Source organism: Choloepus didactylus, chromosome 10 (genome assembly GCF_015220235.1).
Source record: "Choloepus didactylus isolate mChoDid1 chromosome 10, mChoDid1.pri, whole genome shotgun sequence".
Classification (NCBI taxonomy): domain Eukaryota; kingdom Metazoa; phylum Chordata; class Mammalia; order Pilosa; family Megalonychidae; genus Choloepus; species Choloepus didactylus.
The window spans coordinates 21,406,747-21,477,491 of record NC_051316.1 but is presented as its reverse complement, the minus strand read 5'-3'; the positions used below and the strand labels follow the sequence as shown (position 1 = coordinate 21,477,491).

The 70,745-nt window shown below is 43.2% G+C and overlaps 3 protein-coding genes across 3 annotated transcripts; 1 reads left to right on the top strand and 2 right to left on the bottom strand.

Moving 5' to 3' along the window:
• Positions 1 to 14,928: 14,928 nt before the first annotated feature.
• Positions 14,929 to 20,053, bottom strand: LOC119545121 (spermatogenesis-associated protein 31A6-like). Its single transcript, XM_037850722.1, has 3 exons — positions 19,868 to 20,053; positions 16,137 to 18,210; positions 14,929 to 15,920 (listed from the first exon to the last, which is right to left on the bottom strand). The coding sequence occupies exons 1-3, from the start codon at positions 20,051 to 20,053 to the stop codon at positions 14,929 to 14,931; spliced, it is 3,252 nt and encodes a 1,083-aa protein (XP_037706650.1).
• A 12,327-nt stretch (positions 20,054 to 32,380) lies between these two features.
• On the top strand, positions 32,381 to 44,523 carry LOC119545120 (ras and EF-hand domain-containing protein-like). Its single transcript, XM_037850721.1, has 4 exons — positions 32,381 to 32,430; positions 33,483 to 33,509; positions 42,182 to 42,328; positions 43,412 to 44,523. The coding sequence occupies exons 1-4, from the start codon at positions 32,381 to 32,383 to the stop codon at positions 43,476 to 43,478; spliced, it is 291 nt and encodes a 96-aa protein (XP_037706649.1). The 3' UTR covers positions 43,479 to 44,523.
• A 13-nt stretch (positions 44,524 to 44,536) lies between these two features.
• On the bottom strand, positions 44,537 to 49,660 carry LOC119545118 (spermatogenesis-associated protein 31A6-like). Its single transcript, XM_037850720.1, has 4 exons — positions 49,476 to 49,660; positions 48,065 to 48,118; positions 46,788 to 47,879; positions 44,537 to 46,730 (listed from the first exon to the last, which is right to left on the bottom strand). The coding sequence occupies exons 1-4, from the start codon at positions 49,658 to 49,660 to the stop codon at positions 44,537 to 44,539; spliced, it is 3,525 nt and encodes a 1,174-aa protein (XP_037706648.1).
• Positions 49,661 to 70,745: the final 21,085 nt, after the last annotated feature.

Sequence of the window (70,745 nt, the reverse complement as noted above, 5' to 3'; positions counted from 1 at the left end):
CAGTTCTCCCTTCTCCTTCCCGGAGCTGGCAGCCCCTCCTCCCACGGGACTGAGCCTGGCAGGGAGGGGCGCGGGTCCCCTGGCCGCAAAAACTTACAGATTTCGCTGATCTCAGCAGTTCGACATTTTCATGAGTGTTGTATGAAGTATGCCCAAAGACAGATTGCTCTGTGGTGTCCAGTCCACGCAGTTCCTGGCTTTTTACCTACTTTCCTGGAGGAGTAACTAAAACTTACAGCTCACCAGTCCTCCATCTTGCCCCGCCTCTGACTTTGCCTTCATTTTTGAAGGATAGATTTGCTGGATAGAATCATTGGCTGACATTTATTTTTCCATCTCTTTGTATAGGTCATACCACTGCTTTCTTCCCTCCATTGTTTCTTATAAAAAGTTGGCTGTTAATCTTATTGTGGGTCCCTTGTGCAGAAGAATTGTTTTTCTTTGGCTGCTTTCAAGATTATCTCTTTAAGCAGTTTGACTGATACGTCTAGTAGTGGATCTGTTTTTATTTTACCAGGGGCAAATATTAGATATGTAGATTTTTTTCATCAATTTTGGTAAATTTTCAGCCATTAGCTTCAAATATTTTTTTCTTCTCATTTTCTCTCTTTTTTTCCCTGAGACTTCCATTCCACATACATTAGTGTGCGTCATCATGCATCACAGGCCATTTTTCATCAATCTCTTTAGTCTCTGTTCTTCAGATTAAATAATTTTTATTAATTCACCTTTAGGTTCAGCGATTCTTTCTTCTACCAACTCAAAGATGCTACTGAGGCCCTCTAATGAATTTTTCATTTCAGTTATTTTACTTTTCAATTTCAGAGTTTTCATTTGGTGCTTTTTAAAAATTTTTTTATAGCTCTTTATTGAATTTCTATAATATTTGAGTCCTTGTCGTTATACTTTCTCTTAATTCTTTCAATATTATCTCCTTTAGTTCTTTGAGCCTATTTACAATAGCTACTTTGAAATCTTTGCTGAATCGAACATATATAGACACTTAGAGACAGTTTCTAATGCCTGTTTTTAATCCACCCAAGTATGGGTCACATCTCTTTCTTTTTCATGTTTTGTAACTTTTTACTGAATACTGGACATTTTAGATAATGTAGCAAGTCTGCATTCTGATTTTTCCCTCCAGAGAAGGGAAGCTTGTTTGTTTAGTAGCTTGCCTGGACTAGATCTGTGGTTTCTGTTTGCAATATGTGGTCACAGATGTCCCTGCTCATCTCATTTTCTTACTTTTACTTTTATGTATGGCTTCCTGGAATTACTCTTTTGTCTGCTTGATTTGTATTCAGCCAACAGTTGTCAATAGTTTTACTCAAATACCTGAGCAGTGAGACCCCTACTCTTGCTGATGGATCTGTGTGTTGGCTGGGAATTGAATTCAAAATTGGGGCCATTTACAAGACTTCTCGACTCCTGCCAGGCTCTCTTGCATTTCCTCTTCACAAGCTATCAGGCTCCATCATTCTGCAGGCAAGTGTGGATAGTTTGGGCCTTCTCTTCTCTTACTGAATCTAGCAGAGCTGCTGATTCTTCCTCTTTGCTCCACTCCGGAGAGTATAGCAGTCACTGGCCTCTCCCAGCATACTTGCTACTGGCGTCAGAGGTTAAACAAGCAGAGCCTGCACAATGGTGCACATGAAGCTGTTTTCTTTTTCTTCTGAGCCTGAACCAGCTGGGTGCATGTGGGTGCTGAGACGGGGGCCCAGTGGTGACCGGCCTCCGTGACACTTTTAATTCATTAAGTCCCGTGCCTCATCCAAGCCAATCAGATTTGGACGCACAGATGCCATGAAGAACTGTTTACAGGTGTGTGGGACGAATAGGAGGTAAAGATTAAGGGTCATTTGTGTTAGCAGGTCAAGACAAAAAAAAAAATCCCTGCTTCTGTGCTGAGCCAGTAATACTAAAAAATAAAAAAAAAAAGTCTAATTTCTGTCTGAAGAAAAGAGATTAAATGAACCCATCAGAGAAAAGTACACCCAGAGTTACCAGTCGGCCTTAGATGTTTAAAATCTGAGCCTATTTGTCATCCTGTACAATATATAAAAGATTATTTTTGTGAAAGAGAAAAGTAACAGCTAGTTATTGATGAAAAAGCCAAAATTTAACATTTCCGAATGATCTCTGGGAAATAAGCATTTTTAAATTGCAAATATCCCCACTGAAGTGAAGGGGGAAATTATATGTACTTAGAAGGAAAAAAAGAGGTATAGGTAAGATGTGTAAAAAGTTTTGAAGTCACACATTTAAAAAAGATTATTTTATTTAGAAGAACACACAGATGCATATGTTCATGTATTTGTAATGCGGTCAGGCTGGTATTTAGAACACCTGGACACCTCTGGTCTCAGAACACCCCTGGGAAAGAGTCAAGTGCAAACAAACCCACTCCACACTGAAGGACATGCTGTCCTACAAGTGTTGTTAGGAAAAGTGGCCCTTAGAGTCTAATCTTGGTGCTGTAAGCAGTAAAATAGATAGCAAACCTATTTATTCAAACTATGTGCTGTAGAGTTCTAAAATCCAAGGCAATGTTTTGCAAACAAAAGCAAATAAGCATTAAATTCCAAGGTCTATACCATTCTTCAGTAGTTGATGCCACAAGAAAACTGATGCCATGACCCCTTAACATCTGAGTATGAAAAAACATCCATAATATCCAGGAGGTGCCATGTTAGATCCTGGAAATAAAATGGTAAGAAACTGACTCAGTCCCTTCCCTCAGAAAGTTCACACATGATTGACAAAATGCCCTGACGGCAAACAACAGGTGACCATGGCCAGTCTGGGGGGTGGGATTACCTGGGAAGCTGCATTTGAGCATAGGTAGGAAGGATAAGTAGATGGCACCCTAGGCAAAAAAGGGGGGTAGGAGATCCCAGCCATCAGTGACCACAAAGGCTGTGCAGAGCTTCAAGGCAGAGGTGGGTGGGGAGCAGGAGGGGCTGGCAGTTCAGTGAGGCTGGAGAGCTGAATGGGGTGGGAGCAGAGCAGAGGTGTCCCAGGAGGCTGGAGGACTTAGGAGCCAGGCCAGCTAGGACGTGCAGCGTGTAAGAGACGCAGAGGTTTAAAGGCGTTGAAAGAGATGGCATGATCAAGTTTGCGTCGTAACTATTCCCATCTTCATCCACTTTGGGCTGAACCAGAGAATTAAGCAAAGAATTTTGAAATAAATTTTGCAGACATAAAGGTAAATCTAAAGCCACTGCAATTTAATCCAGAAATGTGGACCTTCGGGAGTTTTCACTGCCTTCTACTTGTCTTTAGTATAGAATCAGCAGAATTAAAGACACTAAAATCTGATAGTATCATCATTTCTCTTTGGGGATAAGAATAATAGTTATATTTCCACTATATGTAACACCAGTTGACCTTTACAGATGCCCTGAATGAACCATACTGACACTTAGACTGTAAATAGAAAGGCTTATCCTTTTTCCCCATACCAGTTAAGTAAAAATTACTGATTTCAAAATGTTCTTTTATTACATAGAATAAACTCCAACTAACTGGAGAATAAATTCCAACAGCCCAATCCAACTATGCTGCTAGAACAGGGCAGCATACTTCTTTCTGAAGTTTGTCTTTCTTTCTGGACAGAGTGTGCCTTTGCGCACTAACAACCTTCAAACCCGTCACCTATGGATGGAAGAGATCCCAGTCTCTGTTCTCGCAGTAGGTCTCCCTCATCCATTAACTCAGTTACAGAATGGGTACCTGGCTCTCTCTTCCAGAGAAAACACACAGTGATCTCATCCACTTGGTGCCACCAGCCTGAGACTTGGGAAGACAAGCCGGTCCAGCATCCTGGGCTCTCCTAGTGCGTGTTTTACTGCTGTTTGGACAAAGGATGATCTAATCCAAGTATTAAACCACCAGTGCCTGAGCCAGGACCTCCTACCCAGGTAAATCTCATGTGGTAAAATTCTTCCTGGGTTTGTGTCACCCTGGAAAATAGTTTACTTGCATATGTACTTATTTTGGTAACATTCCCCAAAAGGTTTTAAAAGTGTAAACTTCTAGAAGATGAGACTGTTAACTAGATTTATTCAAGGTTTAGGAACAATTCATACTGCAAATTGCCTCCTATTTAAAATCACTGACATTTAGTTACTGACAGTTTCCCAACGGAGAGAGGAAAATACAGACAGCAAGCATCATTGTGTTGAAGGTTTGGAGAAGGTACAAACCCCAAACAGCAGAGGGCTTCTTAAAGCATGAATGAACGGTAAATGGGATAAGTGTGATGGTCTGGCTGAGTTCAAATACTTCCCCCACCACATCCTGGCTTTGTGACTCAGGGCAAAATGCTTAACCTCTAGAGCTTCACTGTCCTCACACATAAGGTGGGTTTATACTGGAACCTGCCACATAGGGTTGTCATGAGGATCAACCCCTACTAAAGCACAAAGAACAGTGCATGGCACACTACAGGTAATCAGTAAATGTTAGCCATTGTTATGATCTACCTCTACCCTTGATCCCTCTGCCCAACCAGGTTAGAAAGAAGTAGGTGGTTGTCTCTCATCAGTGTCTGTGTTGTATTTTGAGAAAAGGCCAAGAGTGGTGTGGTGTGGAAGCCCTATGGACAGAAACGTCATGTGGGCACCGGAACTAGTGGCACTGAAAATGAGAACTGGCCATGACTAAAGTCACTGGGCAAAGTTCTGCAAAGTCCAGGAGTCAGTTTTAACTTTTTCAGTAAAGCATCCAGAAAGAAAGTATTTCAGGCTTTGCAGGCATTCGATCTCTGCTGCAGCTACTCAGCTCTGCCACTGTAACATGAAGGCAACCGTAGATGATAAATGAACCTTGAGCAAGGCTGTTCTAATAAAACTTTATTTATGCAAACAGGCAGAGGGCCAAGTGGGCTTTCCTTTGCTGACCCCAGATATAGTATATTAACCTAAAACCCTGAGCATGGCAATGGGGATGGGGCAGCGCAGACCTCGCCCTTCCACCCAGGAAAACCAGCCTGTGCTCACACTCTGCCCCTAGGTCCATATCAATTTTTTTTCATATGTGGAGATCACATTACTAATGTGCTATATATGCATACATATATATGTTTGAATATATACTTCTGTATTTAAGAGTACTTATCTGACAATGCACATTTACTCGCTCAGCATCCCTCTTATGTCAGCGTTCCCTGAGTCAAGTTAAATATAGACATCATCTAGTAATGTTATTGCAAGTGAATGGTGTATTGTATTTATTTTTTACTGGAAATTTCTATCTTGGAAAGATAGATAGAGGTTTGAGGAGAAATGAATAGTGCCATATCAGTTTCTTTGCAAAATTTCCCTTTCGATAAATTCTGTCATCTTCCCAGGTTTGCCTGGGATTATCCCAGTGTATCCTCATTGCCCTGCATCCTGTCTGCTTTGGCAATTGTACAGAATTTTCACTCTTTTTCCAAGTATTAATTATTAACAGTTGTATTAAAATAATCCAGGCTGAGTTAGCATGGTTCTCACTCTTTCCTTCCAGCTCCTGTCATGATTTCGCCTAGTAGCACGTGAGGCATCCTTATAGTGAAAAGTCTTCTCATGTGGCTAAGTCAGAAATACGGTCAGTGATAAACCAATCTCTGCTTTTCTGGCCCTTTCCAGACGCAATGTAACTCAAACTTGCCTTCAGGGGCAGGAAACAGAGCACTCACTGATAGAACAAAGTAAGCTTGGGCAAAAGAAGCTGGCGACAGGGGATTCGCTCAGGTGACAGATGGTGGTGGGAGGGACTGGCTGCCTCACTGGCCCACCTAGAGAATCGGCCAGTGGAGCTGCCACCTGCAGGATGTGCAAAGCCACCAGGCAGCCACTGGGTGGAATCAGTGGGAAACTGGGAAATTATAGGCCTGGTGTACATGAAATAGGTACAGAAAACAGAGGTTGGGCAGCCCTGCCACAGAGCAATAAAGAATAACTGGAATACTCTTCCTATGATGATTTAACCATTTTTAGTAGAGTTCAAATGTACTAGTTTTTTTAATTGGTGTAATGCTTTTGTATTTTGCAATTAAATCTCTTAGCAGCAATGACCTTAAAAAACAAACAGAAAAAAAGGTGCATGTTTAATAAAAAATGAACTACTAAATTTCCTGTTCTCCAAAAAGCTGATGATAAATGTATAACTTGCTCAAAATTATTTATTTTGCCACAGGCGATAGTAGCCAAGATTATACAACTGTCAAAGGCAATAGTAGCCTAAAGAGACTTGATGACTAAATGGAATTGAAAATGCACAGTATTAATTCAGAAAGATGTCATTTGATCTAAGTGAAAAGTCATGCTTCACAGTGTGATGTGTAATTGAACCTTCTGCAGCTGCATGAGTGAAATTGTAGATTTTGAGCATAGTTCTGTTAAAAGAAGTGGATGCTGATGCTTCTTCAGATTTGTGTCTTCTGTCTTCATGTGGTCAATAGTATCACTATAGCCCCACATAGATTTTTAAAATAATCTTTCTTTTTCAGAATGGTTTTAGATTTACCAAAAAAAAATATTGCAAACATAGAGTTCCCATATAACCTACACCCAGTTTCATCTTATGTTAGTGTGATGTACATGTTATAATTAGGAACCTACTGATAACATTGTTGTTAACTAAAGTCAATGCTTTATTAACATTTTCTTGTTTTTTAAAATAATGTCCTTTTTTTTGTTGTGCTAGGATCCCATCCAGGATACTAAATTACTTTTAGTCATTATGTCTCTTTAGGCTACTATAAAATAAAATACAATTTGTAAATAAATTACTTTATAAATTAATTTATAAATAAAATACTATAAAATAAAATACAATTTTATTTCTGTACTTTTTTGGATAACATAAATCTGTGAGCTTGAAATTTTAATTTTGTGTTAGAAATTTTGTTGTTTCGTCTGTCTCAGATTTTATTATGTAAATTATATTATTCAAAGTTGCCTAAATCCATTTGGAAACCTTTAAAAAATACTGGGGATTCTTAAATTGAATTTTTTGGCTTTTCTAATCCAGTTGTGTTTGAACAAAACACCAATATTCTACAAAGTATTAAGCACATATTTTTATATTTACTGAGATGAACTCTGGTGACTTTGGGTAATAAGGAAACCTCTAATATTAAGTCATGTTTACGAGTGACTAAAAGACTCTGGAGGGAAGAAGAAGAGAAGGCAAGAGGGAAGATGCACATGCTGGTTCCCAGATGTGAATCTCAATGGCATCCTCAGAAGGGAGATGGAACCACAGGAGGGGCAGAACTGGGGACTCTATGTGATGACCAGCAGGCCAGCAAACAAATGGTGCTAACCGGGGCTCCACGTGCGTGGTGTCTGCAGGAGAAGGCAAGTGGGAAACAAAGCTGGAAGGGGGTCGGGGAGGCCAGCCTGAACTGGGGACACAGCTGAGCCCCCACCAGACTCCAGCACTCTGCAGGACCCTGGTCCACCTCTGGGCTCCACTGACGCTGTGAGGGGAGGATGGGTCAGGACAGCCAGCCAGAAAGAAGGAATCATAGTGGTGCAGGCTGGGACTCAAGAAACCTGTGTCCACCTGCTCTCAGGAGGGCAGGTGAGGAGAGCTTCCTCCCCTGGGCCTAACCAGCAAACTGGGCAGTAGGCCCTTTTCAAGGCCCAGACTCATCTCAGCCCATCTGATCATTGTCCTAAGGCTTCTGTAAATGTGACCAGGAAGTTGTAGGTTAAACAACAGAAATTTACTCCCCTGGTTTTTGAGGTCAGAGGTCTGAAAGCAAAGTTATGGTGGGGATGTCTAATGAATAGACACGTAAAAATCCTTAAAAAAATACTTGCAAATCCAATCCAGTAGAACATTCAAAGAATTATACACCAAGTGGGTTTTATTCCATGTATTGATGAGTATCTCAACACAAGAAAATAAATTGTTGTAATACACATTAACAAATCGATAAGGAGAACCACAGGATCGTCTCAATGGCTACAGAAAGGGCATTTGAAAAAATCTAGCTTCCATTCTTAATAAAAACCCTTTGAAAGGTAGGAATAGAAAGAAACTTCCATAATGTAAAAAAACGGCATATAGGAAAAACTCACTGCTAACATCATACTCAATGATGAGAGACTGAAAGTTTTCCCTCTAAGGTAAGAAACAAGACAAGATGCCCTCTGTCACTCCTGTTAGTCAACATTGTGCTAGAAGTTCTAGCTAAAGCAGTTAGACAAGAAAAAGAAATGAAAGCATCCAGCTCTGAAAGGAAGAAGTAAAATTTTCACTGCAGAAAACAAGATCCTATATTAGGAAGTCCCAAAAAAACATGACAAAGTTACTAAAGCTAATAAATCAGTTCAGCAAAGTAGCAGGATACCAGATCAACATGCAAAACTCAGTGGTGTTCCTATACAGTAGACATGGGACCCTGCAGGATAGCCTGACATGTCTGGCTTCCAGGAGGAAAGTGGGCATGGGGAGGGCATGGGGAGACCAAAGTGCCATTGAGGAAGCTGGGCCTGATGCACTGTCCACAGAGAGCTGCGGGCTGCAGACAAGAGCCCTTGCCTGCCCGAAGTGAGCGTGCATCGTTTCAGAGCAAGTGAGACATTTCCCCACGTCCTACACTGTAGAGAAGGAAGGGCTCCACACTGTGTAGAACAGTCAGCACATCTGGGGTGGCATGGGGTGGAGACCGAGAGGAGGGTCCTAGAGCCTGGGACCATTGAGTTGGACTCGGGTACATAACACCAAGACCAGGGGTTGAGTAAAGGATTCCAGGCCTGCTTAATGGGAGGCCTCTCAGCTGTGGTCGGGGCTTTGAAAATTGGGTTTGAAGCAGACAGGGGGGCCCTGATGCCAGGCTGAGAGCCAAGGTTTCTCTCACCACACCTTAAACCTCTGCTTTGAGAGTCAACTCTCAGTGCCATTCTCACCTCCCCCACAAGCCTCACCCTCTCCTGGTCTGCAGAAGCCCAACAAATGGCCCACCCTCCCCACCCACCCCTACGTCGACTTGTTGCATCATACCAGGCTCTGCAGATCAAATCTTACTCGAGTTGCCCTCACACTCCACAGGTTGGAGCTTCAGGTCACCTTTTCTGCTTGGCTCACCTGGGACTCCTTAGCCAAGCAGTTAGGCTCTAAACAATATCCCAGGCCATCCTTCATGCCCTTCTGCCCAGGACAGAGTCCTCATGCTACCAGGTATCCTCACAGGCAAGCCTCACAACCTGTGATAAAGTGGGGGAGCTCCCATTTCTTGCAAATCCAGGTATTTCGTGTTATCTAAATTCCCAGCACTTCTTCTTCCCACTGGCATAAATGTTCTTTATTTTCAAGAAGTGCTGCCACTGTCACAGCACAGTCACAGCTTGTGTTGACTATTATTGAGCCTGGCTCTCCAGTGGGATCAGGAGAAGGGAGGATGGAGTGGATGGTTTCTGATGGAGTGAGCCACCCACGGAGGACAGTAAGCTGCCATCACTCCAGAGAAGCTTTGGCCACGGTGGGGCAATGGTGGTGGTGGTGCAGTGCACACACGGTGAAAGCATCCCATGGGTAGCAGCTGAGGTAGATGAGCTTCATTAACTACAGATAAGGAGTGCACTGTTCATAGATCATGCTAGATTCCCCCTAGTACACCAGGTCCCTCTCCTAAGCTGTGAGCCAAGGACACCACCAGCCTCGTAAGTTCTCCCCTTTATTCTCCATCGCATCAGTTACCAACTCTTGCCAAATGTTCTACTAAAATAGCTCTGGACATTTCTGTATTTTAATGAAAGGTAATAAAGTATGTGGACTGTCACATAGAAATACATATATAAATATTAGTTTAAATGAAACAATTTGTAACCGAATATAAAAGAATAGGTATATCCACTCTTATGACTATAAAGGCTAAAACACTTCTTACGAGAGATTAGAGGAACATGGAATTAAGTAAATGGCTTCATGTTAACTAATTTTGTTTCTGTAACTTTATTTACCTTTCTATTTTAAAAAAAAACAACAGAACAGCTGTGACAAAAAAAAAAATGTTTCCCTGTCAATCCCTCCTTTTTCTTTTCCAGGGCTTTTATAGGTTTCTGTCTTCTGGCATCAAGAATAATGCAGTTGGAGAACCTAAGATGGTGGCTAGGTGAGACAGGGCAAAAAAAAACACCTCCATGAAAAATACTAGATGAAAACCAGAAAGTGACCCAGAGCACCAGTTCCAGGATAGCACCAGCCAGCCAAGGTCTACTAAATCTACAGGGACCGTGCATTTGGTGAAACCAGGAGTCTGCATTCTGAAACGAGTGAGTCAGCTGAAAGTCCCTCGGCCATGCTGCGGTGTGGGGAAACGGTGGGCTGGCATTTGGAGACGGACTAGTTCTTTAAAAAAAAAAAAAAGCCCAGGAGCAGCTGCAGATATGATGGGGAGAGCCGTGCATTGAAGCACGGTGGGAGTGGTCTGGGCTAACGCCTCAGTGTCTGGCTTGGAGGATACCCCTTCCCACACCTGCTACTGATTGTCACAGGGCCAGGGGAGCAAAGGGGAGCCAAAAGGAGAAAAAAACGCACCATTTGCAGCCATCTCCCCGGCGGGCTGGGGACACTCCTGCTCGGGGCCGGACCCACAGCCCAGAGCCGCACAAGGAAACCCAGTGTGATGGGGAGTCCTTCCCTCAGCACCGTGCACGTGCCACAGTATCGGCCATGGACAGGGGCCTTTAATACACCCACAGCTGATTGTCCTGGAGCTGGGAGGGTGGAGCTGTGTGAAAAGGGGGAAGTTAACACGTCCCATTCAACCATCTTTGAAGTGGGCTGGGAATGCCCCTGCATCGCCCAGCGTCCCAGGGCTTCCCTGGAGGCCAGTGCACACTTGTGACATGGTGCAGCCCTCCCTCAGCAGAGGTCCTGGAAGAGCCCAGCAGGGAATGGGGACCCGCTTTGAAATCCCAGGGAACCTACACCAATACCAAGGACTTACGGGTCAGTGGCACAATCTGTGGCAAGACTGAAATGAAGGCTTAGACTCTTGCAATAGCCTTAAATCTCTGGGAACAACTGGGAGGTTTGATTATTAAAGCTGCCTTCCCTCCCTAACGACTCAGACACACACCCCTCATTCAGGGTGGACAACACCAACAACACACCCAAATTTAGTGCAGCAGTTGAACCCCTCAAGAATCAGATCCCCACACACCACAAAGACAAAGTTGGGTAGAACTGACTTGAGGGGAACAGGTGACTCACGGATGCCATCTGCTGGTTAGTTAGAGAAAGTGTACGCCACCAAGCTGCAGTGCTGACAAATTAGAGATCAAGTAAAGCAAATGCCAAGAGGCCAAAAACAACAGAAAATCTTAAAGCATATGATAAAACCAGACGATATGAAGAATTCAAACCCAAACACCCAAATCGGAAGATCAGAAGACACAAAGTACTTGGCACATTTAATCAAAGAACTACAGACAGGCAGTGAGAGCATGGCACAGGATATAAAGGACATAAAGAAGACCCTAGAAGAGCACAAAGAAGAAATTGCAAGACTAAATAAAAAATAGAAGATCTTATGGAAATTAAAGAAACTGTAGGCCAAATTAAAAAGACTCTGGATAAAGATTAGAGGAAGTTGAACAACAACTCAGCCTCCTTGAGGACCACAAAACAGAAAATGAAAGAAAAGAAAGAACGGGGAAAAAAAATCAAAAAAATTGAAATGGATCTCAGGAATATGATAAAATACAACATCCAAATTTGAGACTCATTGGTGTCCCGTGAAGGGGAAGAGAAGGGTAAAGGTCTAGAAAGAGAATTGCAAGAAATTTTGGGGGAAAACTTCCCAAACCTACACAATATAAATACACAAAGCATAAATGCCCAGCGAACTCCAAATAGAATAAATCCAAGTAAACCCACTCCAAGACATATTCTGATCAGACTGTCAAATACTGAAGAGAAGGAGCAAGTTCTGAAAGCAGCAAGAGAAAGGCAATTCACTACATACAAAGGAAACAACATAAGACTAAGTTGTGACTACTCAGCAGCCACCATGGAAGCGAGAAGGCAGTGGCATGACATATTTAAAATTCTGAGAGAAAAATTTCCAGCCAAGAATACTTTATCCAGCAGAACTCACCTTCAAATTTGAGGGAGGGCTTAAATTGTTCACACACAAACAAATGCTGAGAGATTTTGCTAATAAAAGACCTGCCCTACTTCAGGTACTAAAGGGAGCCCTACCAATAGAGAAACAAAGAAAGGAGAGAGAGAGAGAGAGAGAATTTTAACAGACATATGCAGAATATTACATCCCAGGTCACCAGGACACACATTCTTCTCTAGTGTTCATGGATCTTTCTCCAGAATGGACCGTATGCTGGGACATAAAAACAAGCCTCAATAAATTAAAAAAAAATATATATATATATATATATAAAAAGAATAATGCAACAGTATCTCTGACTGCTTTCTCTTCATTCTAGGTCATTCTATTACTGCTGCTCTTTCCCACCTTGGTTCTTTACTTTGTGTCTCTTTCTTAAAAAATGCTCTGCAAATTTACCTTTTTATGTTATTTTATTGGTTACTAACAATTTTTATTTTTATTTTTGGCAGAAAAGAGCAAGCTAGTACCCTGTATGAAAACATCAACCTCGTGGAGTTGAGACTCATTCAGCCATATGAACACGTTATAACGAACTGTATCTGTGAAATCAAACTTCAGAGCCCGGAAATGGAAAACCTGGCCATTGCCGTGAAGAGGTATGGAAGTCATCCTTTCTCGGTGGTCCTTTAACTTGCTCTCTGACCCGTGTGGCAAATGGACTGAGCTGCGTTATCACCTTATGATAGCGCTGAGAGGGGAAGCTGATCAGGCGGTAACTTGTGGGGTCAGCCAACAGTCAGTCAGTAGGGCTCTGTGATCCCATTATATCAACTATTCTAGGCCAGTAATTAGATGTGAAACAATTTGGAGACATTTTCAAAAAAATCCTACATCGAGCTAATTGAACCATACAGGAAATGGTCTGTCCCGAGAGGTGGGCATAACTCCCTTTGAAGCCTGGCTTTGTCGCCTACGGGTGTGTGACCCTGGGAAGGTTATTGCATTTCCCTGAGCCTCAGCTTTTGCATTTGCAAAAGGAGGATGACAATATTCACCGCTTCGGGGTGTTGAGACTATGTAGATGACATCAGGGAAGCAGCCCCTTCCACAGCACCCATCACATGGCGGGGGTGGAGCAAGGCTTCTTTCCCTCTTTCTAGCCCTGCTCACCTGGCCCTCCCACCTGAGCTAAAGCCGAACACCTCTTACACCCTCACTATAATACAGTAATTTTATCTAAGCTGTAACTGGCTTACAGAGGATGGCTTACTGGTTTTAACAGCAACCCCATGTGGTAGCAGCATTTACATTGTTGCATTACAAGTGTCAGCCTCTCTTTTCCCCAGCAGGACCAAACTGTTGGGAAAGAGAGGGTGCTTTGTCTGTCACACATCCTGGGTGTTGTGCTGCATAGACGTTTCTCACTGCCACGTGCTTCTCCCCACACTCCCAGCTGCTGCGCACCCCACCCCGCTGGTGTCTGGAACTTATAAATACACCCCTTTGATGGGTGCTGCCCATACTGCATTGGGGGTGGGGGGGTGAGTGCTGCAGTTTCCACTTTTTTCAGCTCCTCTGTCTCTCTCTTCTCCCCCTCAGCAAGAAGATGAAGCTGTCATAGTTGACCCTTTGAAGTCACTGAAGGGAATTAAAATGGAGACGGGAAAACGTAGGGATTAACTCCTCATGGGGGGTTTCTTCTGAATGTTTTCAGTTCCTGACCTTAAGTTTGCCTTCTAGGGGTCTGCATGAGGGTAATAAAGGGTGGTCTTCTGATCTACAAATGTTGGAGAAAATTCTGGAGTAAGGACCTGAGCTCCAGAGTTGGCTTCCCTTGAGTGGTGTGACTGGCAGGCAGACACGTGGATTCTTCAGATTGTCCAGTGACTATCTGTTGAAACACACACAGGTACACACAGACCCACACAAAGGTATGTGGACACACACACTGACACAGCTTCTCAGGACAGTTCCATGTAAACCCTAAGGGAATAAGGGAGCAGTGTCCTTTATGTTCTCATCACTACCTCTCTCCCCATGGATTAGCACGTCACATTAGGATGAGCTGTGCTGGTGTCTTCTCCCTGAATGCCTTCTCCTTTCAAAGCCTGTGCTCTCTGGCTGGGATCTGGAGCCTGGCTCCATTCTGAGCCAGCAGTTTCTATTTGCCCCTCTCCTCCTAGCTGTCAAAGACCTCGCTTCCATGTTTAAATGATGACCTGTGATCATAGGGCAGGCTCAGGGCTCCCTGGGCAGGTGACATCTGTTTCCCACCAAGGGATCCTGGGACAAGATTTTTCTCACCTCTAAACTCAGGGCTCATTGCCCTCTCCTCTAAATGCTCCCTGTCTCCTTTGGGATATGTGGGAAGCTACTTGTCTCTGACACATCCTGAATGGGGAATTTCTGGTCGTATCTGTGATGCCTCTAAAAACCCATCCTCTCTACAGTTGCAATAAGTTCAGTGTAGAGAGAGCTGCAGAAAGAAAGTTTGAGCTGGATCCTGTAGTCAGGTCCTCTTAAGTTTTTCTCATCTTGAAAAGCCCTGAATTGCTTTTGTGTGTGGTGTTGTGTGTGTGTGTGTGTGTGTTTTGTAATGACAAAACAAAGGAACCTGGGGTGAGGGTGAACGTGCAGTGTCACTGTCAACCTCCCTCCATGCCCCCTTCCCTTCTAGAAACCAAAGCAGTGACTCAGCATGCTGACCCCTACACCCCAGTGTGACAGACAGAAGCCACCACCTTCTTATGAGAGAAAAACATATATATTTGGGGAATAATAAACATCTTGGTTTGGGAGAAGCCAAAACCATAGAAGATGGGTTAGCATGAAAAAAAAAAACAAACACAGGTTTTCCTCTACTTGGACTGCATGCTTCCTTGGACAGAAGTTTTCCCACTAAGACGGCCTGGAGAAGCATTTTCTGGTTGACCAGAGAAGCCATTTCTCCACTGACAGTGCCGTGGGCAGTGGGGAGGGCGGCCCGAGTTCCCTGTCATCCATGGCAAATGGTGGTAGGAGTTGACTGGGGACGTGGGCTCCATGGGGTGGAATGCACAATTGCTCATCTTGATACCCACAATTTTCCAGATATTTCCGTCCTTGTCTCTGATCCAATTTTCTATGATAGGGCAACTCTCAGGGGTGTCATGGCGATGGCAGGTTGTATCACTCATCACTCTTCTTTGTTCTACGTGGGAGGAAGCTCCGTGACAGGAGGGGCCCCTCCCAACCGGAACCTGGACCTTCTGCTTCTGCTTACTTAACTCTGAGGCCTGAAGTGCTATTTTCTCCTCTGGCATCTGGCCAACAGCTGACATGAGCTCCCGAGCTTCAGCATCAGCAGCCTCTTTGTTCATATAAATTGGTTTGACTTTGACTGGTTCCCGGCCAAGGGCAGAGGCTGCTGTGGGCTTGACCTTTTCCAGAGTTTCTTTCTGCCCTTTGTCTTTACTGGAGAAAACCCACTGAAGAAAGCGACTCGTCTTTTTTCCCTGGGGCCTCTCGGGTGGAGACTCTCCCTTCTCTGGCAGGAACTGGAGGTTCTTGCTTGGGGTGTTTGCTATTCCCCTCCCCTGGCCAAGTGGGCCCATCTTTCTGGTTGGGGAACTCCCCAATCTTGCAAACCCTTCATGATGTTCTCGTTTGGGCCTCCTACAGTCCTCTCTCCTGGTAGCAGGGGTAAAAGTCTTGTTCTGGCTTTTCAGTGGGGCCTGGGGCTTCAATATTTTGGACTCCTGCTGCACCAGGCTGCTCTTTCCAACTGCCATGCAGCCATCTTGGAGAACTGGCCTGTTCCCACTGGTTGTGCTCCGGGGACGGCGCTGGGGCACTTGAGAAGCCAAGATGCCTGCAGCAAGGGGCACATCAGTGTGGCCATCTCGAGGCTGAATCTCTGGCTCAACTTTCATTTTGATCTCAGGTTTACTAATGACTTGCAATTTAGGGCTTGGTAGTTCTAGAACCTGGGCAGCAGACATTCTAGAGGGTGTGAAATTTTGACAGATCCCTGGAGACCCTAAACCACTCAAATTCACATTTAAGACTGGGGAGTCTGCCTGCTCACTGGCTCTCAAGATGTCGCTATGCTGGGGTTGAAGAGCAGGGGACCCCTCGCTGCTCTCTATGACCTTTGGAGATTGGGATTCTACATCCATCTCCAATACTGATTCACCAGGGCTGGGGGCTCCTGGGGTATTATTACTCCCACTCTCCTCCCTTGGCCCATTCTCTCCCATGACTTGACTTGAGGTGGGCTCCAGGCTGCCTCTCTGGGTCTCCAGGACAGTCTCACTCTGTATGGGTCTGCTCACGATGCTGGGGGTGAGGGGCTGAGGAGACTGCCTGCCCTCCTCTCTGGTCAGAGGGGCCTCTGAGAGCTTGTGGTCATCACCAGGAGGGGCCTGACTTGGGATGCTCTGGATTTCCTCAAATGCAGGGGATGGAGCAGGGAGACGACTCTTCAAGGTGGAGGCTAAATTTGTTGGTACCACCTTCTCTTCCTGACTCACCTGGGGCTTTTCTCCCAGAGGCTTGCCAACCTCGGCTATTTCATGGGTGACTGCTGTGGGAAAGGCACACTGTTGAGGAGGTGAGGCTTGGGCCTTTCTCGACTCAAACAGTTTTGTGGTCTTGCGAACTTTAAGGAGTAGACTCCACCTGTGCTTCACCCAAAGCTTTTTCCTATGTGCTTCCAGCACCTTTTGTGTGACCAGATTGAGGAAGAGAAGCTCTTGGGAGGTGTTCACGCAATATTTCTGACCATCCAAGCATACCAGCTTTCTGGTTTCCATCTGAGTGTCAGACTTGGACAAGGCATGGCTGACAGAAACCCAAGAATGCTGCACTTTCACAGGGGTTGTACCCTTATTGATCTGCCACCACTTCTTGTCCATATGGACTTCTAGGTCACTTTCTACTTGTTTCTTCTCTGAGATCCTTGCTAAGACATTTCCTGATGGCCTCTTCAATTCATTTTTCGACTCCTCGGTAGAGTCCTTCTCAAAGCTCTCTGATTCCTGAGATACAGTATATCGTGAGACCCTCCCTAAACTATACCCCAGATCTGCCTTTGGGTCCCTCCCTAGCTGGAAGTTTGCTGAATTGCACAAATGGAAGTCTCCTGGGTGCCTGGCTTTCAGCTTCTTTATGTCCCTGCTACTTTGCTGTGTACATACAGAGGGCCGAGAGGGTTCTTGACAGATCCCTGGCGATTTTCTCTGAGGCTGCACCTGTTCCAGACCTACATGGATCCTACGGGGCAGGCTGCCCTGCTGTTGGACAAACCTCTTTGGAAGGTGTTGCTCCAGGTGCCTGCAAAGCACGGGGCTGACAGGAAAATCCCCAGGAAGGCTGGAGACTGACTTGTGGGCCTGGGAGGCTTGGCTCTCCTGGGGAAGGTTAGAACTTAGAGAACTAAAGGCTTCCTGAGATCGTGTGACCACGAAGGGTAAAGCCCTCCAACTCTCTTTTTGCTTCTTCAAAAAGTGACATTCCAGGTGTTGAATTGCAATTGGCATGAGGGATTGTGACTCATTCTGGGAGGTGGGCCACAATTCTCTACAGGAAACAATCTGAGGAGAACAAGGTACCAGAATGGGACGGCTTGACCGGTCAAAGCTTGAGATTGTTGGCGTAGAAGCAGACAACCAAGACTTGTTATATAAAGATGCACTCAGTGGGAGTGACATCAAGTCATGCTGAGAAAGAGTCAAAGGGGAGCCTATCAGTGGTGGAGCAGAGAAGGCTGTTGGAGGCTGAGGGCAGGCCAAAGAACCAGAGGCAGGTGGTGGGGGTGAGAAAGGTGTGAGTGGTTGGCGTGAGCGATGGTCTAGAGGTAGAAAAGGTTCTGATGGCTGAGAGGCACTCAGAGGTGAGTGCAAAAGACCAGGAACTGAGGGGGTGGTCAGGTATGGTGAAAGCTTGGAGGCCAGAGGTAGAGGGGGCTTGGTCAGAGGAACTGTGGAAGCCCAAGGGGACACAGCGGGGGCAGCGTTGTCTATGGGTTCCTCACGTGGCAGATGGGCTTCAGCAGGTGCCGTTTTGCACATCTCAGCAGAGGGCTCTTGACATAAGAGCTGATGAAAGTTGCCCTTTGCAGGGAGCTGACCCAGGAGGCTGCAGGAGATAGGAGGCAGAAGCTGCAGCCAGGAGCAGAATGGGGCCAGGAGAGCCTGGCAGAGGTGGGAGAATCCGAGGCACCTGGCCCCTCCACTCCCCACCTGTCTTCACCATGCTCCTGCCCTCCCTCACCCCAGAGTTTTCTGTTTCATTCTCTCCCCATGGATTTCCCATCCTTTGTCAGTCCCAGGCCACCCTGTGGCTCTCTGATTGCATTGGAGATGGTAGGAACAGTGACACAGGAGAGAGTGGGAAAGGTTACTCACCTTTGCAGAAGCAAGAACAGGTCTTGAGTCTCCTTCAGTTCTTGCAGGCTCTCTCTGCAAGCTGGAAATCAGGGGACTGGGTTATGGGTGGTGAAGGTAGGGGCCTAGGGATCTTACAGGAACCTGAGTGGAATGTCCTTTTAGGGGAGACCGTTGGGAGATGAGGCTCTGGAGCTCAAGCATCTGTGTACAAGATCACATGATCCCTGATTGTAAGAGGAAGGCTCACGTGTGGGTGGGCTGAACCATTTGCAAAGTGTTCCTACATCCAATACTCACTGTGACTTCTCAAGGAGAGCCTTAGGGAGGTTAAACAGCTTTGTCCACAGTTGGACCTGGATATTCTACCTTCAAATTCAGCCACTATATCTGTCTACTACATCCCACACTGCTCCCTAATGGGCACCACCCATTGCCCAGGCCCATCATTGCTTCATTCCCAGAGAAGGTCCCAGCAGGTAATCTGACAAGGATCCTAGGCTTGGATTTCCTTCCCAGGAGCCTCCCTCGAGGGTTCTGTTTCCCCAGAGGGATGTCCTCTAGTGCCTGACACCCTCCATGACCATGGACCTGGGCCCCCCCCAGGGACAGGAGAGATTGAGGTTAACGCCTGGGGTAGGGGGAGTCAGGGTTGAATGGAAAGGACCTTACCTTTCAAAGCTCAATTTTTCTTCCTCCTCCTGTTCCTTCCCCTTGTCCCCATTTGACGCTGATAGACAAGAAAAGAATGAGGAGCTGGGACCCAGTTCTTTTCTCTCTCAAGATACACAGCAGCCATTCAGTATTCATGAATAACATGACTCTACATTTAATTAATGGGGCTCTGTTTTTCCATTTATTCATTTTTATAGCGGGTAAAACTATTTTTTTCCTTCTTTGAATAATTCAAAGAAGAATTTTGTGAGATCTGCAATGGATTTCAAGAAGGGGACAGACTTCAGACCTGTGCTCTGTCAGGTGGATTCTGCTTCCCAGGGCTAGAGCTCAGCTCCAGCCTCTGATCAGAGGCTCTCATGGCCTCAGCAGTGCTCTCTAGATCAGTGCCAACACGAAGGAAAGCCCCAGAGATGCCTGTCAAGGGGAGGCGACTGATGAGCCAGCACTGGGGCTCTGTGGTCCTGCAGAGATCCAGAACTCTCTCTGAAATCCCATCATTGGCTGCTGAGTCCCTGTGTTTGGGGGGTCACCCTGGAGCCTTTACCACAGTGAGACAGATGGGCTGAAATCTTCAGGTAGAAACCTTGGTGTCCAGGCTATACCCTGCCCTGCTTGGCGGGGCCCTAGAAGAATGGTGTTGCATTCTTTCCCAAGATTTCCCATCTCAAGGATCGCTCTACTTGATTTAGGAAAGTGGAAATAGGAAGAGAGAAAAAGAATGAATCCCTGTTGTGTTGGGCTGAGTGTCCCTTACCTTCTTGATGTATCTATGTCCCTTAGGCAGCGGTAGAGTTGGATAACTTGGGAGGTATGGAAGTAACAGAAAAAAGAGCCCCACTCCACATAAGAGGGCGAAGATGATATCAATCAGCCATGAAGTGGGAGTGGAGCTCAGCCATGTAGTAATAAAGCTTCTTAAGGAAAAGAGATAATTGTCCATTGTCTGAACATAGCACAGCTGCCCACGGGCAACTGGGCAGTAAAAATGAGCTCTGGACTGGAGTTCCAGGCCCACATCACAAAGCTATGACTTCATCAAAGAGTTCAGAAGGGTGGGGGAGGGGACAAAAAGAGGAGGCTGGCAGCCCCTCCCCCACCCTTCCTCCATCCTTGGCAGTCTAGATCCCTTCAACTTCTCATCGATGGACCTTATTGCAATTTTCTGTTCATTCCACCTGTAACCCAGATGTTGCCTGGTTTCCCTTATCCCTTGGAAATCTTGGCTTGAGTCCCACCGATTTCATAGCCTTTGAAAATCTGAAGCCCTGACACTTTTTGCTGATTACCAGGGATTTTTACTCTCACAATCTCTTTGTCTTAAACTCTAACTATCCCACATTATGTTTTCACCTTGCACCAACCCAGACAGAGAATTTACATTTATTCATACTTATTTAGCTTTGTAAATTTTGAATAATTTTTTAAAATTTTTATTTCATTCAATCTTTGCCATCTTCAAACAGAGGGACTTGTACAAAAACTAAATTAACAATTATTCAAAGACCACAAAGCTAAATAAGTATAAAATAAATTGAAAAAACTTAAACCTTCAGAGGATATTTTTATAAGTATCCAGAACTTTTGTTTCTGAAATTAAGAAACATTAAACTGCTCAAAAACTTTGGAACATTTTGTACATGCACCTGCACAAACCTACACACTCATACCCTCCGATGAAACAAACCAAAATTTTCAGATCTACAAATAAAGCATTTCTTTCCATCCAAATGCCTTCCTTTAGTATTTCTTGTAAGTCAGGGCTGCCAGCAGTGAATTCCCTGTCTTTTTTATCTGGCAATACCTTTACTTTGCCTTCATTTTTTTTTTTTTTTAATCATCATTTTATTCAGATATATTCACATACCACGCAGTCATACAAAACAAATTGTACTTCCGATTGTTTACAGTACCATTACATAGTTGTACATTCATCACCTAAATCAATCCCTGACACCTTCATTAGCACACACACAAAAATAACAAGAATAATAATTAGAGTGAAAAAGAGCAATTGAAGTAAAAAACAACACTGGGTACCTTTGTCTGTTTGTTTCCTTCCCCTACTTTTCTACACATCCATCCATAAACTAGACAAAGTGGAGTTTGGTCCTTATGACTTTCCCAATCCCATTGTCACCCCTCATAAGCTACATTTTTATACAACTGTCTTCGAGATTCATGGGTTCTGGGTTGTAGTTTGATAGTTTCAGGTATCCACCACCAGCTACCCCAATTCTTTAGAACCTAAAAAGCGTTGTCTAAAGTGTGCGTAAGAGTGCCCACCAGAGTGATCTCTCGGCTCGTTTTGGAATCTCTCTGCCACTGAAGCTTATTTCATTTCCTTTCTTTTTTTTTTTTTTTTTTAATTCAATTTTATTGAGATATATTCACATACCATACAATCATCTAAAGTATACAATCAGTTGTTACAGTACCATCATATAGTTGTGCATTCATCACCCCAATCTATTTTTTGAACATTTTCCTTGTACCAGAAAAAGTGAAAATAAGAATGAAAAATAAAAGTAAAAAAGAACACACAAATCACCGCCCCGACACACACACACCCTACTTTTCATTTAGTTTTTTGTCCTCATTTTTCTACTCATCCATCCATATGCTGGATAAAGGGAGTGTGATCCACAAGGTTTTCACAATCACACTGACACCCCTTGTAAGCTACATTGCAATACAGTTTTCTTCAAGAGTCAAGGCTACTGGGTTGCAGTTTGATAGTTTCAGGTACTTACTTCTAGCTATTCCAATGTAGTGCATAAGAATGCCCATTCGAGTGCCCTCTCAACTTCACTTGGAATCTTTCAGCCATTGGAACTTTATTTTGTTTCATTTTGCATCCCCCTTTTGGTCAAGATGTTCCCAATCCCATTGGGTGATATGTCTTTTTTTTTTTTTTTTTTTTTTAATCATCATTTTATTGAGATATATTCACATACCACGCAGTCATACAAAACAAATTGTACTTTCGATTGTTTACAATACCATTACATAGTTGTACATTCATCACCTAAATCAATCCCTGACACCTTCATTAGCACACACACAAAAATAACAAGAATAATAATTAGAGTGAAAAAGAGCAATTGAAGTAAAAAAGAACACTAGGTACCTTTGTCTGTTTGTTTGCTTCCCCTACTTTTCTACACATCGATCCATAAACTAGACAAAGTGGAGTTTGGTCCTTATGGCATTCCCAATCCCACTGTCACCCCTCATAAGCTACATTTTTATACAACTGTCTTCGAGATTCATGGGTTCTGGGTTGTAGTTTAATAGTTTCAGGTATCCACCACCAGCTACCCCAATTCTTTAGAACCTAAAAAAGGTTGTCTAAAGTGTGCGTAAGAGTGCCCACCAGAGTGATCTCTCGGCTCGTTTTGGAATCTCTCTGCCACTGAAGCTTATTTCATTTCCTTTCACATCCCCCTTTTGGTCAAGAAGATGTTCTCTGTCCCACGATGCCAGGTCTACATTCCTCCCCGGGAGTCATATTCCATGTTGCCAGGGAGATTCACTCCCCTGGGTGTCTGATCCCACGTAGGGGGGAGGGCAGTGATTTCACCTTTCAAGTTGGCTTAGCCAGAGAGAGAGGGCCACATCTGAGCAACAAAGAGGCATTCAGGAGGACACTCTTAGGCACAAATATAGGGAGGCCTAGCCTCTCCTTTGCAGCAACCATCTTCCCAAGGGTAAAACTTATGGTAGAGGGCTCAACCCATCCAACCACCAGTCCCCTATGTCTGTGGTCTTGTTAGCAACCATCGAGGTGGGGTAGGTGAATACCCCTGCATTCTCCACAGGCTCCTCAAGGGGGCACTACATCTTTTTTTTTTTTCCTTGTTTTTCTTTTTCTTTTTTTTTTTTTTAACTTTCCCTTCTTTTTTAAATCAACTGTATGAAAAAAAAAGTTAAAAAGAAAACAAACATATAATAAAAGAACATTTCAAAGAGACCATAACAAGGGAGTAAGAAAAAGACAACTAACCTAAGATAACTGCTTAACTTCCAACATGTTCCTACTTTACCCCAAGAAAGTTACATAATATAGCAACATTTCTGTGAACTTGTTCCTACTATATCCATCAGAAATTAACAGACCATAGTCATTTCTGGGCATCCCCAGAACGTTAAATAGCTTATCTGTTCTTCTTGGATTATTGTTCCCCCTTCCTTAATTGCTCTCTACTGCTAGTTCCCCTACATTCTACATTATAAACCATTTGTTTTACATTTTTCAAAGTTCACATTAGTGGTAGCATATAATATTTCTCTTTTTGTGCCTGGCTTATTTCGCTCAGCATTATGTCTTCAAGGTTCATCCATGTTGTCATATGTTTCACGAGATCGTTCCTTCTTACTGCCGCGTAGTATTCCATTGTGTGTATATACCACATTTTATTTATCCACTCATCTGTTGAAGGACATTTGGGTTGTTTCCATCTCTTGGCAATTGTGAATAATGCTGCTATGAACATTGGCGTGCAGATATCTGTTCGTGTCACTGCTTTCCGATCTTCCGGGTATATACCGAGAAGTGCAATCGCTGGATCGAATGGTAGCTCTATATCTAGTTTTCTAAGGAACTGTCACAGACTGACTTCCAGAGTGGCTGAACCATTATACAGTCCCACCAACAATGAATAAGAGTTCCAATTTCTCCACATCCCCTCCAGCATTTGTAGTTTCCTGTTTGTTTAATGGCAGCCATTCTAACCGGTGTTAGATGGTATCTCATTGTGGTCTTAATTTGCATCTCTCTAATAGCTAGTGAAGCTGAACATTTTTTCATGTGTTTCTTGGCCATTTGTATTTCCTCTTCAGAGAACTGTCTTTTCATATCTTTTGCCCATTTTATAATTGGGCTGTCTGTACTATTGTCATTGAGTTGTAGGATTTCTTTGTATATGCAAGATATCAGTCTTTTGTCAGATACATGGTTTCCAAAAATTTTTTCCCATTGAGTTGGCTGCCTCTTTACCTTTTTGAGAAATTCCTTTGAGGTGCAGAAACTTCTAAGCTTGAGGAGTTCCCATTTATCTATTTTCTCTTTTGTTGCTTGTGCTTTGGGTGTAAAGTCTAGGAAGTGCCGCCTAATACAAGGTCTTGAAGATGTTTTCCTACATTATCTTCTAGGAGTTTTATGGTACTTTCTTTTATATTGAGATCTTTGGTCCATTTTGAGTTAATTTTTGTGTAGGGGGTGAGGTAGGGGTCCTCTTTCATTCTTTTGGATATGGATATCCAACTCTCCCAGCCCCATTTGTTGAAAAGACCATTATGACTCAGTTCAGTGACTTTGGGGGCCTTATCAAAGATCAGTCGGCCATAGATCTGAGGGTCTATCTCTGAATTCTCAATTCGATTCCATTGATCTCTATGTCTGTCTTTGTGCCAGTACCATGCTGTTTTGGCAACTGTGGCTTTATAATAAGCTTCAAAGTCAGGGAGTGTAAGTCCTCCCACTTCGTTTTTCTTTTTTAGAGTGTCTTTAGCAATTCGAGGCATCTTCCCTTTCCAAATAAATTTGATAACTAGCTTTTCCAAGTCTGCAAAGTAGGTTGTTGGAATTTTGATTGGGATTGCATTGAATCTGTAGATGAGTTTGGGTAGAATGGACATCTTAATGACATTTAGCCTTCCTATCCATGAACATGGAATATTTTTCCATCTTTTAAGGTCCCCTTCTATTTCTTTTAGTAGAGTTATGTAGTTTTCTTTGTATAGGTCTTTTACATCTTTGGTTAAGTTTATTCCTAGGTACTTGATTTTTTTAGTTGCTATTGAAAATGGTATCTTTTTCTTGAGTGTCTCTTCAGTTTGTTCATTTCTAGCATATAGAAACATTACTGACTTATGTGCATTAATCTTGTATCCCGCTACTTTGCTAAATTTGTTTATTAGCTCTAGTAGGTGTATCGTTGATTTCTCAGGGTTTTCTAGATATAAGATCATATCATCTGCAAACAATGACAGTTTTACTTCTTCTTTTCCAATTTGGATGCCTTTTATTTCTTTGTCTTGCCGGATTGCCCTGGCTAGCACTTCCAGCACAATGTTGAATAACAGTGGTGACAGCGGGCATCCTTGTCTAGTTCCTGATCTTAGAGGGAAGGCTTTCAGTCTCTCACCATTGAGTACTATGCTGGCTGTGGGTTTTTCATATATGCTCTTTATCATGTTGAGGAAGTTTCCTTCAATTCCTACCTTTTGAAGTGTTTTTATCAAAAAGGGATGTTGGATTTTGTCACATGCTTTTTCAGCATCTATTGAGATGATCAATTGATTTTTCCCTTTCGAGTTTTTAATGTGTTGTAATACATTGATTGTTTTTCTTATGTTGAACCATCCTTGCATGCCCGGAATGAACCCCACTTGGTCATGGTGTATGATATTTTTAATGTGTCTTTGGATTCGATTTGCAAGTATTTGTTGAGGATTTTGCATCTATATTCATTAGGGAGATTGGCCGGTAGTTTTCCTTTTTTGTAGCATCTTTGCCTGGTTTTGGTATTAGATTGATGTTAGCTTCATAAATGAGTTAGGTAGTGTTCCATTTTTTTCAATGTTTTGAAAGAGTTTGAGTAAGATTGGTGTCAGTTCTTTCTGGAAAGTTTGGTAGAATTCCCCTGTGAAGCCATCTGGCCCTGGGCATTTATTTGTGGGAAGATTTTTGATGACTGATTGGATCTCTTTGCTTGTGATGGGTTGGTTGAGGTCTTCTATTTCTTCTCTGGTCAGTCTAGGTTGTTCATATGTTTCCAGGAAATTGTCCGTTTCTTCTACATTATCCAGTTTGTTGCCATACAGTTGTTCATAATATCCTCTTATAATTTTTTTAATTTCTTCAGGATCTGCAGTTATGTCACCTTTTTCATTCATTATTTTGTTTATATGGGTCTTCTCTCTTTTTGATTTTGTCAGTGTAGCTAGGGGCTTGTCAATCTTGTTGATCTTCTCAAAGAACAACTTTTGGTGATATTTATCCTCTCTATTGTTTTTTTGTTCTCTATGTCATTTATTTCTGCTTTAATCCTTGTTATTTCTTTTCTTGTACTTGGTTTAGGATTGGTTTGCTGTTCATTTTCTAGCTTCTTCAGTTGATCCATTAGTTCTTTGATTTTGGCTCTTTTTTCCTTTTTAATATATGCGTTTAGTGCTATAAATTTCCCCCTTAGCACTGCTTTTGCTACATCCCATAGGTTTTGGTATGTTGTGTTCTCATTTTCATTCGTCTCTATATATTTAGCAATTTCTCTTGCTATTTCTTCGTTAACCCACTGATTGTTTAGGAGTGTGTTGTTTAACCTCCAGGTATTTGTGAATTTTCTAAGTCTCTGATGGTTATTGACTTCTAATTGTATTCCATTGTGGTCAGAGAATGTGCTTTGAATAATTTCAATCTTTTTAAATTTATTGAGGCTTGTTTTATGTCCCAGCATATGATCTATTCTGGAGAAAGTTCCGTGAGCACTAGAAAAGTATGTGTATCCTGGTGATTTGGGATGTAATGTTCCTGTATATGTCTGTTAAATCTAATTCATTTATCAGATTGTTTAGGTTTTCAATTTCCTTATTGGTCTTCTGTCTGGTTGATCTATCTATAGGAGAGAGTGATGTGTTGAAGTCTCCCACAATTATTGTGGAAACATCAATTGCTTCCTTTAGTTTTGCCAGTGTTTCTCTCATGTATTTTGTGGCACCTTGATTGGGTGCATAGACATTTACGATTGTTATTTCTTCTTGCTGAATTGCCCCTTTTATTAGTACGTAGTGGCCTTCTTTGTCTCTCAAAACATCCCTGCATTTGAAGTCTATTTTATCTGAGATTAATATTGCTACACCTGCTTTCTTTTGGCTGTAGCTTGCATGAAATATTTTTTTCCATCCTTTCACTTTCAGTTCTTTGTGTCCCTGTGTCTAAAATGAGTCTCTTGTATGCAACATATTGATGGTTCATTTTTTTTGATCCATTCTGCGAATCTATATCTTTTAATTGGGGAGTTTAATCCATTTACATTCAACGTTAAAACCGTGAAGGCATTTCTTGAATCGGTCATCTTATCCTTTGGTTTATGTTTGCCAGATTTTTCCCTCTCTCTATTAATATCCTTTATTGTACCCATACCGAATCTCTTAGTACTGAACCTTTCTCCAAGTCTCTCTGTCCTGTCTTTGTTTCTCTGTCTGTAGGGCTCCCTTGAGTATCTCCAGTAGGGCAGGTCTCTTGTTAGCAAATTCTCTCAGCATTTGTTTGTCTGTGAAAAATTTAAGCTCTCCCTCAAATTTGAAGGAGAGCTTTGCTGGATAAAGTATTCTTGGCTGGAAACTTCCTCTCACTCAGAATTTTAAATATATCGTGCCACTGCCTTCTCGCCTCCATGGTGGCTGCTGAGTAGTCACTACTTAGTCTTATGCTGTTTCCTTTGTATGTGGTGAATTGCTTTTCTCTTGCTGCTTTCAGAACTTGCTCCTTCTCTTCTGTGTTTGACAGTGTGATCAGTATATGTCTCGGAGTGGGTTTATTTGGATTTATTCTATTTGGAGTTCGCTGAGCATTTATGATTTGTGTATTTATGTTGTTTAGAAGATTTGGGAAGTTTTCCCCAACAATTTCTTTGAATACTCTTCCTAGACCTTTACCCTTTTCTTCCCCTTCTGGGACAGCAATGAGTCTTATATTTGGACGTTTCATGTTATCTATCATATCCCTGAGGTCCAGTTTCGATTTTTTCAATTTTTTTCCCCATTCTTTCTTTTATGCTTTCATTTTCCATTCTGTCATCTTCCAGGTCACTGATTCGTTGTTCAACTTCCTCTAGTCTTGTACTATGAGTGTCCAGAATCTTTTTAATTTGGTCAACAATTTAAATTTTAAAGAGTTTTAATTTCCATAAGATCATCCATTTTTTTATTTAGTCTTGCAATGTCTTCCTTATGCTCTTCTAGAGTCTTCTTGATTTCCTTCATATCCCGTACTATGGTCTCATTGTGCATCTTTAGTTCTTTGAGTAGCTGCTCTAGGTGCTGTGTCTCTTCTGGTCTTTTGATTTGGGTGCTTGGGCTTGGGTTATCCATATCATCTGGTTTTTTCATATGCTTTATAATTTTCTGTTGTTTTGGCCTCGTGGCATTTGCTGAACTTGATAGGGTTCTTTTAGGGTTTGTAGACCTATTGAAGTCCTTATCTCTAATTTATCAGATCTACAGCTTCGTGGAGTACACTTTCTCTAACTAACCAGCGGGGGGCGTCCATGAGCCACCTGTTCTCCACAAGCCAGTTCTCCCCTGCTTAGCCTTTTTGGTGAGTGGGGGAGTGAGTCTTGTTGGGACCAATTGGTGTACCAAGCTTGCGTGTGTAGTTGGTGTTGCCTGCCCTGTATGTGGGGCGTGTTCTGGGCAGTCGGGGAGGGGGGGTGGCCCTAACAATCAAATCTCCCTGATGATCCTAGAGTTTTAAAGCTGCTGCAATAGTCTAATCCTTCAGTTCAGTCCTGCCACAGTTTGTCTCTGCCAGTGACCCACAAGTCTTTGGTATTGGCGTATGGCTCCTGAGACTTGCAAGTGGGCCCCTCTTCCAGGCTGTGCACCCCGGGTCCTCTGTTGAGGGATGACTGTGCTATGTCACAGGTGAGTGCCGTCCCCCCAGGGCAGTTCTGGGCTGCTGGGCTGTGTAGGGAGGCTCCCAGTCTGCTCAAATGATGGCTGAATGGGGCTTTGTTAATTCACACTGCTCCATCTTCCCAGCTCTGGGACAATCAGCTGAGGTTGCAGGGAAGGCTAATGTCCACGCCCAGTTTTGTGGTGTGTGCCTGTTATTTGAAGCACTTCTGTCACACTGGGTTGTCTGGGGCAGCTCTGGGCTATGGGGCTGGCGATGGGCAGGAGTGTTTCCTGTCCACCAGGATGGTGGCTGTGAGTGGACACCCCCCTTTTCTTGGGAAGTTGTGGTGTTTAGTGAATTTTCTCAGCCTCTGGATTATTGCCTTTTGTCTCAGAGCTCTCTTAGTTCTGCTCTTGACTTGACGTGCCCAAATTGCAATTCTTTGAAGCTTTCTGTATTGGGCTTCTTAGAGTAATTGTTTTAGAAAAAGAAAAAAGGATTAAAAAAAAAAAAAAAAAAAGGGCCCTCCTCAGAGATCTAATGGGTTTTTGAAATGCTAATAGACAAAGCAACCAGGGACATTAAGGAAAGGTCCACAGGGCAGAGAGATCAGCTTTTCTTCGGGATTTGCATATGCGCCTCAAGGCCTGAGCTCCGCCCTTCCCCTTTCTGTGTTCACCAGAACTCCAAAACTCCTCTGCTTTTATTTTGGAGTTTTTCGTGTTATTTTTTTCTTTCTATGCCTGTCTCCTCTCTGCTGGGCTGGCAGCTCTCAGATTCTCTGGTGTCTGGTCTCAGTCTATCTATGGTTGGAGTATGGATCAGTAGAATGTGTTTCCGAGAAGGACTACCACTGCAGTTTCTCCCTTCTCCTTCCCGGAGCTGGCAGCCCCTCCTCCCACGGGACTGAGCCTGGCAGGGAGGGGCGCGGGTCCCCTGGCCGCAAAAACTTACAGATTTCGCTGATCTCAGCAGTTCGACATTTTCATGAGTGTTGTATGAAGTATGCCCAAAGACAGATTGCTCTGTGGTGTCCAGTCCACGCAGTTCCTGGCTTTTTACCTACTTTCCTGGAGGAGTAACTAAAACTTACAGCTCACCAGTCCTCCATCTTGCCCCGCCTCTGACTTTGCCTTCATTTTTGAAGGATAGATTTGCTGGATAGAATCATTGGCTGACATTTATTTTTCCATCTCTTTGTATAGGTCATACCACTGCTTTCTTCCCTCCATTGTTTCTTATAAAAAGTTGGCTGTTAATCTTATTGTGGGTCCCTTGTGCAGAAGAATTGTTTTTCTTTGTCTGCTTTCAAGATTATCTCTTTAAGCAGTTTGACTGATACGTCTAGTAGTGGATCTGTTTTTATTTTACCAGGGGCAAATATTAGATATGTAGATTTTTTCATCAATTTTGGTAAATTTTCAGCCATTAGCTTCAAATATTTTTTTCTTCTCATTTTCTCTCTTTTTTTTCCCTGAGACTTCCATTCCACATACATTAGTGTGCGTCATCATGCATCACAGGCCATTTTTCATCAATCTCTTTAGTCTCTGTTCTTCAGATTAAATAATTTTTATTAATTCACCTTTAGGTTCAGCGATTCTTTCTTCTACCAACTCAAAGATGCTACTGAGGCCCTCTATAATGAATTTTTCATTTCAGTTATTTTACTTTTCAATTTCAGAGTTTTCATTTGGTGCTTTTTAAAAATTTTTTTATAGCTCTTTATTGAATTTCTATAATATTTGAGTCCTTGTCGTTATACTTTCTCTTAATTCTTTCAATATTATCTCCTTTAGTTCTTTGAGCCTATTTACAATAGCTACTTTGAAATCTTTGCTGAATCGAACATATATAGACACTTAGAGACAGTTTCTAATGCCTGTTTTAATCCACCCAAGTATGGGTCACATCTCTTTCTTTTTCATGTTTTGTAACTTTTACTGAATACTGGACATTTTAGATAATGTAGCAAGTCTGCATTCTGATTTTTCCCTCCAGAGAAGGGAAGCTTGTTTGTTTAGTAGCTTGCCTGGACTAGATCTGTGGTTTCTGTTTGCAATATGTGGTCACAGATGTCCCCTGCTCATCTCATTTTCTTACTTTTACTTTTATGTATGGCTTCCTGGAATTACTCTTTTGTCTGCTTGATTTGTATTCAGCCAACAGTTGTCAATAGTTTTACTCAAATACCTGAGCAGTGAGACCCCTACTCTTGCTGATGGATCTGTGTGTTGGCTGGGAATTGAATTCAAAATTGGGGCCATTTACAAGACTTCTCGACTCCTGCCAGGCTCTCTTGCATTTCCTCTTCACAAGCTATCAGGCTCCATCATTCTGCAGGCAAGTGTGGATAGTTTGGGCCTTCTCTTCTCTTACTGAATCTAGCAGAGCTGCTGATTCTTCCTCTTTGCTCCACTCCGGAGAGTATAGCAGTCACTGGCCTCTCCCAGCATACTTGCCTACTGGCGTCAGAGGTTAAACAAGCAGAGCCTGCACAATGGTGCACATGAAGCTGTTTTCTTTTTCTTCTGAGCCTGAACCAGCTGGGTGCATGTGGGTGCTGAGACGGGGGCCCAGTGGTGACCGGCCTCCGTGACACTTTAATTTCATTAAGTCCCGTGCCTCATCCAAGCCAATCAGATTTGGACGCACAGATGCCATGAAGAACTGTTACAGGTGTGTGGGACGAATAGGAGGTAAAGATTAAGGGTCATTTGTGTTAGCAGGTCAAGACAAAAAAAAAAATCCCTGCTTCTGTGCTGAGCCAGTAATACTAAAAAATAAAAAAAAAAAGTCTAATTTCTGTCTGAAGAAAAGAGATTAAATGAACCCATCAGAGAAAAGTACACCCAGAGTTACCAGTCGGCCTTAGATGTTTAAATCTGAGCCTATTTGTCATCCTGTACAATATATAAAAGATTATTTTGTGAAAGAGAAAAAGTAACAGCTAGTTATTGATGAAAAAGCCAAAATTTAACATTTCCGAATGATCTCTGGGAAATAAGCATTTTTAAATTGCAAATATCCCCACTGAAGTGAAGGGGAAATTATATGTACTTAGAAGGAAAAAAAGAGGTATAGGGTAAGATGTGTAAAAAGTTTTGAAGTCACACATTTAAAAAAGATTATTTTATTTAGAAGAACACACAGATGCATATGTTCATGTATTTGTAATGCGGTCAGGCTGGTATTTAGAACACCTGGACACCTCTGGTCTCAGAACACCCCTGGGAAAGAGTCAAGTGCAAACAACCCACTCCACACTGAAGGACATGCTGTCCTACAAGTGTTGTTAGGAAAAGTGGCCCTTAGAGTCTAATCTTGGTGCTGTAAGCAGTAAAATAGATAGCAAACCTATTTATTCAAACTATGTGCTGTAGAGTTCTAAAATCCAAGGCAATGTTTTGCAAACAAAAGCAAATAAGCATTAAATTCCAAGGTCTATACCATTCTTCAGTAGTTGATGCCACAAGAAAACTGATTGCCATGACCCCTTAACATCTGAGTATGAAAAAACATCCATAATATCCAGGAGGTGCCATGTTAGATCCTGGAAATAAAATGGTAAGAAACTGACTCAGTCCCTTCCCTCAGAAAGTTCACACATGATTGACAAAATGCCCTGACGGCAAACAACAGGTGACCATGGCCAGTCTGGGGGGTGGGATTACCTGGGAAGCTGCATTTGAGCATAGGTAGGAAGGATAAGTAGATGGCACCCTAGGCAAAAAGGGGGGTAGGAGATCCCAGCCATCAGTGACCACAAAGGCTGTGCAGAGCTTCAAGGCAGAGGTGGGTGGGGAGCAGGAGGGGCTGGCAGTTCAGTGAGGCTGGAGAGCTGAATGGGGTGGGAGCAGAGCAGAGGTGTCCCAGGAGGCTGGAGGACTTAGGAGCCAGGCCAGCTAGGACGTGCAGCGTGTAAGAGACGCAGAGGTTTAAAGGCGTTGAAAGAGCATGGCATGATCAAGTTTGCGTCGTAACTATTCCCATCTTCATCCACTTTGGGCTGAACCAGAGAATTAAGCAAAGAATTTTGAAATAAATTTTGCAGACATAAAGGTAAATCTAAAGCCACTGCAATTTAATCCAGAAATGTGGACCTTCGGGAGTTTTCACTGCCTTCTACTTGTCTTTAGTATAGAATCAGCAGAATTAAAGGACACTAAAATCTGATAGTATCATCATTTCTCTTTGGGGATAAGAATAATAGTTATATTTCCACTATATGTACACCAGTTGACCTTTACAGATGCCCTGAATGAACCATACTGACACTTAGACTGTAAATAGAAAGGCTTATCCTTTTTCCCCATACCAGTTAAGTAAAAATTACTGATTTCAAAATGTTCTTTTATACATAGAATAAACTCCAACTAACTGGAGAATAAATTCCAACAGCCCAATCCAACTATGCTGCTAGAACAGGGCAGCATACTTCTTTCTGAAGTTTGTCTTTCTTCTGGACAGAGTGTGCCTTTGCGCACTAACAACCTTCAAAACCCGTCACCTATGGATGGAAGAGATCCCAGTCTCTGTTCTCGCAGTAGGTCTCCCTCATCCATTAACTCAGTTACAGAATGGGTACCTGGCTCTCTCTTCCAGAGAAAACACACAGTGATCTCATCCACTTGGTGCCACCAGCCTGAGACTTGGGAAGACAAGCCGGTCCAGCATCCTGGGCTCTCCTAGTGCGTGTTTTACTGCTGTTTGGACAAAGGATGATCTAATCCAAGTATTAAACCACCAGTGGCCTGAGCCAGGACCTCCTACCCAGGTAAATCTCATGTGGTAAAATTCTTCCTGGGTTTGTGTCACCCTGGAAAATAGTTTACTTGCATATGTACTTATTTTGGTAACATTCCCCAAAAGGTTTTAAAAGTGTAAACTTCTAGAAGATGAGACTGTTAACTAGATTTATTCAAGGTTTAGGAACAATTCATACTGCAAATTGCCTCCTATTTAAAATCACTGACATTTAGTTACTGACAGTTTCCCAACGGAGAGAGGAAAATACAGACAGCAAGCATCATTGTGTTGAAGGTTTGGAGAAGGTACAAACCCCAAACAGCAGAGGGCTTCTTAAAGCATGAATGAACGGTAAATGGGATAAGTGTGATGGTCTGGCTGAGTTCAAATACTTCCCCCACCACATCCTGGCTTTGTGACTCAGGGCAAAATGCTTAACCTCTAGAGCTTCACTGTCCTCACACATAAGGTGGGTTTATACTGGAACCTGCCACATAGGGTTGTCATGAGGATCAACCCCTACTAAGCACAAAGAACAGTGCATGGCACACTACAGGTAATCAGTAAATGTTAGCCATTGTTATGATCTACCTCTACCCTTGATCCCTCTGCCCAACCAGGTTAGAAAGAAGTAGGGTGGTTGTCTCTCATCAGTGTCTGTGTTGTATTTTGAGAAAAGGCCAAGAGTGGTGTGGTGTGGAAGCCCTATGGACAGAAACGTCATGTGGGCACCGGAACTAGTGGCACTGAAAATGAGAACTGGCCATGACTAAAGTCACTGGGCAAAGTTCTGCAAAGTCCAGGAGTCAGTTTTAACTTTTCAGTAAAGCATCCAGAAAGAAAGTATTTCAGGCTTGCAGGCATTCGATCTCTGCTGCAGCTACTCAGCTCTGCCACTGTAACATGAAGGCAACCGTAGATGATAAATGAACCTTGAGCAAGGCTGTTCTAATAAAACTTTATTTATGCAAACAGGCAGAGGGCCAAGTGGGCTTTCCTTTGCTGACCCCAGATATAGTATATTAACCTAAAAACCCTGAGCATGGCAATGGGGATGGGGCAGCGCAGACCTCGCCCTTCCACCCAGGAAAACCAGCCTGTGCTCACACTCTGCCCCTAGGTCCATATCAATTTTTTTTCATATGTGGAGATCACATTATTAATGTGCTATATATGCATACATATATATGTTTGAATATATACTTCTGTATTTAAGAGTACTTATCTGACAATGCACATTTACTCGCTCAGCATCCCTCTTATGTCAGCGTTCCCTGAGTCAAGTTAAATATAGACATCATCTAGTAATGTTATTGCAAGTGAATGGTGTATTGTATTTATTTTTACTGGAAATTTCTATCTTGGAAAGATAGATAGAGGTTTGAGGAGAAATGAATAGTGCCATATCAGTTTCTTTGCAAAATTTCCCTTTCGATAAATTCTGTCATCTTCCCAGGTTTGCCTGGGATTATCCCAGTGTATCCTCATTGCCCTGCATCCTGTCTGCTTTGGCAATTGTACAGAATTTTCACTCTTTTCCAAGTATTAATTATTAACAGTTGTATTAAAATAATCCAGGCTGAGTTAGCATGGTTCTCACTCTTTCCTTCCAGCTCCTGTCATGATTTCGCCTAGTAGCACGTGAGGCATCCTTATAGTGAAAAGTCTTCTCATGTGGCTAAGTCAGAAATACGGTCAGTGATAAACCAATCTCTGCTTTTCTGGCCCTTTCCAGACGCAATGTAACTCAAACTTGCCTTCAGGGGCAGGAAACAGAGCACTCACTGATAGAACAAAGTAAGCTTGGGCAAAAGAAGCTGGCGACAGGGGATTCGCTCAGGTGACAGATGGTGGTGGGAGGGACTGGCTGCCCTCACTGGCCCACCTAGAGAATCGGCCAGTGGAGCTGCCACCTGCAGGATGTGCAAAGCCACCAGGCAGCCACTGGGTGGAATCAGTGGGAAACTGGGAAATTATAGGCCTGGTGTACATGAAATAGGTACAGAAAACAGAGGTTGGGCAGCCCTGCCACAGAGCAATAAAGAATAACTGGAATACTCTTCCTATGATGATTTAACCATTTTTAGTAGAGTTCAAATGTACTAGTTTTTTTAATTGGGTGTAATGCTTTTGTATTTTGCAATTAAATCTCTTAGCAGCAATGACCTTAAAAAACAAACAGAAAAAAAGGTGCATGTTTAATAAAAAATGAACTACTAAATTCCTGTTCTCCAAAAAGCTGATGATAAATGTATAACTTGCTCAAAATTATTTATTTTGCCACAGGCGATAGTAGCCAAGATTATACAACTGTCAAAGGCAATAGTAGCCTAAAGAGACTTGATGACTAAATGGAATTGAAAATGCACAGTATTAATTCAGAAAGATGTCATTTGATCTAAGTGAAAAGTCATGCTTCACAGTGTGATGTGTAATTGAACCTTCTGCAGCTGCATGAGTGAAATTGTAGATTTTGAGCATAGTTCTGTTAAAAGAAGTGGATGCTGATGCTTCTTCAGATTTGTGTCTTCTGTCTTCATGTGGTCAATAGTATCACTATAGCCCCACATAGATTTTTAAAATAATCTTTCTTTTCAGAATGGTTTTAGATTTACCAAAAAAAAATATTGCAAACATAGAGTTCCCATATAACCTACACCCAGTTCATCTTATGTTAGTGTGATGTACATGTTATAATTAGGAACCTACTGATAACATTGTTGTTAACTAAAGTCAATGCTTTATTAACATTTTCTTGTTTTTTAAATAATGTCCTTTTTTTTGTTGTGCTAGGATCCCATCCAGGATACTAAATTACTTTTAGTCATTATGTCTCTTTAGGCTACTATAAAATAAAATACAATTTGTAAATAAATTACTTTGTAAATTAATTTATAAATAAAATACTATAAAATAAAATACAATAAAATAAAATACAATTTTATTTCTGTACTTTTTTGGATAACATAAATCTGTGAGCTTGAAATTTTAATTTTGTGTTAGAAATTTTGTTGTTTCATCTGTCTCAGATTTTATTATGTAAATTATATTATTCAAAGTTGCCTAAATCCATTTGGAAACCTTAAAAAATACTGGGGATTCTTAAATTGAATTTTTTGGCTTTTCTAATCCAGTTGTGTTTGAACAAAACACCAATATTCTACAAAGTATTAAGCACATATTTTTATATTTACTGAGATGAACTCTGGTGACTTTGGTAATAAGGAAACCTCTAATATTAAGTCATGTTTACGAGTGACTAAAAGACTCTGGAGGGAAGAAGAAGAGAAGGCAAGAGGGAAGATGCACATGCTGGTTCCCAGATGTGAATCTCAATGGCATCCTCAGAAGGGAGATGGAACCACAGGAGGGGCAGAACTGGGGACTCTATGTGATGACCAGCAGGCCAGCAAACAAATGGTGCTAACCGGGGCTCCACGTGCGTGGTGTCTGCAGGAGAAGGCAAGTGGGAAACAAAGCTGGAAGGGGGGTCGGGGAGGCCAGCCTGAACTGGGGACACAGCTGAGCCCCCACCAGACTCCAGCACTCTGCAGGACCCTGGTCCACCTCTGGGCTCCACTGACGCTGTGAGGGGAGGATGGGTCAGGACAGCCAGCCAGAAAGAAGGAATCATAGTGGTGCAGGCTGGGACTCAAGAAACCTGTGTCCACCTGCTCTCAGGAGGGCAGGTGAGGAGAGCTTCCTCCCCTGGGCCTAACCAGCAAACTGGGCAGTAGGCCCTTTTCAAGGCCCAGACTCATCTCAGCCCATCTGATCATTGTCCTAAGGCTTCTGTAAATGTGACCAGGAAGTTGTAGGTTAAACAACAGAAATTTACTCCCCTGGTTTTTGAGGTCAGAGGTCTGAAAGCAAAGTTATGGTGGGGATGTCTAATGAATAGACACGTAAAAATCCTTAAAAAAATACTTGCAAATCCAATCCAGTAGAACATTCAAAGAATTATACACCAAGTGGGTTTTATTCCATGTATTGATGAGTATCTCAACACAAGAAAATAAATTGTTGTAATACACATTAACAAATCGATAAGGAGAACCACAGGATCGTCTCAATGGCTACAGAAAGGGCATTTGAAAAAATCTAGCTTCCATTCTTAATAAAAACCCTTTGAAAGGTAGGAATAGAAAGAAACTTCCATAATGTAAAAAAAAACGGCATATAGGAAAAACTCACTGCTAACATCATACTCAATGATGAGAGACTGAAAGTTTTCCCTCTAAGGTAAGAAACAAGACAAGATGCCCTCTGTCACTCCTGTTAGTCAACATTGTGCTAGAAGTTCTAGCTAAAGCAGTTAGACAAGAAAAAGAAATGAAAGCATCCAGATCTGAAAGGAAGAAGTAAAATTTTCACTGCAGAAAACAAGATCCTATATTAGGAAGTCCCAAAAAAACATGACAAAGTTACTAAAGCTAATAAATCAGTTCAGCAAAGTAGCAGGATACCAGATCAACATGCAAAACTCAGTGGTGTTCCTATACAGTAGACATGGGACCCTGCAGGATAGCCTGACATGTCTGGCTTCCAGGAGGAAAGTGGGCATGGGGAGGGCATGGGGAGACCAAAGTGCCATTGAGGAAGCTGGGCCTGATGCACTGTCCACAGAGAGCTGCGGGCTGCAGACAAGAGCCCTTGCCTGCCCGAAGTGAGCGTGCATCGTTTCAGAGCAAGTGAGACATTTCCCCACGTCCTACACTGTAGAGAAGGAAGGGCTCCACACTGTGTAGAACAGTCAGCACATCTGGGGTGGCATGGGGTGGAGACCGAGAGGAGGGTCCTAGAGCCTGGGACCATTGAGTTGGACTCGGGTACATAACACCAAGACCAGGGGTTGAGTAAAGGATTCCAGGCCTGCTTAATGGGAGGCCTCTCAGCTGTGGTCGGGGCTTTGAAAATTGGGTTTGAAGCAGACAGGGGGGCCCTGATGCCAGGCTGAGAGCCAAGGTTTCTCTCACCACACCTTAAACCTCTGCTTGAGAGTCAACTCTCAGTGCCATTCTCACCTCCCCCCACAAGCCTCACCCTCTCCTGGTCTGCAGAAGCCCAACAAATGGCCCACCCTCCCCACCCACCCCTACGTCGACTTGTTGCATCATACCAGGCTCTGCAGATCAAATCTTACTCGAGTTGCCCTCACACTCCACAGGTTGGAGCTTCAGGTCACCTTTTCTGCTTGGCTCACCTGGGACTCCTTAGCCAAGCAGTTAGGCTCTAAACAATATCCCAGGCCATCCTTCATGCCCTTCTGCCCAGGACAGAGTCCTCATGCTACCAGGTATCCTCACAGGCAAGCCTCACAACCTGTGATAAAGTGGGGGAGCTCCCATTTCTTGCAAATCCAGGTATTTCGTGTTATCTAAATTCCCAGCACTTCTTCTTCCCACTGGCATAAATGTTCTTTATTTTCAAGAAGTGCTGCCACTGTCACAGCACAGTCACAGCTTGTGTTGACTATTATTGAGCCTGGCTCTCCAGTGGGATCAGGAGAAGGGAGGATGGAGTGGATGGTTTCTGATGGAGTGAGCCACCCACGGAGGACAGTAAGCTGCCATCACTCCAGAGAAGCTTTGGCCACGGTGGGGCAATGGTGGTGGTGGTGCAGTGCACACACGGTGAAAGCATCCCATGGGTAGCAGCTGAGGTAGATGAGCTTCATTAACTACAGATAAGGAGTGCACTGTTCATAGATCATGCTAGATTCCCCCTAGTACACCAGGTCCCTCTCCTAAGCTGTGAGCCAAGGACACCACCAGCCTCGTAAGTTCTCCCCTTTATTCTCCATCGCATCAGTTACCAACTCTTGCCAAATGTTCTACTAAAATAGCTCTGGACATTTCTGTATTTTAATGAAAGGTAATAAAGTATGTGGACTGTCACATAGAAATACATATATAAATATTAGTTTAAATGAAACAATTTGTAACCGAATATAAAAGAATAGGTATATCCACTCTTATGACTATAAAGGCTAAAACACTTCTTACGAGAGATTAGAGGAACATGGAATTAAGTAAATGGCTTCATGTTAACTAATTTTGTTTCTGTAACTTTATTTACCTTTCTATTTTAAAAAAAAACAACAGAACAGCTGTGACAAAAAAAAAAAATGTTTCCCTGTCAATCCCTCCTTTTTCTTTTCCAGGGCTTTTATAGGTTTCTGTCTTCTGGCATCAAGAATAATGCAGTTGGAGAACCTAAGATGGTGGCTAGGTGAGACAGGGCAAAAAAAAAACACCTCCATGAAAAATACTAGATGAAAACCAGAAAGTGACCCAGAGCACCAGTTCCAGGATAGCACCAGCCAGCCAAGGTCTACTAAATCTACAGGGACCGTGCATTTGGTGAAACCAGGAGTCTGCATTCTGAAACGAGTGAGTCAGCTGAAAGTCCCTCGGCCATGCTGCGGTGTGGGGAAACGGTGGGCTGGCATTTGGAGACGGACTAGTTCTTTAAAAAAAAAAAAAAAGCCCAGGAGCAGCTGCAGATATGATGGGGAGAGCCGTGCATTGAAGCACGGTGGGAGTGGTCTGGGCTAACGCCTCAGTGTCTGGCTTGGAGGATACCCCTTCCCACACCTGCTACTGATTGTCACAGGGCCAGGGGAGCAAAGGGGAGCCAAAAGGAGAAAAAAACGCACCATTTGCAGCCATCTCCCCGGCAGGCTGGGGACACTCCTGCTTGGGGCCGGACCCACAGCCCAGAGCCGCACAAGGAAACCCAGTGTGATGGGGAGTCCTTCCCTCAGCACCGTGCACGTGCCACAGTATCGGCCATGGACAGGGGCCTTTAATACACCCACAGCTGATTGTCCTGGAGCTGGGAGGGTGGAGCTGTGTGAAAAGGGGGAAGTTAACACGTCCCATTCAACCATCTTTGAAGTGGGCTGGGAATGCCCCTGCATCGCCCAGCGTCCCAGGGCTTCCCTGGAGGCCAGTGCACACTTGTGACATGGTGCAGCCCTCCCTCAGCAGAGGTCCTGGAAGAGCCCAGCAGGGAATGGGGACCCGCTTTGAAATCCCAGGGAACCTACACCAATACCAAGGACTTACGGGTCAGTGGCACAATCTGTGGCAAGACTGAAATGAAGGCTTAGACTCTTGCAATAGCCTTAAATCTCTGGGAACAACTGGGAGGTTTGATTATTAAAGCTGCCTTCCCTCCCTAACGACTCAGACACACACCCCTCATTCAGGGTGGACAACACCAACAACACACCCAAATTTAGTGCAGCAGTTGAACCCCTCAAGAATCAGATCCCCACACACCACAAAGACAAAGTTGGGGAGAACTGACTTGAGGGGAACAGGTGACTCACGGATGCCATCTGCTGGTTAGTTAGAGAAAGTGTACGCCACCAAGCTGCAGTGCTGACAAATTAGAGATCAAGTAAAGCAAATGCCAAGAGGCCAAAAACAACAGAAAATCTTAAAGCATATGATAAAACCAGACGATATGAAGAATTCAAACCCAAACACCCAAATCGGAAGATCAGAAGACACAAAGTACTTGGCACATTTAATCAAAGAACTACAGACAGGCAGTGAGAGCATGGCACAGGATATAAAGGACATAAAGAAGACCCTAGAAGAGCACAAAGAAGAAATTGCAAGACTAAATAAAAAATAGAAGATCTTATGGAAATTAAAGAAACTGTAGGCCAAATTAAAAAGACTCTGGATAAAGATTAGAGGAAGTTGAACAACAACTCAGCCTCCTTGAGGACCACAAAACAGAAAATGAAAGAAAAGAAAAAACGGGGAAAAAAAAATCAAAAAAATTGAAATGGATCTCAGGAATATGATAAAATACAACATCCAAATTTGAGACTCATTGGTGTCCCGTGAAGGGGAAGAGAAGGGTAAAGGTCTAGAAAGAGAATTGCAAGAAATTTTGGGGGAAAACTTCCCAAACCTACACAATATAAATACACAAAGCATAAATGCCCAGCGAACTCCAAATAGAATAAATCCAAGTAAACCCACTCCAAGACATATTCTGATCAGACTGTCAAATACTGAAGAGAAGGAGCAAGTTCTGAAAGCAGCAAGAGAAAGGCAATTCACTACATACAAAGGAAACAACATAAGACTAAGTTGTGACTACTCAGCAGCCACCATGGAAGCGAGAAGGCAGTGGCATGACATATTTAAAATTCTGAGAGAAAAATTTCCAGCCAAGAATACTTTATCCAGCAGAACTCACCTTCAAATTTGAGGGAGGGCTTAAATTGTTCACACACAAACAAATGCTGAGAGATTTTGCTAATAAAAGACCTGCCCTACTTCAGGTACTAAAGGGAGCCCTACCAATAGAGAAACAAAGAAAGGAGAGAGAGAGAGAGAGAGAATTTTAACAGACATATGCAGAATATTACATCCCAGGTCACCAGGACACACATTCTTCTCTAGTGTTCATGGATCTTTCTCCAGAATGGACCGTATGCTGGGACATAAAAACAAGCCTCAATAAATTAAAAAAAAAATATATATATATATATATAAAAGAATAATGCAACAGTATCTCTGACTGCTTTCTCTTCATTCTAGGTCATTCTATTACTGCTGCTCTTTCCCACCTTGGTTCTTTACTTTGTGTCTCTTTCTTAAAAAATGCTCTGCAAATTTACCTTTTTATGTTATTTTATTGGTTACTAACAATTTTTATTTTTATTTTTGGCAGAAAAGAGCAAGCTAGTACCCTGTATGAAAACATCAACCTCGTGGAGTTGAGACTCATTCAGCCATATGAACACGTTATAACGAACTGTATCTGTGAAATCAAACTTCAGAGCCCGGAAATGGAAAACCTGGCCATTGCCGTGAAGAGGTATGGAAGTCATCCTTTCTCGGTGGTCCTTTAACTTGCTCTCTGACCCGTGTGGCAAATGGACTGAGCTGCGTTATCACCTTATGATAGCGCTGAGAGGGGAAGCTGATCAGGCGGTAACTTGTGGGGTCAGCCAACAGTCAGTCAGTAGGGCTCTGTGATCCCATTATATCAACTATTCTAGGCCAGTAATTAGATGTGAAACAATTTGGAGACATTTTCAAAAAAATCCTACATCGAGCTAATTGAACCATACAGGAAATGGTCTGTCCCGAGAGGTGGGCGTAACTCCCTTTGAAGCCTGGCTTTGTCGCCTACGGGTGTGTGACCCTGGGAAGGTTATTGCATTTCCCTGAGCCTCAGCTTTTGCATTTGCAAAAGGAGGATGACAATATTCACCGCTTCGGGGCTTTGAGACTATGTAGATGACATCAGGGAAGCAGCCCCTTCCACAGCACCCATCACATGGTGGGGGTGGAGCAAGGCTTCTTTCCCTCTTTCTAGCCCTGCTCACCTGGCCCTCCCACCTGAGCTAAAGCCAAACACCTGTTACACCCTCACTATAATACAGTAATTTTATCTAAGCTGTAACTGGCTTACAGGGGATGGCTTACTGGTTTTAACAGCAACCCCATGTGGTAGCAGCATTTACATTGTTGCATTACAAGTGTCAGCCTCTCTTTTCCCCAGCAGGACCAAACTATTGGGAAAGAGAGGGTGCTTTCTCTGTCACACATCCTGGGTGTTGTGCTGCATAGACGTTTCTCACTGCCACGTGCTTCTCCCCACACTCCCAGCTGCTGCGCACCCCACCCCGCTGGTGTCTGGAACTTATAAATACACCCCTTTGATGGGTGCTGCCCATACTGCATTGGGGGTGGGGGGTGAGTGCTGCAGTTTCCACTTTTTTCAGCTCCTCTGTCTCTCTCTTCTCCCCCTCAGCAAGAAGATGAAGCTGTCATAGTTGACCCTTTGAAGTCACTGAAGGGAATTAAAATGGAGACGGGAAAACGTAGGGATTAACTCCTCATGGGGGGTTTCTTCTGAATGTTTTCAGTTCCTGACCTTAAGTTTGCCTTCTAGGGGTCTGCATGAGGGTAATAAAGGGTGGTCTTCTGATCTACAAATGTTGGAGAAAATTCTGGAGTAAGGACCTGAGCACCGGAGTTGGCTTCCCTTGAGTGGTGTGACTGGCAGGCAGACACGTGGATTCTTCAGATTGTCCAGTGACTATCTGTTGAAACACACACAGGTACACACAGACCCACACAAAGGTATGTGGACACACACACTGACACAGCTTCTCAGGACAGTTCCATGTAAACCCTAAGGGAATAAGGGAGCAGTGTCCTTTATGTTCTCATCACTACCTCTCTCCCCATGGATTAGCACGTCACATTAGGATGAGCTGTGCTGGTGTCTTCTCCCTGAACGCCTTCTCCTTTCAAAGCCTGTGCTCTCTGGCTGGGATCTGGAGCCTGGCTCCATTCTGAGCCAGCAGTTTCTATTTGCCCCTCTCCTCCTAGCTGTCAAAGACCTCGCTTCCATGTTTAAATGATGACCTGTGATCATAGGGCAGGCTCGGGGCTCCCTGGGCAGGTGACATCTGTTTCCCACCAAGGGATCCTGGGACAAGATTTTTCTCACCTCTAAACTCAGGGCTCATTGCCCTCTCCTCTAAATGCTCCCTGTCTCCTTTGGGATATGTGGGAAGCTACTTGTCTCTGACACATCCTGAATGGGGAATTTCTGGTCGTATCTGTGATGCCTCTAAAAACCCATCCTCTCTACAGTTGCAATAAGTTCAGTGTAGAGAGAGCTGCAGAAAGAAAGTTTGAGCTGGATCCTGTAGTCAGGTCCTCTTAAGTTTTTCTCATCTTGAAAAGCCCTGAATTGCTTTTGTGTGTGGTGTTGTGTGTGTGTGTGTGTGTGTTTTGTAATGACAAAACAAAGGAACCTGGGGTGAGGGTGAACGTGCAGTGTCACTGTCAACCTCCCTCCATGCCCCCTTCCCTTCTAGAAACCAAAGCAGTGACTCAGCATGCTGACCCCTACACCCCAGTGTGACAGACAGAAGCCACCACCTTCTTATGAGAGAAAAACATATATATTTGGGGAATAATAAACATCTTGGTTTGGGAGAAGCCAAAACCATAGAAGATGGGTTAGCATGAAAAAAAAAAAAAAAAAAAAAACACAGGTTTTCCTCTACTTGGACTGCATGCTTCCTTGGACAGAAGTTTTCCCACTAAGACGGCCTGGAGAAGCATTTTCTGGTTGACCAGAGAAGCCATTTCTCCACTGACAGTGCCGTGGGCAGTGGGGAGGGCGGCCCGAGTTCCCTGTCATCCATGGCAAATGGTGGTAGGAGTTGACTGGGGACGTGGGCTCCATGGGGTGGAATGCACAATTGCTCATCTTGATACCCACAATTTTCCAGATATTTCCGTCCTTGTCTCTGATCCAATTTTCTATGATAGGGCAACTCTCAGGGGTGTCATGGCGATGGCAGGTTGTATCACTCATCACTCTTCTTTGTTCTACGTGGGAGGAAGCTCCGTGACAGGAGGGGCCCCTCCCAACCGGAACCTGGACCTTCTGCTTCTGCTTACTTAACTCTGAGGCCTGAAGTGCTATTTTCTCCTCTAGCATCTGGCCAACAGCTGACATGAGCTCCCGAGCTTCAGCATCAGCAGCCTCTTTGTTCATATAAATTGGTTTGACTTTGACTGGTTCCCGGCCAAGGGCAGAGGCTGCTGTGGGCTTGACCTTTTGCAGAGGTTCTTTCTGCCCTTTGTCTTTACTGGAGAAAACCCACTGAAGAAAGCGACTCGTCTTTTTTCCCTGGGGCCTCTCGGGTGGAGACTCTCCCTTCTCTGGCAGGAACTGGAGGTTCTTGCTTGGGGTGTTTGCTATTCCCCTCCCCTGGCCAAGTGGGCCCATCTTTCTGGTTGGGGAACTCCCCAATCTTGCAAACCCTTCATGATGTTCTCGTTTGGGCCTCCTACAGTCCTCTCTCCTGGTAGCAGGGGTAAAAGTCTTGTTCTGGCTTTTCAGTGGGGCCTGGGGCTTCAAGATTTTGGACTCCTGCTGCACCAGGCTGCTCTTTCCAACTGCCATGCAGCCATCTTGGAGAACTGGCCTGTTCCCACTGGTTGTGCTCTGGGGACGGCGCTGGGGCACTTGAGAAGCCAAGATGCCTGCAGCAAAGGGCACATCAGTGCAGCCATCTCGAGGCTGAATCTCTGGCTCAACTTTCATTTTGATCTCAGGTTTACTAATGACTTGCAATTTAGGGCTTGGTAGTTCTAGAACCTGGGCAGCAGACATTCTAGAGGGTGTGAAATTTTGACAGATCCCTGGAGACCCTAAACCACTCAAATTCACATTTAAGACTGGGGAGTCTGCCTGCTCACTGGCTCTCAAGATGTCGCTATGCTGGGGTTGAAGAGCAGGGGACCCCTCGCTGCTCTCTATGACCTTTGGAGATTGGGATTCTACATCCATCTCCAATACTGATTCACCAGGGCTGGGGGCTCCTGGGGTATTATTACTCCCACTCTCCTCCCTTGGCCCATTCTCTCCCATGACTTGACTTGAGGTGGGCTCCAGGCTGCCTCTCTGGGTCTCCAGGACAGTCTCACTCTGTATGGGTCTGCTCACGATGCTGGGGGTGAGGGGCTGAGGAGACTGCCTGCCCTCCTCTCCGGTCAGAGGGGCCTCTGAGAGCTTGTGGTCATCACCAGGAGGGGCCTGACTTGGGATGCTCTGGATTTCCTCAAATGCAGGGGATGGAGCAGGGAGACGACTCTTCAAGGTGGAGGCTAAATTTGTTGGTACCACCTTCTCTTCCTGACTCACCTGGGGCTTTTCTCCCAGAGGCTTGCTAACCTTGGCTATATCATGGGTGACTGCTGTGGGAAAGGCACACTGTTGAGGAGGTGAGGCTTGGGCCTTTCTCGACACAAACAGTTTTGTGGTCTTGAGAACTTTAAGGAGTAGACTCCACCTGTGCTTCACCCAAAGCTTTTTCCTATGTGCTTCCAGCACCTTTTGTGTGACCAGATTGAGGAAGAGAAGCTCTTGGGAGGTGTTCACGCAATATTTCTGACCATCCAAGCATACCAGCTTTCTGGTTTCCATCTGAGTGTCCGACTTGGACAAGGCATGGCTGACAGAAACCCAAGAATGCTGCCCTTTCATAGGGGTTGTACCCTTATTGATCTGCCACCACTTCTTGTCCATATGGACTTCTAGGTCACTTTCTACTTGTTTCTTCTCTGAGATCCTTGCTAAGACATTTCCTGATGGCCTCTTCAATTCATTTTTTGACTCCTCGGTAGAGTCCTTCTCAAAGCTCTCTGATTCCTGAGATACAGTATATCGTGAGACCCTCCCTAAACTATACCCCAGATCTGCCTTTGGGTCCCTCCCTAGCTGGAAGTTTGCTCAATTGCACAAATGGAAGTCTCCTGGGTGCCTGGCTTTCAGCTTCTTTATGTCCCTGCTACTTTGCTGTGTACATACAGAGGGCCGAGAGGGTTCTTGACAGATCCCTGGCGATTTTCTCTGAGGCTGCACCTGTTCCAGACCTACATGGATCCTACGGGGCAGGCTGCCCTGCTGTTGGACAAACCTCTTTGGAAGGTGTTGCTCCAGGTGCCTGCAAAGCACGGGGCTGACAGGAAAATCCCCAGGAAGGCTGGAGACTGACTTGTGGGCCTGGGAGGCTTGGCTCTCCTGGGTAAGGTTAGAACTTAGAGAACTAAAGGCTTCCTGAGATCGTGTGACCACGAAGGGTAAAGCCCTCCAACTCTCTTTTTGCTTCTTCAAAAAGTGACATTCCAGGTGTTGAATTGCAATTGGCATGAGGGATTGTGACTCATTCTGGGAGGTGGGCCACAATTCTCTACAGGAAACAATCTGAGGAGAACAAGGTACCAGAATGGGACGGCTTGACCGGTCAAAGCTTGAGATTGTTGGCGTAGAAGCAGACAACCAAGACTTGTTATATAAAGATGCACTCAGTGGGAGTGACATCAAGTCATGCTGAGAAAGAGTCAAAGGGGAGCCTATCAGTGGTGGAGCAGAGAAGGCTGTTGGAGGCTGAGGGCAGGCCAAAGAACCAGAGGCAGGTGGTGGGGGTGAGAAAGGTGCGAGTGGTTGGCGTGAGCGATGGTCTAGAGGTAGAAAAGGTTCTGATGGCTGAGAGGCACTCAGAGGTGAGTGCAAAAGACCAGGAACTGAGGGGGTGGTCAGGTATGGTGAAAGCTTGGAGGCCAGAGGTAGAGGGGGCTTGGTCAGAGGAACTGTGGAAGCCCAAGGGGACACAGCGGGAGCAGCGTTGTCTATGGGTTCCTCACGTGGCAGATGGGCTTCAGCAGGTGCCGTTTTGCACATCTCAGCAGAGGGCTCTTGACATAAGAGCTGATGAAAGTTGCCCTTTTCAGGGAGCTGACCCAGGAGGCTGCAGGAGATAGGAGGCAGAAGCTGCAGCCAGGAGCAGAATGGGGCCAGGAGAGCCTGGCAGAGGTGGGAGAATCCGAGGCACCTGGCCTCTCCACTCCCCACCTGTCTTCACCATGCTCCTGCCCTCCCTCACCCCAGAGTTTTCTGTTTCATTCTCTCCCCATGGATTTCCCATCCTTTGTCAGTCCCAGGCCACCCTGTGGCTCTCTGATTGCATTGGAGATGGTAGGAACAGTGACACAGGAGAGAGTGGGAAAGGTTACTCACCTTTGCAGAAGCAAGAACAGGTCTTGAGTCTCCTTCAGTTCTTGCAGGCTCTCTCTGCAAGCTGGAAATCAGGGGACTGGGTTATGGGTGGTGAAGGTAGGGGCCTAGGGATCTTACAGGAACCTGAGTGGAATGTCCTTTTAGGGGAGACTGTTGAGAGATGAGGCTCTGGAGCTCAAGCATCTGTGTACAAGATCACATGATCCCTGATTGTAAGAGGAAGGCTCACGTGTGGGTGGGCTGAACCATTTGCAAAGTGTTCCTACATCCAATACTCACTGTGACTTCTCAAGGAGAGCCTTAGGGAGGTTAAACAACTTTGTCCACAGTTGGACCTGGATATTCTACCTTCAAATTCAGCCACTATATCTGTCTACTACATCCCACACTGCTCCCTAATGGGCACCACCCATTGCCCAGGCCCATCATTGCTTCATTCCCAGAGAAGGTCCCAGCAGGTAATCTGACAAGGATCCTAGGCTTGGATTTCCTTCCCAGGAGCCTCCCTCGAGGGTTCTGTTTCCCCAGAGGGATGTGCTCTAGTGCCTGACACCCTCCATGACCATGGACCTGGGCCCCCCCAGGGACAGGAGAGATTGAGGTTAACGCCTGGGGTAGGGGGACTCAGGGTTGAATGGGGAGGACCTTACCTTTCAAAGCTTGATTTTTCTTCCTCCTCCTGTTCCTTCCCCTTGTCCCCATTTGACGCTGATAGACAAGAAAAGAATGAGGAGCTGGGACCAAGTTCTTTTCTCTCTCAAGATACACAGCAGCCATTCAGTATTCATGAATAACATGACTCTACATTTAATTAATGGGGCTCTGTTTTTCCATTTATTCATTTTTATAGTGGGTAAAACTATTTTTTTCCTTCTTTGAATAATTCAAAGAAGAATTTTGTGAGATCTGCAATGGATTTCAAGAAGGGGACAGACTTCAGACCTGTGCTCTGTCAGGTGGATTCTGCTTCCCAGGGCTAGAGCTCAGCTCCAGCCTCTGATCAGAGGCTCTCATGGCCTCAGCAGTGCTCTCTAGATCAGTGCCAACACGAAGGAAAGCCCCAGAGATGCCTGTCAAGGGGAGGCGACTGATGAGCCAGCACTGGGGCTCTGTGGTCCTGCAGAGATCCAGAACTCTCTCTGAAATCCCATCATTGGCTGCTGAGTCCCTGTGTTTGGGGGGGTCACCCTGGAGCCTTTACCACAGTGAGACAGATGGGCTGAAATCTTCAGGTAGAAACCTTGGTGTCCAGGCTATACCCTGCCCTGCTTGGCAGGGCCCTTGAAGAATGGTGTTGCATTCTTTCCCAAGATTTCCCATCTCAAGGATCGCTCTACTTGATTTAGGAAAGTGGAAATAGGAAGAGAGAAAAAGAATGAATCCCTGTTGTGTTGGGCTGAGTGTCCCTTACCTTCTTGATGTATCTATGTCCTTAGGCAGCGGTAGAGTTGGATAACTTGGGAGGTATGGAAGTAACAGAAAAAAGAGCCCCACTCCACATAAGAGGGCGAAGATGATATCAATCAGCCATGAAGTGGGAGTGGAGCTCAGCCATGTAGTAATAAAGCTTCTTAAGGAAAAGAGATAATTGTCCATTGTCTGAACATAGCACAGCTGCCCACGGGCAACTGGGCAGTAAAAATGAGCTCTGGACTGGAGTTCCAGGCCCACATCACAAAGCTATGACTTCATCAAAGAGTTCAGAAGGGTGGGGGAGGGGACAAAAAGGAGGAGGCTGGCAGCCCCTCCCCCACCCTTCCTCCATCCTTGGCAGTCTAGATCCCTTCAACTTCTCATCGATGGACCTTATTGCAATTTTCTGTTCATTCCACCTGTAACCCAGATGTTGCCTGGTTTCCCTTATCCCTTGGAAATCTTGGCTTGAGTCCCACCGATTTCATAGCCTTTGAAAATCTGAAGCCCTGACACTTTTTGCTGATTACCAGGGATTTTTACTCTCACAATCTCTTTGTCTTAAACTCTAACTATCCCACATTATGTTTTCACCTTGCACCAACCCAGACAGAGAATTTACATTTATTCATACTTATTTAGCTTTGTAAATTTTGAATAATTTTTTAAAATTTTTATTTCATTCAATCTTTGCCATCTTCAAACAGAGGGACTTGTACAAAAACTAAATTAACAATTATTCAAAGACCACAAAGCTAAATAAGTATAAAATAAATTGAAAAAACTTAAACCTTCAGAGGATATTTTTATAAGTATCCAGAACTTTTGTTTCTGAAATTAAGAAACATTAAACTGCTCAAAAACTTTGGAACATTTTGTACATGCACCTGCACAAACCTACACACTCATACCCTCCGATGAACAAACCAAAATTTTCAGATCTACAAATAAAGCATTTCTTTCCATCCAAATGCCTTCCTTTAGTATTTCTTGTAAGTCAGGGGCTGCCAGCAGTGAATTCCCTGTCTTTTTATCTGGCAATACCTTTACTTTGCCTTCATTTTTTTTTTTTTTTAATCATCATTTTATTCAGATATATTCACATACCACGCAGTCATACAAACAAATTGTACTTCCGATTGTTTACAGTACCATTACATAGTTGTACATTCATCACCTAAATCAATCCCTGACACCTTCATTAGCACACACACAAAAATAACAAGAATAATAATTAGAGTGAAAAAGAGCAATTGAAGTAAAAAACAACACTGGGGTACCTTTGTCTGTTTGTTTCCTTCCCCTACTTTTCTACACATCCATCCATAAACTAGACAAAGTGGAGTTTGGTCCTTATGACTTTCCCAATCCCATTGTCACCCCTCATAAGCTACATTTTTATACAACTGTCTTCGAGATTCATGGGTTCTGGTTGTAGTTTGATAGTTTCAGGTATCCACCACCAGCTACCCCAATTCTTTAGAACCTAAAAAGCGTTGTCTAAAGTGTGCGTAAGAGTGCCCACCAGAGTGATCTCTCGGCTCGTTTTGGAATCTCTCTGCCACTGAAGCTTATTTCATTTCCTTTCTTTTTTTTTTTTTTTTTTAATTCAATTTTATTGAGATATATTCACATACCATACAATCATCTAAAGTATACAATCAGTTGTTACAGTACCATCATATAGTTGTGCATTCATCACCCCAATCTATTTTTTGAACATTTCCTTGTACCAGAAAAAAGTGAAATAAGAATGAAAAATAAAAGTAAAAAAGAACACACAAATCACCGCCCCGACACACACACACCCTACTTTTCATTTAGTTTTTTGTCCTCATTTTTCTACTCATCCATCCATATGCTGGATAAAGGGAGTGTGATCCACAAGGTTTTCACAATCACACTGACACCCCTTGTAAGCTACATTGCAATACAGTTTTCTTCAAGAGTCAAGGCTACTGGGTTGCAGTTTGATAGTTTCAGGTACTTACTTCTAGCTATTCCAATGTAGTGCATAAGAATGCCCATTCGAGTGCCCTCTCAACTTCACTTGGAATCTTTCAGCCATTGGAACTTTATTTTGTTTCATTTTGCATCCCCCTTTTGGTCAAGATGTTCCCAATCCCATTGGGTGATATGTCTTTTTTTTTTTTTTTTTTTTAATCATCATTTTATTGAGATATATTCACATACCATGCAGTCATACAAAACAAATTGTACTTTCGATTGTTTACAATACCATTACATAGTTGTACATTCATCACCTAAATCAATCCCTGACACCTTCATTAGCACACACACAAAAATAACAAGAATAATAATTAGAGTGAAAAAGAGCAATTGAAGTAAAAAAGAACACTAGGTACCTTTGTCTGTTTGTTTGCTTCCCCTACTTTTCTACACATCGATCCATAAACTAGACAAAGTGGAGTTTGGTCCTTATGGCATTCCCAATCCCACTGTCACCCCTCATAAGCTACATTTTATACAACTGTCTTCGAGATTCATGGGTTCTGGGTTGTAGTTTAATAGTTTCAGGTATCCACCACCAGCTACCCCAATTCTTAGAACCTAAAAAAGGTTGTCTAAAGTGTGCGTAAGAGTGCCCACCAGAGTGATCTCTCGGCTCGTTTTGGAATCTCTCTGCCACTGAAGCTTATTTCATTTCCTTTCACATCCCCCTTTTGGTCAAGAAGATGTTCTCTGTCCCACGATGCCAGGTCTACATTCCTCCCCGGGAGTCATATTCCATGTTGCCAGGGAGATTCACTCCCCTGGGTGTCTGATCCCACGTAGGGGGGAGGGCAGTGATTTCACCTTTCAAGTGGCTTAGCCAGAGAGAGAGGGCCACATCTGAGCAACAAAGAGGCATTCAGGAGGACACTCTTAGGCACAAATATAGGGAGGCCTAGCCTCTCCTTTGCAGCAAACCATCTTCCCAAGGGTAAAACTTATGGTAGAGGGCTCAACCCATCCAACCACCAGTCCCCTATGTCTGTGGTCTTGTTAGCAACCATCGAGGTGGGGTAGGTGAATACCCCTGCATTCTCCACAGGCTCCTCAAGGGGGCACTACATCTTTTTTTTTTTTCCTTGTTTTTCTTTTTCTTTTTTTTTTTTTTAACTTTCCCTTCTTTTTTAAATCAACTGTATGAAAAAAAAAGTTAAAAAGAAAACAAACATATAATAAAAGAACATTTCAAAGAGACCATAACAAGGGAGTAAGAAAAAGACAACTAACCTAAGATAACTGCTTAACTTCCAACATGTTCCTACTTTACCCCAAGAAAGTTACATAATATAGCAACATTTCTGTGAACTTGTTCCTACTATATCCATCAGAAATTAACAGACCATAGTCATTTCTGGGCATCCCCAGAACGTTAAATAGCTTATCTGTTCTTCTTGGATTATTGTTCCCCCTTCCTTAATTGCTCTCTACTGCTAGTTCCCCTACATTCTACATTATAAACCATTTGTTTTACATTTTTCAAAGTTCACATTAGTGGTAGCATATAATATTTCTCTTTTTGTGCCTGGCTTATTTCGCTCAGCATTATGTCTTCAAGGTTCATCCATGTTGTCATATGTTTCACGAGATCGTTCCTTCTTACTGCCGCGTAGTATTCCATTGTGTGTATATACCACATTTTATTTATCCACTCATCTGTTGAAGGACATTTGGGTTGTTTCCATCTCTTGGCAATTGTGAATAATGCTGCTATGAACATTGGCGTGCAGATATCTGTTCGTGTCACTGCTTTCCGATCTTCCGGGTATATACCGAGAAGTGCAATCGCTGGATCGAATGGTAGCTCTATATCTAGTTTTCTAAGGAACTGTCACACTGACTTCCAGAGTGGCTGAACCATTATACAGTCCCACCAACAATGAATAAGAGTTCCAATTTCTCCACATCCCCTCCAGCATTTGTAGTTTCCTGTTTTGTTTAAATGGCAGCCATTCTAACCGGTGTTAGATGGTATCTCATTGTGGTCTTAATTTGCATCTCTCTAATAGCTAGTGAAGCTGAACATTTTTTCATGTGTTTCTTGGCCATTTGTATTTCCTCTTCAGAGAACTGTCTTTTCATATCTTTTGCCCATTTTATAATTGGGCTGTCTGTACTATTGTCATTGAGTTGTAGGATTTCTTTGTATATGCAAGATATCAGTCTTTTGTCAGAGGACATGGTTTCCAAAAATTTTTTACCATTGAGGTGGCTGCCTCTTTACCTTTTTGAGAAATTCCTTTGAGGTGCAGAAACTTCTAAGCTTGAGGAGTTTCCCATTTATCTATTTTCTCTTTTGTTGCTTGTGCTTTGGGTGTAAAGTCTAGGAAGTGCCGCCTAATACAAGGTCTTGAAGATGTTTTCCTACATTATCTTCTAGGAGTTTTATGGTACTTTCTTTTATATTGAGATCTTTGGTCCATTTTGAGTTAATTTTTGTGTAGGGGGGTGAGGTAGGGGGGTCCTCTTTCATTCTTTTGGATATGGATATCCAACTCTCCCCAGCCCCATTTGTTGAAAAGACCATTATGACTCAGTTCAGTGACTTTGGGGGGCCTATCAAAGATCAGTCGGCCATAGATCTGAGGGTCTATCTCTGAATTCTCAATTCGATTCCATTGATCTCTATGTCTGTCTTTGTGCCAGTACCATGCTGTTTTGGCAACTGTGGCTTTATAATAAGCTTCAAAGTCAGGGAGTGTAAGTCCTCCCACTTCGTTTTTCTTTTTTAGAGTGTCTTTAGCAATTCGAGGCATCTTCCCTTTCCAAATAAATTTGATAACTAGCTTTTCCAGTCTGCAAAGTAGGTTGTTGGAATTTTGATTGGGATTGCATTGAATCTGTAGATGAGTTTGGGTAGAATTGACATCTTAATGACATTTAGCCTTCCTATCCATGAACATGGAATATTTTTCCATCTTTTAAGGTCCCCTTCTATTTCTTTTAGTAGAGTTATGTAGTTTTCTTTGTATAGGTCTTTTACATCTTTGGTTAAGTTTATTCCTAGGTACTTGATTTTTTTAGTTGCTATTGAAAATGGTATCTTTTTCTTGAGTGTCTCTTCAGTTTGTTCATTTCTAGCATATAGAAACATTACTGACTTATGTGCATTAATCTGTATCCCGCTACTTTGCTAAATTTGTTTATTAGCTCTAGTAGGTGTATCGTTGATTTCTCAGGGTTTTCTAGATATAAGATCATATCATCTGCAAACAATGACAGTTTTACTTCTTCTTTTTTCCAATTTGGATGCCTTTTATTTCTTTGTCTTGCCGGATTGCCCTGGCTAGCACTTCCAGCACAATGTTGAATAAACAGGTGGTGACAGCGGGGCATCCTTGTCTAGTTCCTGATCTTAGAGGGAAGGCTTTCAGTCTCTCACCATTGAGTACTATGCTGGCTGTGGGTTTTTCATATATGCTCTTTATCATGTTGAGGAAGTTTTCCTTCAATTCCTACCTTTTGAAGTGTTTTTATCAAAAAGGGATGTTGGATTTTGTCACATGCTTTTTCCAGCATCTATTGAGATGATCAATTGATTTTTCCCTTTCTGAGTTTTTAATGTGTTGTAATACATTGATTGTTTTTCTTATGTTGAACCATCCTTGCATGCCCGGAATGAACCCCACTTGGTCATGGTGTATGATATTTTTAATGTGTCTTTGGATTCGATTTGCAAGTATTTTGTTGAGGATTTTTGCATCTATATTCATTAGGGAGATTGGCCGGTAGTTTCCTTTTTTGTAGCATCTTTGCCTGGTTTTGGTATTAGATTGATGTTAGCTTCATAAAATGAGTTAGGTAGTGTTCCATTTTTTCAATGTTTTGAAAGAGTTTGAGTAAGATTGGTGTCAGTTCTTTCTGGAAAGTTTGGTAGAATTCCCCTGTGAAGCCATCTGGCCCTGGGCATTTATTTGTGGGAAGATTTTTGATGACTGATTGGATCTCTTTGCTTGTGATGGGTTGGTTGAGGTCTTCTATTTCTTCTCTGGTCAGTCTAGGTTGTTCATATGTTTCCAGGAAATTGTCCGTTTCCTTCTACATTATCCAGTTTGTTGCCATACAGTTGTTCATAATATCCTCTTATAATTTTTTAATTCTTCAGGATCTGCAGTTATGTCACCTTTTTCATTCATTATTTTGTTATATGGGGTCTTCTCTCTTTTTGATTTTGTCAGTGTAGCTAGGGGCTTGTCAATCTTGTTGATCTTCTCAAAGAACCAACTTTTGGTGATATTTATCCTCTCTATTGTTTTTTTGTTCTCTATGTCATTTATTTCTGCTTTAAATCCTTGTTATTTCTTTTCTTGTACTTGGTTTAGGATTGGTTTGCTGTTCATTTTTCTAGAGCTTCTTCAGTTGATCCATTAGTTCTTTGATTTTGGCTCTTTTTCCTTTTTAATATATGCGTTTAGTGCTATAAATTTCCCCCCTTAGCACTGCTTTTGCTACATCCCATAGGTTTTGGTATGTTGTGTTCTCATTTTCATTCGTCTCTATATATTTAGCAATTTCTCTTGCTATTTCTTCGTTAACCCACTGATTGTTTAGGAGTGTGTTGTTTAACCTCCAGGTATTTGTGAATTTTCTAAGTCTCTGATGGTTATTGACTTCTAATTGTATTCCATTGTGGTCAGAGAATGTGCTTTGAATAATTTCAATCTTTTAAATTTATTGAGGCTTGTTTTATGTCCCAGCATATGATCTATTCTGGAGAAAGTTCCGTGAGCACTAGAAAAAGTTGTGTATCCTGGTGATTTGGGATGTAATGTTCTGTATATGTCTGTTAAATCTAATTCATTTATCAGATTGTTTAGGTTTTCAATTTCCTTATTGGTCTTCTGTCTGGTTGATCTATCTATAGGAGAGAGTGATGTGTTGAAGTCTCCCACAATTATTGTGGAAACATCATTGCTTCCTTTAGTTTGCCAGTGTTTCTCTCATGTATTTGTGGCACCTTGATTGGGTGCATAGACATTTACGATTGTTATTTCTTCTTGCTGAATTGCCCCTTTTATTAGTACGTAGTGGCCTTCTTTGTCTCTCAAAACATCCCTGCATTTGAAGTCTATTTTATCTGAGATTAATATTGCTACACCTGCTTTCTTTGGCTGTAGCTTGCATGAAATATTTTTTTCCATCCTTTCACTTTCAGTTTCTTTGTGTCCCTGTGTCTAAAATGAGTCTCTTGTATGCAACATATTGATGGGTTCATTTTTTTGATCCATTCTGCGAATCTATATCTTTTAATTGGGAGTTTAATCCATTTACATTCAACGTTAAAACCGTGAAGGCATTTCTTGAATCGGTCATCTTATCCTTTGGTTTATGTTTGCCAGATTTTTCCCTCTCTCTATTAATATCCTTTATTGTACCCATACCGAATCTCTTTAGTACTGAACCTTCTCCAAGTCTCTCTGTCCTGTCTTTGTTTCTCTGTCTGTAGGGCTCCCTTGAGTATCTCCAGTAGGGCAGGTCTCTTGTTAGCAAATTCTCTCAGCATTTGTTTGTCTGTGAAAAATTTAAGCTCTCCCTCAAATTTGAAGGAGAGCTTTGCTGGATAAAGTATTCTTGGCTGGAAAACTCCTCTCACTCAGAATTTTAAATATATCGTGCCACTGCCTTCTCGCCTCCATGGTGGCTGCTGAGTAGTCACTACTTAGTCTTATGCTGTTTCCTTTGTATGTGGTGAATTGCTTTTCTCTTGCTGCTTTCAGAACTTGCTCCTTCTCTTCTGTGTTTGACAGTGTGATCAGTATATGTCTCGGAGTGGGTTTATTTGGATTTATTCTATTGGGAGTTCGCTGAGCATTTATGATTTGTGTATTTATGTTGTTTAGAAGATTTGGGAAGTTTTCCCCAACAATTTCTTTGAATACTCTTCCTAGACCTTTACCCTTTTCTTCCCCTTCTGGGACACCAATGAGTCTTATATTTCGGACGTTTCATGATTATCTATCATATCCCTGAGGTCCGTTTCGATTTTTTCAATTTTTTTTCCCCATTCTTTCTTTTATGCTTTCATTTTCCATTCTGTCATCTTCCAGGTCACTGATTCGTTGTTCAACTTCCTCTAGTCTTGTACTATGAGTGTCCAGAATCTTTTTAATTTGGTCAACAAGTTTAATTTAAGAGTTTAATTCCATAAGATCATCCATTTTTTTATTTAGTCTTGCAATGTCTTCCTTATGCTCTTCTAGAGGTCTTCTTGATTTCCTTCATATCCCGTACTATGGTCTCATTGTTCATCTTTAGTTCTTTGAGTAGCTGCTCTAGGTGCTGTGTCTCTGGTCTTTTGATTTGGGTGCTTGGGCTTGGGTTATCCATATCAGTCTGGTTTTTTCATATGCTTTATAATTTTCTGTTGTTTTTGGCCTCGTGGCATTTGCTGAACTTGAATAGGGTTCTTTTAGGGTTTGTAGACCTATTGAAGTCCTTATCTCTAATTTATCAGATCTACAGCTTCGTGGAGTACACTTTCTCTAACTAACCAGCAGGGGGCGTCCATGAGCCACCTGTTCTCCACAAGCCAGATTCTCCCCTGCTTAGCCTTTTTGGTGAGTGGGGGAGTGAGTCTTGTTGGGGACCAATTGGTGTACCAAGCTTGCGTGTGTAGTTGGTGTTGCCTGCCCTGTATGTGGGGCGTGTTTCTGGGCAGTCGGGGAGGGGGGGTGGCCCTAACAATCAAATCTCCCTGATGATCCTAGAGTTTTAAAAGCTGCTGCAATAGTCTAATCCTTCAGTTCAGTCCTGCCACAGTTTGTCTCTGCCATGACCCACAAGTCTTTGGTATTGGCGTATGGCTCCTGAGACTTGCAAGTGGGCCCCTCTTCCAGGCTGTGCACCCCGGGTCCTCTGTTGAGGGAGGACTGTGCTATGTCACAGGTGAGTGCCGTCCCCCCAGGGCAGTTCTGGGCTGCTGGGCTGTGTAGGGAGGCTCCCAGTCTGCTCAAATGATGGCTGAATGGGGCTTTGTTAATTCACACTGCTCCATCTTCCCAGCTCTGGGACAATCAGCTGAGGTTGCAGGGAAGGCTAATGTCCACGCCCAGTTTTGTGGTGTGTGCCTGTTATTTGAAGCACTTCTGTCACACTGGGTTGTCTGGGGCAGCTCTGGGCTATGGGGCTGGCGATGGGCAGGAGTGTTTCCTGTCCACCAGGATGGTGGCTGTGAGTGGACAACCCCCCCTTTTCTTGGGAAGTTGTGGTGTTAGTGAATTTTCTCAGCCTCTGGATTATTGCCTTTTGTCTCAGAGCTCTCTTAGTTCTGCTCTTGACTTGACGTGCCCAAATTGCAATTCTTTGAAGCTTTCTGTATTGGGCTTCTTAGAGTAATTGTTTTAGAAAAAGAAAAAAGGATTAAAAAAAAAAAAAAAAAAAAGGGCCCTCCTCAGAGATCTAATGGGTTTTTGAAATGCTAATAGACAAAGCAACCAGGGACATTAAGGAAAGGTCCACAGGGCAGAGAGATCAGCTTTTCTTCGGGATTTGCATATGCGCCTCAAGGCCTGAGCTCCGCCCTTCCCCTTCTGTGTTCACCAGAACTCCAAAACTCCTCTGCTTTTATTTTGGAGTTTTTCGTGTTATTTTTTCTTTCTATGCCTGTCTCCTCTCTGCTGGGCTGGCAGCTCTCAGATTCTCTGGTGTCTGGTCTCAGTCTATCTATGGTTGGAGTATGGATCAGTAGAAATGTGTTTCCGAGAAGGACTACCACTGCAGTTCTCCTCCCTTCTCCTTCCCGGAGCTGGCAGCCCCTCCTCCCACGGGACTGAGCCTGGCAGGGAGGGGCGCGGGTCCCCTGGCCGCAAAAAACTTACAGATTTCGCTGATCTCAGCAGTTTCGACATTTTCATGAGTGTTGTATGAAGTATGCCCAAAGACAGATTGCTCTGTGGTGTCCCAGTCCCACGCAGTTCCTGGCTTTTACCTACTTTCCTGGAGGAGTAACTAAACTTACAGCTCACCAGTCCTCCATCTTGCCCCGCCTCTGACTTTGCCTTCATTTTTGAAGGATAGATTTGCTGGATAGAATCATTGGCTGACATTTATTTTTCCATCTCTTTGTATAGGTCATACCACTGCTTTCTTCCCTCCATTGTTTCTTATAAAAAGTTGGCTGTTAATCTTATTGTGGGTCCCTTGTGCAGAAGAATTGTTTTTCTTTGTCTGCTTTCAAGATTATCTCTTTAAGCAGTTTGACTGATACGTCTAGTAGTGGATCTGTTTTTATTTTACCAGGGGCAAATATTAGATATGTAGATTTTTTCATCAATTTGGTAAATTTTCAGCCATTAGCTTCAAATATTTTTTTCTTCTCATTTTCTCTCTTTTTTTCCCTGAGACTTCCATTCCACATACATTAGTGTGCGTCATCATGCATCACAGGCCATTTTTCATCAATCTCTTTAGTCTCTGTTCTTCAGATTAAATAATTTTTATTAATTCACCTTTAGGTTCAGCGATTCTTCTTCTACCAACTCAAAGATGCTACTGAGGCCCTCTAATGAATTTTTCATTTCAGTTATTTACTTTTCAATTTCAGAGTTTTCATTTGGTGCTTTTAAAAATTTTTTTATAGCTCTTTATTGAATTTCTATAATATTTGAGTCCTTGTCTTATACTTTCTCTTAATTCTTTCAATATTATCTCCTTTAGTTCTTTGAGCCTATTTACAATAGCTACTTTGAAATCTTTGCTGAATCGAACATATATAGACACTTAGAGACAGTTTCTAATGCCTGTTTTTAATCCACCCAAGTATGGGTCACATCTCTTTCTTTTTCATGTTTGTAACTTTTTACTGAATACTGGACATTTTAGATAATGTAGCAAGTCTGCATTCTGATTTTTCCCTCCAGAGAAGGGAAGCTTGTTTGTTTAGTAGCTTGCCTGGACTAGATCTGTGGTTTCTGTTTGCAATATGTGGTCACAGATGTCCCTGCTCATCTCATTTTCTTACTTTTACTTTTATGTATGGCTTCCTGGAATTACTCTTTTGTCTGCTTGATTTGTATTCAGCCAACAGTTGTCAATAGTTTTACTCAAATACCTGAGCAGTGAGACCCCTACTCTTGCTGATGGATCTGTGTGTTGGCTGGGAATTGAATTCAAAATTGGGGCCATTTACAAGACTTCTCGACTCCTGCCAGGCTCTCTTGCATTTCCTCTTCACAAGCTATCAGGCTCCATCATTCTGCAGGCAAGTGTGGATAGTTTGGGCCTTCTCTTCTCTTACTGAATCTAGCAGAGCTGCTGATTCTTCCTCTTTGCTCCACTCCGAGAGTATAGCAGTCACTGGCCTCTCCCAGCATACTTGCTACTGGCGTCAGAGGTTAAACAAGCAGAGCCTGCACAATGGTGCAACATGAAGCTGTTTTCTTTTTCTTCTGAGCCTGAACCAGCTGGGTGCATGTGGGTGCTGAGACGGGGGCCCAGTGTGACCGGCCTCCGTGACACTTTTAATTCATTAAGTCCCGTGCCTCATCCAAGCCAATCAGATTTGGACGCACAGATGCCATGAAGAACTGTTTACAGGTGTGTGGGACGAATAGGAGGTAAAGATTAAGGGTCATTTGTGTTAGCAGGTCAAAGACAAAAAAAAAAAATCCCTGCTTCTGTGCTGAGCCAGTAATACTAAAAAATAAAAAAAAAAAGTCTAATTTCTGTCTGAAGAAAAAGAGATTAAATGAACCCATCAGAGAAAAGTACACCCAGAGTTACCAGTCGCCTTAGATGTTTAAAATCTGAGCCTATGTTGTCATCCTGTACAATATATAAAAGATTATTTTTGTGAAGAGAAAAGTAACAGCTAGTTATTGATGAAAAAGCCAAATTTAACATTTCCGAATGATCTCTGGGAAATAAGCATTTTTAAATTGCAAATATCCCCACTGAGTGAAGGGGGAAATTATATGTACTTAGAAGGAAAAAAAGAGGTATAGGTAAGATGTGTAAAAAGTTTTGAAGTTCACACATTTAAAAAAGATTATTTTATTTAGAAGAACACACAGATGCATATGTTCATGTATTTGTAATGCGGTCAGGCTGGTATTTAGAACACCTGGACACCTCTGGTCTCAGAACACCCCTGGGAAAGAGTCAAGTGCAAACAAACCCACTCCACACTGAAGGACATGCTGTCCTACAAGTGTTTGTTAGGAAAGTGGCCCTTAGAGTCTAATCTTGGTGCTGTAAGCAGTAAAATAGATAGCAAACCTATTTATTCAAACTATGTGCTGTAGAGTTTCTAAAATCCAAGGCAATGTTTTGCAAACAAAAGCAAATAAGCATTAATTCCAAGGTCTATACCATTCTTCAGTAGTTGATGCCACAAGAAAACTGATGCCATGACCCCTTAACATCTGAGTATGAAAAACATCCATAATATCCAGAGGTGCCATGTTAGATCCTGGAAATAAAATGGTAAGAAACTGACTCAGTCCCTTCCCTCAGAAAGTTCACACATGATTGACAAAATGCCCTGACGGCAAACAACAGGTGACCATGGCCAGTCTGGGGGGTGGGATTACCTGGGAAGCTGCATTTGAGCATAGGTAGGAAGGATAAGTAGATTGGCACCCTAGGCAAAAAAGGGGGGGTAGGAGATCCCAGCCATCAGTGACCACAAAGGCTGTGCAGAGCTTCAAGGCAGAGGTGGGTGGGGAGCAGGAGGGGCTGGCGAGTTCAGTGAGGCTGGAGAGCTGAATGGGGTGGGAGCAGAGCAGAGGTGTCCAGGAGGCTGGAGGACTTAGGAGCCAGGCCAGCTAGGACGTGCAGCGTGTAAGAGACGCAGAGGTTTAAAGGCGTTGAAAGAGATGGCATGATCAAGTTTGCGTCGTAACTATTCCCCATCTTCATCCACTTTGGGCTGAACCAGAGAATTAAGCAAAGAATTTTGAAATAAATTTTGCAGACATAAAGGTAAATCTAAAGCCACTGCAATTTAATCCAGAAATGTGGACCTTCGGGAGTTTTCACTGCCTTCTACTTGTCTTTAGTATAGAATCAGCAGAATTAAAGACACTAAAATCTGATAGTATCATCATTTCTCTTTGGGGATAAGAATAATAGTTATATTTCCACTATATGTAACACCAGTTGACCTTTACAGATGCCCTGAATGAACCATACTGACACTTAGACTGTAAATAGAAAGGCTATCCTTTTTCCCCATACCAGTTAAGTAAAATTACTGATTTCAAAATGTTCTTTTATTACATAGAATAAACTCCAACTAACTGGAGAATAAATTCCAACAGCCCAATCCAACTATGCTGCTAGAACAGGGCAGCATACTTCTTTCTGAAGTTTGTCTTTCTTCTGGACAGAGTGTGCCTTTGCGCACTAACAACCTTCAAACCCGTCACCTATGGATGGAAGAGATCCCAGTCTCTGTTCTCGCAGTAGGTCTCCCTCATCCATTAACTCAGTTACAGAATGGGTACCTGGCTCTCTCTTCCAGAGAAAACACACAGTGATCTCATCCACTTGGTGCCACCAGCCTGAGACTTGGGAAGACAAGCCGGTCCAGCATCCTGGGCTCTCCTAGTGCGTGTTTTACTGCTGTTTGGACAAAGGATGATCTAATCCAAGTATTAAACCACCAGTGCCTGAGCCAGGACCTCCTACCCAGGTAAATCTCATGTGGTAAAATTCTTCCTGGGTTTGTGTCACCCTGGAAAATAGTTTTACTTGCATATGTACTTATTTGGTAACATTCCCCAAAAGGTTTTAAAAGTGTAAACTTCTAGAAGATGAGACTGTTAACTAGATTTATTCAAGGTTTAGGAACAATTCATACTGCAAATTGCCTCCTATTTAAAATCACTGACATTTAGTTACTGACAGTTTCCCAACGGAGAGAGGAAAATACAGACAGCAAGCATCATTGTGTTGAAGGTTTGGAGAAGGTACAAACCCCAAACAGCAGAGGGCTTCTTAAAGCATGAATGAACGGTAAATGGGATAAGTGTGATGGTCTGGCTGAGTTCAAATACTTCCCCCACCACATCCTGGCTTTGTGACTCAGGGCAAAATGCTTAACCCTCTAGAGCTTCACTGTCCTCACACATAAGGTGGGTTTATACTGGAACCTGCCACATAGGGTTGTCATGAGGATCACCCCTACTAAAGCACAAAGAACAGTGCATGGCACACTACAGGTAATCAGTAAATGTTAGCCCATTGTTATGAATCTACCTCTACCCTTGATCCCTCTGCCCAACCAGGTTAGAAAGAAGTAGGTGGTTGTCTCTCATCAGTGTCTGTGTTGTATTTTGAGAAAAGGCCAAGAGTGGTGTGGTGTGGAAGCCTATGGACAGAAACGTCATGTGGGGCACCGGAAACTAGTGGCACTGAAAATGAGAACTGGCCATGACTAAAGTCCTGGGCAAAGTTCTGCAAAGTCCAGGAGTCAGTTTTTAACTTTTTCAGTAAAGCATCCAGAAAGAAAGTATTTCAGGCTTTGCAGGCATTCGATCTCTGCTGCAGCTACTCACGCTGCCACTGTAACATGAAGGCAAACCGTAGATGATAAATGAACCTTGAGCAAGGCTGTTCTAATAAAACTTTATTTATGCAAACAGGCAGAGGGCCAAGTGGGCTTTCCTTGCTGACCCCAGATATAGTATATTAACCTAAAACCCTGAGCATGGCAATGGGGATGGGCAGCGCAGACCTCGCCCTTCCACCCAGGAAAAACCAGCCTGTGCTCACACTCTGCCCCTAGGTCCATATCAATTTTTTTTCATAATGTGGAGATCATCATTATTAATGTGCTATATATGCATACATATATATGTTTGAATATATACTTCTGTATTTAAGAGTACTTATCTACAATGCACATTTACTCGCTCAGCATCCCTCTTATGTCAGCGTCCCTGAGTCAAGTTAAATATAGACATCATCTAGTAATGTTATTGCAAGTGAATGGTGTATTGTATTATTTTTTACTGGAAATTTCTATCTTGGAAAGATAGATAGAGGTTTGAGGAGAAATGAATAGTGCCATATCAGTTCTTTGCAAAATTTCCCTTTCGATAAATTCTGTCATCTTCCCAGGTTTGCCTGGGATTATCCCAGTGTATCCTCATTGCCCTGCATCCTGTCTGCTTTGGCAATTGTACAGAATTTTCACTCTTTTTCCAAGTATTAATTATTAACAGTTGTATTAAAATAATCCAGGCTGAGTTAGCATGGTTCTCACTCTTTCCTTCCAGCTCCTGTCATGATTTCGCCTAGTAGCACGTGAGGCATCCTTATAGTGAAAAGTCTTCTCATGTGGCTAAGTCAGAAATACGGTCAGTGATAAACCAATCTCTGCTTTTCTGGCCCTTTCCAGATGCAATGTAACTCAAACTTGCCTTCAGGGCAGGAAACAGAGCACTCACTGATAGAACAAAGTAAGCTTGGGCAAAAGAAGGCTGGCGACAGGGGATTCGCTCAGGTGACAGATGGTGGGGGAGGGACTCTGGCTGCCTCACTGGCCCACCTAGAGAATCGGCCAGTGGAGCTGCCAACCTGCAGGATGTGCAAAGCCACCAGGCAGCCACTGGGTGGAAATCAGTGGGAAACTGGGAAATTAATAGGCCTGGTGTACATGAAATAGGTACAGAAAACAGAGGTTGGGCAGCCCTGCCACAGAGCAATAAAGAATAACTGGAATACTCTTCCTATGATGATTTAACCATTTTTAGTAGAGTTCAAATGTACTAGTTTTTTTAATTGGTGTAATGCTTTTGTATTTTGCAATTAAATCTCTTAGCAGCAATGACCTTAAAAAACAAACAGAAAAAAAGGTGCATGTTTAATAAAAAATGAACTACTAAATTTCCTGTTCTCCAAAAAGCTGATGATAAATGTATAACTTGCTCAAAATTATTTATTTTGCCACAGGCGATAGTAGCCAAGATTATACAACTGTCAAAGGCAATAGTAGCCTAAAGAGACTTGATGACTAAATGGAATTGAAAATGCACAGTATTAATTCAGAAAGATGTCATTTGATCTAAGTGAAAAGTCATGCTTCACAGTGTGATGTGTAATTGAACCTTCTGCAGCTGCATGAGTGAAATTGTAGATTTTGAGCATAGTTCTGTTAAAAGAAGTGGATGCTGATGCTTCTTCAGATTTGTGTCTTCTGTCTTCATGTGGTCAATAGTATCACTATAGCCCCACATAGATTTTTAAAATAATCTTTCTTTTTCAGAATGGTTTTAGATTTACCAAAAAAAATATTGCAAACATAGAGTTCCCATATAACCTACACCCAGTTTCATCTTATGTTAGTGTGATGTACATGTTATAATTAGGAACCTACTGATAACATTGTTGTTAACTAAAGTCAATGCTTTATTAACATTTTCTTGTTTTTTAAAATAATGTCCTTTTTTTTGTTGTGCTAGGATCCCATCCAGGATACTAAATTACTTTTAGTCATTATGTCTCTTTAGGCTACTATAAAATAAAATACAATTTGTAAATAAATTACTTTATAAATTAATTTATAAATAAAATACTATAAAATAAAATACAATTTTATTTCTGTACTTTTTGGATAACATAAATCTGTGAGCTTGAAATTTTAATTTTGTGTTAGAAATTTTGTTGTTTCGTCTGTCTCAGATTTTATTATGTAAATTATATTATTCAAAGTTGCCTAAATCCATTTGGAAACCTTTAAAAAATACTGGGGATTCTTAAATTGAATTTTTTGGCTTTTCTAATCCAGTTGTGTTTGAACAAAACACCAATATTCTACAAAGTATTAAGCACATATTTTTATATTTACTGAGATGAACTCTGGTGACTTTGGGTAATAAGGAAACCTCTAATATTAAGTCATGTTTACGAGTGACTAAAAGACTCTGGAGGGAAGAAGAAGAGAAGGCAAGAGGGAAGATGCACTGCTGGTTCCCAGATGTGAATCTCAATGGCATCCTCAGAAGGGAGATGGAACCACAGGAGGGGCAGAACTGGGGACTCTATGTGATGACCAGCAGGCCAGCAAACAAATGGTGCTAACCGGGGCTCCACGTGCGTGGTGTCTGCAGGAGAAGGCAAGTGGGAAACAAAGCTGGAAGGGGGTCGGGGAGGCCAGCCTGAACTGGGGACACAGCTGAGCCCCCACCAGACTCCAGCACTCTGCAGGACCCTGGTCCACCTCTGGGCTCCACTGACGCTGTGAGGGGAGGATGGGTCAGGACAGCCAGCCAGAAGAAGGAATCATAGTGGTGCAGGCTGGGGACTCAAGAAACCTGTGTCCACCGGCTCTCAGGAGGGCAGGTGAGGAGAGCTTCCTCCCCTGGGCCTAACCAGCAAACTGGGCAGTAGGCCCTTTTCAAGGCCCAGACTCACTCAGCCCATCTGATCATTGTCCTAAGGCTTCTGTAAATGTGACCAGGAGTTGTAGGTTAAACAACAGAAATTTACTACTCCCCTGGTTTTTGAGGTCAGAGGTCTGAAAGCAAAGTTATGGTGGGGATGTCTAATGAATAGACACGTAAAAATCCTTAAAAAATACTTGCAAATCCAATCCAGTAGAACATTCAAAGAATTATACACCAAGTGGGTTTATTCCATGTATTGATGAGTATCTCAACACAAGAAAATAAATTGTTGTAATACACATTAACAAATCGATAAGGAGAACCACAGGATCGTCTCAATGGCTACAGAAAGGGCATTTGAAAAAATCTAGCTTCCATTCTTAATAAAAACCCTTTGAAAGGTAGGAATAGAAAGAAACTTCCATAATGTAAAAAAACGGCATATAGGAAAAACTCACTGCTAACATCATACTCAATGATGAGAGACTGAAAGTTTTCCCTCTAAGGTAAGAAACAAGACAAGATGCCCTCTGTCACTCCTGTTAGTCAACATTGTGCTAGAAGTTCTAGCTAAAGCAGTTAGACAAGAAAAAGAAATGAAAGCATCCAGATCTGAAAGGAAGAAGTAAAATTTTCACTGCAGAAAACAAGATCCTATATTAGGAAGTCCCAAAAAAAACATGACAAAGTTACTAAAGCTAATAAATCAGTTCAGCAAAGTAGCAGGATACCAGATCAACATGCAAAACTCAGTGGTGTTCCTATACAGTAGACATGGGACCCTGCAGGATAGCCTGACATGTCCTGGCTTCCAGAGGAAAGTGGGCATGGGGAGGGCATGGGGAGACCAAGTGCCATTGAGGAAGCTGGGCCTGATGCACTGTCCACAGAGAGCTGCGGGCTTCAGACAAGAGCCCTTGCCTGCCCGAAGTGAGCGTGCATCGTTTCAGAGCAAGTGAGACATTTCCCCACGTCCTACACTGTAGAGAAGGAAGGGCTCCACACTGTGTAGAACAGTCAGCACATCTGGGGTGGGCATGGGGTGGAGACCGAGAGGAGGTCCTAGAGCCTGGGACCATTGAGTTGGACTCGGGTACATAACACCAAGACCAGGGGTTGAGGTAAAGGATTCCAGGCCTGCTTAATGGGAGGCCTCTCAGCTGTGGTCGGGGCTTTGAAAATTGGGTTTTGAAGCAGACAGGGGGGCCCTGATGCCAGGCTGAGAGCCAAGGTTTCTCTCACCACAACCTTAAACCTCTGCTTTGAGAGTCAACTCTCAGTGCCATTCTCACCTCCCCCACAGAGCCTCACCCTCTCCTGGTCTGCAGAAGGCCCAACAAATGGCCCACCCTCCCCCCACCCCTACGTCGACTTGTTGCATCATACCAGGCTCTGCAGATCAAATCTTACTCGAGTTGCCCTCACACTCCACAGGTTGGAGCTTCAGGTCACCTTTTCTGCTTGGCTCACCTGGGACTCCTTAGCCAAGCAGTTAGGCTCTAAACAATATCCCAGGCCATCCTTCATGCCCTTCTGCCCAGGAACAGAGTCCTCATGCTACCAGGTATCCTCACAGGCAAGCCTCACAACCTGTGATAAAGTGGGGGAGCTCCCATTTCTTGCAAATCCAGGTATTTCGTGTTATCTAAATTCCCAGCACTTCTTCTTCCCACTGGCATAAATGTTCTTTATTTTCAAGAAGTGCTGCCACTGTCACAGCACAGTCACAGCTTGTGTTGACTATTATTGAGCCTGGCTCTCCAGTGGGATCAGGAGAAGGGAGGATGGAGTGGATGGTTTCTGATGGAGTGAGCCACCCACGGAGGACAGTAAGCTGCCATCACTCCAGAGAAGCTTTGGCCACGGTGGGGCAATGGTGGTGGTGGTGCAGTGCACACACGGTGAAAGCATCCCATGGGTAGCAGCTGAGGTAGATGAGCTTCATTAACTACAGATAAGGAGTGCACTGTTCATAGATCATGCTAGATTCCCCCTAGTACACCAGGTCCCTCTCCTAAGCTGTGAGCCAAGGACACCACCAGCCTCGTAAGTTCTCCCCTTTATTCTCCATCGCATCAGTTACCAACTCTTGCCAAATGTTCTACTAAAATAGCTCTGGACATTTCTGTATTTTAATGAAAGGTAATAAAGTATGTGGACTGTCACATAGAAATACATATATAAATATTAGTTTAAATGAAACAATTTGTAACCGAATATAAAGAATAGGTATATCCACTCTTATGACTATAAAGGCTAAAACACTTCTTACGAGAGATTAGAGGAACATGGAATTAAGTAAATGGCTTCATGTTAACTAATTTTGTTTCTGTAACTTTATTTACCTTTCTATTTTAAAAAAAACAACAGAACAGCTGTGACAAAAAAAAAATGTTTCCCTGTCAATCCCTCCTTTTTCTTTTCCAGGGCTTTTATAGGTTTCTGTCTTCTGGCATCAAGAATAATGCAGTTGGAGAACCTAAGATGGTGGCTAGGTGAGACAGGGCAAAAAAAAACACCTCCATTAAAATACTAGATGAAAACCAGAAAGTGACCCAGAGCACCAGTTCCAGGATAGCACCAGCCAGCCAAGGTCTACTAAATCTACAGGGACCGTGCATTTGGTGAAACCAGGAGTCTGCATTCTGAAACGAGTGAGTCAGCTGAAAGTCCCTCGGCCATGCTGCGGTGTGGGGAAACGGTGGGCTGGCATTTGGAGACGGACTAGTTCTTTAAAAAAAAAAAAAAGCCCAGGAGCAGCTGCAGATATGATGGGGAGAGCCGTGCATTGAAGCACGGTGGGAGTGGGCTGGGCTAACGCCTCAGTGTCTGGCTTGGAGGATACCCCTTCCCACACCTGCTACTGATTGTCACAGGGCCAGGGGAGCAAAGGGGAGCCAAAAGGAGAAAAAAACGCACTTTGCAGCCATCTCCCCGGCGGGCTGGGGACACTCCTGCTCGGGGCCGGACCCACAGCCCAGAGCCGCACAAGGAAACCCAGTGTGATGGGGAGTCCTTCCCTCAGCACCGTGCACGTGCCACAGTATCGGCCATGGACAGGGGCCTTTAATACACCCACAGCTGATTGTCCTGGAGCTGGGAGGGTGGAGCTGTGTGAAAAGGGGGAAGTTAACACGTCCCATTCAACCATCTTTGAAGTGGGCTGGGAATGCCCCTGCATCGCCCAGCGTCCCAGGGCTTCCCTGGAGGCCAGTGCACACTTGTGACATGGTGCAGCCCTCCCTCAGCAGAGGTCCTGGAAGAGCCCAGCAGGGAATGGGGACCCGCTTTGAAATCCCAGGGAACCTACACCAATACCAAGGACTTACGGGTCAGTGGCACAATCTGTGGCAAGACTGAAATGAAGGCTTAGACTCTTGCAATAGCCTTAAATCTCTGGGAACAACTGGGAGGTTTGATTATTAAAGCTGCCTTCCCTCCCTAACGACTCAGACACACACCCCTCATTCAGGGTGGACAACACCAACAACACACCCAAATTTAGTGCAGCAGTTGAACCCCTCAAGAATCAGATCCCCACACCACAAAGACAAAGTTGGGGAGAACTGACTTGAGGGGAACAGGTGACTCACGGATGCCATCTGCTGGTTAGTTAGAGAAAGTGTACGCCACCAAGCTGCAGTGCTGACAAATTAGAGATCAAGTAAAGCAAATGCCAAGAGGCCAAAAACAACAGAAAATCTTAAAGCATATGATAAAACCAGACGATATGAAAATCAAACCCAAACACCCAAATCGAAGATCAGAAGACACAAAGTACTTGGCACATTTAATCAAAGAACTACAGACAGGCAGTGAGAGCATGGCACAGGATATAAAGGACATAAAGAAGACCCTAGAAGAGCACAAAGAAGAAATTGCAAGACTAAATAAAAAATAGAAGATCTTATGGAAATTAAAGAAACTGT

What these genes read in the sequence shown, in the direction of transcription:
- LOC119545121 (XM_037850722.1), bottom strand. Translation starts at nt 20,053, where the DNA reads ATGGACAATTATCTCTTTTCCTTAAGAAGCTTTATTACTACATGGCTG. An exon ending in GACATAGATACATCAAGAAG is followed by an intron (nt 18,211 to 19,867) that starts GTAAGGGACACT and finishes TCCTGGCTGCAG; the next exon opens with CTTCTGCCTCCTATCTCCTG. An exon ending in TAGCGACATCTTGAGAGCCA is followed by an intron (nt 15,921 to 16,136) that starts GTGAGCAGGCAG and finishes CCCTTGCTGCAG; the next exon opens with GCATCTTGGCTTCTCAAGTG.
- LOC119545120 (XM_037850721.1), top strand. Translation starts at nt 32,381, where the DNA reads ATGGCCAGTCTGGGGGGTGGGATTACCTGGGAAGCTGCATTTGAGCAT. An exon ending in GAAGCTGCATTTGAGCATAG is followed by an intron (nt 32,431 to 33,482) that starts GTAGGAAGGATA and finishes TTAAACCACCAG; the next exon opens with TGGCCTGAGCCAGGACCTCC. An exon ending in AGCCAGGACCTCCTACCCAG is followed by an intron (nt 33,510 to 42,181) that starts GTAAATCTCATG and finishes TATTTTTGGCAG; the next exon opens with AAAAGAGCAAGCTAGTACCC.
- LOC119545118 (XM_037850720.1), bottom strand. Translation starts at nt 49,660, where the DNA reads ATGGACAATTATCTCTTTTCCTTAAGAAGCTTTATTACTACATGGCTG. An exon ending in GACATAGATACATCAAGAAG is followed by an intron (nt 48,119 to 49,475) that starts GTAAGGGACACT and finishes TCCAGCTTGCAG; the next exon opens with AGAGAGCCTGCAAGAACTGA. An exon ending in CTGTTCTTGCTTCTGCAAAG is followed by an intron (nt 47,880 to 48,064) that starts GTGAGTAACCTT and finishes TGGAGAGGCCAG; the next exon opens with GTGCCTCGGATTCTCCCACC.